The sequence below is a fragment of the Eleutherodactylus coqui genome, chromosome 2 (assembly GCF_035609145.1).
Source record: "Eleutherodactylus coqui strain aEleCoq1 chromosome 2, aEleCoq1.hap1, whole genome shotgun sequence".
NCBI lineage: Eukaryota > Metazoa > Chordata > Amphibia > Anura > Eleutherodactylidae > Eleutherodactylus > Eleutherodactylus coqui.
The window spans coordinates 116,650,251-116,711,198 of record NC_089838.1 but is presented as its reverse complement, the minus strand read 5'-3'; the positions used below and the strand labels follow the sequence as shown (position 1 = coordinate 116,711,198).

The 60,948-nt window shown below is 44.1% G+C and overlaps 1 protein-coding gene across 1 annotated transcript; it reads left to right on the top strand.

Annotated features, from left to right (window-relative positions):
- Positions 1-16,135: 16,135 nt before the first annotated feature.
- LOC136610639 (tyrosine 3-monooxygenase-like) lies at positions 16,136-52,554 on the top strand. The gene is made up of 12 exons (XM_066589853.1): positions 16,136-16,345; positions 22,963-23,131; positions 24,101-24,189; positions 26,453-26,520; positions 30,206-30,256; positions 31,167-31,312; positions 43,667-43,802; positions 45,426-45,495; positions 46,365-46,421; positions 49,702-49,797; positions 50,421-50,554; positions 52,395-52,554. Exons 1-12 carry the CDS (start codon positions 16,136-16,138, stop codon positions 52,552-52,554), a joined length of 1,386 nt encoding a protein of 461 aa, XP_066445950.1.
- Positions 52,555-60,948: the final 8,394 nt, after the last annotated feature.

Sequence of the window (60,948 nt, the reverse complement as noted above, 5' to 3'; positions counted from 1 at the left end):
GAGGGTGTTTAGTGCGGCTGGGGGAATCATCATGGATTAGCATACCCGCCTGTCAACTGACAGTGCCGACAGGCTTACACTCATAAAGATGAACAAAGCCTGGATTTCCCCAGACTTCTCTTCTCCACCAGCGGACAGCAGCGGTACCCAAACAATACGTAGGCTGCACCCGCGGATGGAAGCATCGTTCTCTATCACCATAAAAAACGGGGACCTTTTAGCTTCATCAATCTGTGTATTATATTCATCCCCCTCCTCCTGCTCCTCCTCCTGAAACCTCATGTAATCACGCCGAACTGGCAATTTTTCTTAGGCCCACAAGGCTCAGTCATATTACTTTTGTAAACAATGTTTATACGTTTCAATTCTCATTAAAGCGTTGAAACTTGCACCTGAACCAATTTTTATTTTAACTGGGCTGCCTCCAGGCCTAGTTACAAATTAAGCAACAGTAAGCTAAGCGATTAATTGGTTTCACCTGCCCTCTTGGTTGGGCATGGGCAATTTTTCTGAGGTACATTAGTACTGTTGGTACACCAATTTTTTGGGGCCCTCGCCTACAGTGTAATCCTAGTAATTTTTATGGGCTTCACCTGCACTCATGGTACAGCAAGGTGTGTGGGGTTGGCCTACACTTTTGCTACATAAATGTAACTGGGGCCTTGTCTGTACTGCAACTACTGAAATGTGAAAGAGACTGTCATCTCCCTAAACTGCTGCAACGGGAATGTTACTGTGGCCTGTCTTGACTGCTGCTACTACTGAAATGGAACTAATACTGTGCTCTCCCTATACTGCTGCTTCGGAATTGTTACTGGGGCCTGTCTAGACTGCTACTATTACTGAAATGGAACTAATACTGTGCTCCCCCTATACTGCTGCTTCGGAATTGTTACTGGGGCCTGTCTAGACTGCTACTATTACTGAAATGGAACTAAGACTGTGCTCCCCCTATATTGCTGCTTCGGAATTGTTACTGGGGCCTGTCTAGACTGCTACTATTACTGAAATGGAACTAAGACTGTGCTCCCCCAATACTGCTGCTTCGGAATTGTTACTGGGGCCTGTCTTGAGTGCTACTACTACTGAAATGGAACTAATACTGTGCTCCCCCCTGTACTGCTGCTTCGGAATTGTTACTGGGGCCTGTCTAGACTGCTACTATTACTGAAATGGAACTAAGACTATGCACCCCCTATACTGCTGCTTCGGAATTGTTACTGGGACCTGTCTAGAGTGCTACTATTACTGAAATGGAACTAAGACTGTGCTCCCCCTATACTGCTGCTTCGGAATTGTTACTGGGGCCTGTCTTGAGTGCTACTATTACTGAAATGGAACTAAGACTGTGCTCCCCCTATACTGCTGCTAGTGATATGTTACTGGGGCCTGTCTGGACTGCTACTACTACTGAAATGGAGCTAATACTGTGCTCCCCCTATAATGCTGCTAGTGATATGTTACTGGGGCCTGTCCCTAATGCTACCGCTGAAATGTTACTAATTCTGGGCTCTGCCTATACTGCTGCTAATGCTATGTCACTGGGGTGTGGAAACGGAGGTTTCCCAAAGACATGATGGCGGCGAGGCCATTTCCCACCAACGCGGTTACTGTTAAGGTGCATATAACCACGGACACGTGGAGAGGACACGTAGTGCCTCAAAAACATCCCTCTCCTCCTCCAACAATGAAAACATTCTTGGCAAATACCTTTGCATTGGTCCGTCTGGTGGCAGTCCAAGAATTTTACCTTTACCGACACAACAAGAGAGCCCCCCCACCATCCCCCTGCCACGGCCCACTTAATCCTGGCCACATTCTGAAAACCAACTAAATAAAACCGCGCTACTAGGTCCGCAGTTGCCACCCCATTCCCACCAACGCGGTTACTGTTAAGGTACATATTACCAGTCTGACTGGGGCATGCACTGTGGGCGGAAGCCCACCTGTATTGTATCTGACGTTAGCTCTGCTGAGCAGGGCACTGCAATGGGATTTGGTTATGTACCGCCGGTGGGTTCCAGGGAGCCACCCATGCTTTGGGTCCACACGGACTTCACATTAGGGATTTGTACCTGCCTGTGTCTATGTATTAAAAACCCCGGTCAGACTGGGGCATGCAGTGTAAGCCGAAGACCACTGCATTTAATCTGACTTTACCTCAGCTGTGCTGGGCAATGCAATGGGATTTATTTATGTAACGCCGGTGGCTTCCTGGGACCCACCCATGCTGTCGGTCCACACGGAGTTGTACCTGCCTGTGTCTACTTAAAAAGAACCCCAGTCTGACTGGGGCATGCAGTGTGGGCCGAAGCCCACCTGTATTTAATCTGACGTTAGCTCTGCTGTCCAGGGCACTGCAATGGGATTTATTTATGTAACGCCGGTGGCTTCCTGGGACCCACCCATGCTGTCGGTCCACACGGAGTTGTACCTGCCTGTGTCTATGTATTAAAAACCCCGGTCAGACTGGGGCATGCAGTGTAGGCCGAAGCCCACTGCATTTAATCTGACGTTACCTCAGCTGTGCTGCGCAATGCAATGGGATTTATTTATGTAACGCCGGTGGCTTCCTGGGACCCACCCATGCTGTCGGTCCACACGGAGTTGTACCTGCCTGTGTCTACTTAAAAAGAACCCCAGTCTGACTGGGGCATGCAGTGTGGGCCGAAGCCCACCTGTATTTAATCTGACGTTAGCTCTGCTGTCCAGGGCACTGCAATGGGATTTGTTTATGTACCGCCGGTGGGTTCCAGGGAGCCACCCATGCTTTGGGTCCACACGGACTTCACATTAGGGATTTGTACCTGCCTGTGTCTATGTATTAAAAACCCCGGTCAGACTGGGGCATGCAGTGTGGGCCGAAGCCCACCTGCATTTAATCTGACATTAGCTCTACTATCCGGGGCACTGCATTGGGACAAACTGCAGGAGCAATACAGAGCTAATGAGACGTGCACAGCTACGCTAGCATTGGAGTCCGCTGTAGGCACGCGATTGCTGAGGGTTTGTGCAGAGGCCTATGTCCTGGGCGCAGTGAAAGTCCGCTTCCAGCCTAGGATTGCTGTATCTGTGGGCCGAGGCCTATGCCGTGGGCGCGGTGCAAGTCTGCCATGTTTGGCCGTTCAGATCAATTTTTTGTTCATGTCTTGGGTTTTCTAGGACCCACCTATGCTGTTGGTGCAAACTAAGTTCCCATTGCGGTGTTTGACCTGTCTGGCACAAAGGCACTGACTGACTTGGGTAGGGGGCAGAGCGCTGACGGCTTTCCCCTTGCAGTGTGGATTGAGTTATGCGACACCTTGACAGAATGAATACTGTGTGGCACATGGATTCCCCATTGCTATGCCCACGTTTACAGCTCCTGACGGAGGTGGCACAGGATTGGAGTTCTGATTGCTTCTGTACATTGCTTCTTTTAAAGATGGTCGCTGCCTGGCCCTGCCAACCCTCTGCAGTATGTGCCTCCGGTTCCTCCTCATGGCAGACGCACTTATAAATAGACATGAGGGTGGTGTGGCTATGAGGCCAGCGTGTGGCATGTGGGCAGCTGAAGGCTGCACAGGGACACTTTGGTGTGCGCTGTGGACACTGGGTCGTGCGGGGGGGTTGGGCAGCATGTAACCCAGCGGAGTGTCATGCAGGCAGTGATTGTGCTTTGTTGGAGGTAGTGTGGTGCTTAGCTAAGGTATGCCTTGCTAATGAGGGTTTTTCAGAAGTAAAAATTGTTGGGGGGGGCCCACTCTTGCCACTATTGTGGCTTAATAGTGGGACCTGGGAACTTGAGATGCAGCCCAACATGTAGCCCCTCGCCTGCCCTATCCGTTTCTGTGTCATTCCCATCACTTTCTTGAATTTCCCAGATTTTCACAAATGAAAACCTTAGCGAGCATCGGCGATATACAAAAATGCTCGAGTCGCCCGTTGGCTTCAATGGGGTTCGTTACTCAAAACGAACCCTCGAGCATTGCGGGAAGTTCGACTCGAGTAATGAGCGCCCGAGCATTTTGGTGCTCGCTCATCTCTAGTCACTAGCTTTACAGCTTGTATTTATATGATAGTCAGTGTGATAAACTAGCAAAACCGCTATTTACTTTATTTACGTAAAATGACGTTTTATGCTGAAAATTCATTCTAAAGTGCTGGCCACTAGAGGTTTCCCCTCCTCTTAGGGCCCTTTCACACGACAGTTTTTATGTTCAGTTTTTTGTGAGCCAAAACCAGGAGTTAAGAAAAAGTATAATGGAAAGATTTGCATGTCTCCCGTATTTTGGACCCACTCGTGGTGTGAAAGCGCCCTTAGTGTGCTGTTCACTGTCTGCTCTGAAATAAATGACAGGAGACGTGACCATGTTAGAACAGCAGTGGAGGCGGGCATGCTTGTCAAACTGTGTAGAGGGGAAGAGAGGGAGAAACACACACAGAATGCCCTGCAGAAGCTACTGGTGAGTTGTCTGCTGCTATGTATTCATATATACACTGCTCAGTAATGCTGCACACTACTACATGATTCTATTGTGTATCAATGTGTGATACAGATGGCTAAAGACTGGAATCTGCAGTTCTCTGTGTATAGTCTGTAGAACACAGCCCAGCAGCCAGACTTCTGCCACCAGTATGAAAAAGATTGAGAATCAGATGTACACCCTGCAGAGGAAAAATGGGCAAAAATACAGGATATTTATCATATAATGGACAGAAATAGTGTTATTCCTCATTTACACTGGGCGGCGACTAATATAATAGTATTTAACAAGGAGCAATACAAAGTTCTACATCTGGGCAAGAAAAATGAAAAAAAACACAAACAGGTTGGGAAGAATTAAGCTAAGCAGCAGCACATGTGAAAAGGTTTTGAGTATAGTGATACATTCCAGACTGAACATGAGTCAACAATGTGATGCAGCAGCCAAAAAGGCAAACACAATTCTGGGATGCATTAAGGGAAGCATAGAGTCTAGATCACGTGAGGTTATTATCCCCCTCTACTCTTCCTTAGTCAGACCTCATCTGGAATACTGTGTCCAGTTCTGGGCACCCCACTTTAAAAAAGACATAAACAAACTAGAGCAAGTTCAGAGAAGAGTTACCAAGATGGTGAGCGGTCTGCAAATCATGTCCTATGTGGAACGGTTAAAGCATCTGGGAATGTTTAGTTTGCAAAAAAGAAAGCTGAGAGGAGACTTAAAGGGGTTGTCCCGAGGCAGCAAGTGGGTCTATACACTTCTGCATGGCCATAATAATGCACTTTGTAATGTACATTGTGCATTAATTATGAGCCATACAGAAGTTATAAAAAGTTTTATACTTACCTGCTCCGTTGCTGGCGTCCTCGTCTCCATGGTGCCGACTAATTTTCGCCCTCCGATGGCCAAATTAGCCGCGCTTGCGCAGTCCGGGTCTTCTCCTCTTCTCTATGGGGCTCCGTGTAGCTCCGTGTAGCTCCGCCCCGTCACGTGCCGATTCCAGCCAATCAGGAGGCTGGAATCGGCAATGGACCGCACAGAAGCCCTGCGGTCCATGAAGACAGAGGATCCCGGCGGCCATCTTCAGCAGGTGAGTATGAAGACGCCGGACCGCCGGGATTCAGGTAAGCGCTGTGCGGGTGGGTTTTTTAACCCCTGCATCGGGGTTGTCTCGCGCCGAACGGGGGGGGGGGGGGTTTAAAAAAAAAAAAAACCCGTTTCGGCGCGGGACATCTCCTTTAATAGTGGTCTACAAATATCTGAGGGGCTGTCACACTGCAGAGGGATCAGCCCTATTCTCATTTGTACAAGGAAAGACTAGAAGCAATGGGATGAAACTGAAAGGGAGACACAGATTAGATATTAGAAAAAACTTTCTGACAGTGAGGGTGATCAATGAGTGGAACAGGTTACCACAGGAGGTGGTGAGTTCTCCTTCAATGGAAGTGTTCAATCAGAGGCTGGACAAATATCTGTCTTGGTGTGATTTAGTAAATCCTGCACTGAGCAGGGGATTGGATCAGATGACCCTGGAGATCCCTTCCAACTCTACCATTCTATGATACACACCTGGCTGCTCATTCTTAAAAAGTCATCTGAAACGTTAGGTACGCGTAATGTTTTGCTGCCTAAATTATATTGCATTTGCTGATGTGACCTGTAATCTTTACTGTGGAACAGAGGCAAGCAACAATTCACTGAAGGAAGTGTGTTTGACAGGAAGAAAAAGTCTTCTCTTCTTGAATTTAAGGCCTCATGCACACCGCCTGGTCAGATTTTGACAGCTAAATTCTCGCAGCGGGATGCGACACTGTGCCCCTGCAGTGACCTCTCGCTTACCTGTCTAGCGTCTTCTCTCTCTGCTCTGCAATGTGCCAGCTGGCGCACAGCCGCACATGCACAGAGCAGAGCGTCAGCGGTGACGTTTCTGTGTGAGCTCTTCGAGGCTCGCACAGAAATAGGACGTGCCGTGATTTTGTTACTGCGCGGATTTTCTGTGATCAAAATCGCGGCAGCCTGCATAGCATTGCGTGCGCACATGCAGTCCTATGACAGCGTGCAACATCGGAAAAACTTTGGAATCTCACTGCGGAATTTCCGTCTGTGGGCATTGGGCCTAACTTAAATGCTCCACGTTACTCACAGTGTGCATATATATAGACCAGGAGATGTTCTTATAAGTGTGGCAGAAAGGCGATTCGAACATATACTTTATATAGGGAAGACATCTTTACGATTAGAGTAGCTATATGTCAAATTCAGCAATGTATTATATAAATGTTCATCTGAAAGAAGTTAAACTTGATAGATGTGTCTTTTTTTTCAAGCCAATTAATTATGTAACGATTAGAGATGAGCGAACGTACTCGTCCGAGCTTGATATTCGTGCGAATATTAGGGTGTTCGGGATGCTCGTTACTCGTAACGAGTACCACGCGGTGTTCTGGTTACTTTCAGTTTCCTCTCTGAGACGTTAGCGCGCTTTTCTGGCCAATTGAAAGACAGGGAAGGCATTACAACTTCCCCCTGTGACGTTCCAGCCCTATACCACCCCCCTGCTGTGAGTGGCTGGGGCGATCAGATGTCACCCGAGTATAAAAGTCGGCCCCTCCCGCGGCTCGCCTCAGATGCCGTGTGAGTTAGTGAGGGAAAGTGCTGTTCTATTGGAGTTGCTGTAGGGAGAGTGTTTGTAGTGAGTGTAGGCTTCAAGAACCCCAACGGTCCTTCTTAGGGCCACATCTACGTGTGTGCAGGCTGCTGTTAGCAGTGGAAATTTTTATTTTTTTTTCTCAAAATCGGCAGTGCAGAGCATTGCACCCGGTATTAGGGACAGAAGTGGTGCTTAGGCAGGGAGAGTGTTAGGAGTGAGTGTAGCCTTCAAGAACCTCAACGGTCCTTTCTAGGGCCAAATTTAACCATGTGCAGTACTGTGCTGGCTGCTGTTAGCAGTGTTGCATATTTTTTTTTTTCAAAAAATCGTCTGTGCAGAGCATTGCACCCTCCATTGATACTACAGGGACAGAATTGTGTAGGCAGGGCCACAACACAGTTATTGTTCATTGAATATCCGCAGTGGGGCCCTCCCTTTGCAAAAAAGCGAAAAAATTATATTTGGCCTGCTTGTGTCAGTCCTAAGGTCTCCGTGTACGTGTGTGCTGCGTGGACAACGTACAAAAATCAGACACAACCAGCTACGGTTTACTGCAGGCTTGCGCCATTGTCTTTCCTGACTGGCAAATACCTGCTCTGCCAGAGTTAATAACTCTGCTACACTAAAGTTGTGTGACACTTTTTCAGGGCCACACCACAGTTATAAAAGTTATTGTTCATTGAATATACGCAGTAGGGCCTTCCCTTTGCAAAAAAGCGAAAAAATTATATTTGGCCTGCCTGTGTCAGTCCTAAGGTCTCCGTGTACGTGTGTGCTGCGTGGAGAACGTACAAAAATCAAACGCAACCAGCTACGGTTTACTGCAGGCTTGCGCCATTGTCTTTCCTGACTGGCAAATACCTGCTCTACCAGAGTTAATAACTCTGCTACACTAAAGTTGTGTGACACTTTTTCAGGGCCACACCACAGTTATTAAACGTATTGTTCATTGAATATACGCAGTAGGGCCTTCCCTTTGCAAAAAAGCGAAAAAATTATATTTGGCCTGCAGGCTTGCGCCAATTTATTTCCTGCCTAGGAAATCAAATCACTGGTAATACAGCATGCTGAGGGGTAGGGGTAGGCCTAGAGGACGTGGACGCGGCCGAGGACGCGGAGGGCCAAGTGAGGGTGTGGGCACAGGCCGAGCCAGTGCGGTGGCCAGGGGTAGAGGCAGGGCCAGACCGAATAATCCACCAACTGTTTCCCAAAGCGCCCCCTCGTGCCATGCCACCCTGCACAGGTCAATGTGCTCTACGGTGTGGCAGTTTTTCACAGAGACGCCTGACGACCGACGAACAGTGGTGTGCAACCTTTGTCGCGCCAAGATCAGCTGGGGAGGCACCACCAACAGCATGCGCAGGCATATGATGGCCAAGCACCCCACAAGGTGGGACGATGCCCGTTCACCGCCTCCGGTTTGCACCACTGCCTCTCCCCCTGTGCCCCAACCTGCCACTGAGATCCAACCCCCCTCTGAGGACACAGGCACTACCGTCTCCTGGCCTGCACCCACACCCTCACCTCCGCTGTCCTCGGCCCCATCCAGCAATGTCTCTCAGCGCAGCGTCCAGACGTCGCTAGTGCCACAGTTTGAGCGCAAGCGCAAGTACGACGCCACGCACCCGCACGCTCAAGCGTTAAACGTGCACATTGCAAAATTGATCAGCCTAGAGATGCTGCCGTATAGGCTTGTGGAAACGGAGGCTTTCAAAAGCATGATGGCGGCGGCTGCCCCGCGCTACTCGGTTCCCAGTCGCCACTACTTTTCCCGATGTGCCGTCCCAGCCCTGCACGACCACGTCTCCCGCAACATTGTACGCGCCCTCAACAACGCGGTTACTCCCAAGGTCCACTTAACAACGGACACGTGGACAAGCACAGGCGGGCAGGGCCACTATATCTCCCTGACGGCACATTGGGTGAATTTAGTGGAGGCTGGGACAGAGTCAGAGCCTGGGACCGCTCACGTCCTACCCACCCCCAGAATTGCGGGCCACCGCTCGGTGGTGGTATCTGCGGCGGTGTATGCTTCCTCCACTAAAGCACCTTCCTCCTCCTCCTCCTCCTCCTCCAACGCAACCTCTGTCTCGCAATCAAGATGTGTCAGCAGCACGTCGCCAGTAGTCGGTGTCACGCGGCGTGGCAGCACAGCGGTGGGCAAGCGTCAGCAGGCCGTGCTGAAACTACTCAGCTTAGGAGAGAAGAGGCACACGGCCCACGAACTGCTGCAGGGTCTGACAGAGCAGACCGACCACTGGCTTGCGCCGCTGAGCCTCCAACCAGGCATGGTCGTGTGTGACAACGGCCGTAAGCTGGTGGCGGCTCTGCAGCTCGGCAGCCTCACGCACGTGCCATGCCTGGCCCATGTGTTTAATTTGGTGGTTCAGCGCTTTCTGAAAAGCTACCCCCACTTGTCATACCTGCTCGGAAAGGTGCGCCAGCTCTGCGCACATTTCCGCAAATCCCACACGCACGCTGCCACCCTGCGGACACTGCAACATAGGTTTAATCTGCCAGTGCACCGACTGCTGTGCGACGTGCCCACACAGTGGAACTCTACGCTCCACATGTTGGCCAGACTCTATGAGCAGCGTAGAGCTATAGTGGAATACCAACTCCAACTTGCGCGGCGCAGTGGGAGTCAGCCTCCTCAATTCTTTACAGAAGAGTGGCCCTGGTTGGCAACCATCTGCCAGGTCCTTGGAAAATTTGAGGAGTCTACCCAGGTGGTGAGCGGCGATGCTGCAATCATTAGCGTCACCATTCCTCTGCTATGCATCTTGAGAAGTTCCCTGCAAAGCATAAAGGCAGACGCTTTGCGCTCGGAAACAGAGGCGGGGGAAGACAGTATGTCGCTGGATAGTCAGAGCACCCGCCTGTCTATATCTCAGCGCGTTGAGGAGGAGGAGGAGGAGCATGAGGAGGATGAGGAGGAGGGGGAAGAGACAGCTTGGCCCACTGGTGAGGGTACACATGCTGCTGGGCTGTCATCCTTTCAGCGTGTATGGCCTGAGGAGGAGGAAGAGGAGGAGGAGGAGGATCCTGAAAGTGATCTTCCTAGTGAAGACAGCCATGTGTTGCGTACAGGTACCCTGGCACACATGGCTGACTTCATGTTAGGATGCCTTTCTCGTGACCCTCGCGTTACACGCATTCTGGCCACTACGGATTACTGGGTGTACACACTGCTCGATCCACGGTATAAGGAGAGCCTTTGCACTCTCATTCCCGAAGAGGAAAGGGGTTCGAGAATGATGCTATACCACAGGGCGCTGGTGGACAAACTGATGGTAAACTTCCCATCCAACAGCGCTAGTGGCAGAAGGCGCAGTTCCGAGGGCTAGGTAGCAGGGGAGGCGCAGAGATCAGGCAGCATGTACAGCGCAGGCAGGGGAACATTCTCCAAGGCCTTTGCCAGCTTTATGGCTCCCCAGCAAGACTGTGTCACCGCTCCCCAGTCAAGGCTGAGTCGCCGGGAGCACTGTAAAAGGATGGTGAGGGAGTACGTAGCCGATCGCACGACCGTCCTCCGTGACGCCTCTGCCCCCTACAACTACTGGGTGTCGAAGCTGGACACGTGGCCTGAACTAGCGCTGTATGCCCTGGAGGTGCTTGCTTGTCCTGCGGCTAGCATCTTGTCAGAGAGGGTGTTTAGTGCGGCTGGGGGAATCATCACAGATAAGCGTACCCGCCTGTCAACCGACAGTGCCGACAGGCTTACACTCATCAAGATGAACAAAGCCTGGATTTCCCCAGACTTCTCTTCTCCACCAGCGGACAGCAGCGATACGTAAGCAATACGTAGGCTGCACCCGCGGATGGAAGCTACGTTCTCTCTCACCATCCAAAACGGGGACATTTCTGCTTCATCAATCTGTGTCTAATATTCCTCCTCCTCCTCCTGCTCCTCCTCCTGAAACCTCACGTAATCACGCTGAACGGGCAATTTTTCTTAGGGCCACAAGGCTCACTCATATAATTTTTCTAAACAATTTTTATACGTTTCAATGCTCTTAAAAGCGTTGAAACTTTAACTTGAACCAATTTTTCGTTAAACTGGGCTGCCTCCAGGCCTAGTTACCACTTAAGCCACATTAACCAAAGCGATTAATGGGTTTCACCTGCCCTCTTGGTTGGCCATGGCCAATTTTTTGGATGTACATTAGTACTGTTGATACAGCAATTTTTGTGGGCCCTCGCCTACAGTGTAATCAAATGAATTTTTAGCCCACCTGCATTACAGCTGACGTTACATCCGCTGTGTTGGGCAATGCAATGGGATATTTTTGTGTATCGCCGGTGGGTTCCAGGGAGCCACCCATGCTGTAGGTGCACACGGAGTTTAACCTACATCTGTCCACTTGTAAAGAACCCCAGTCTGACTGGGGCATGCAGTGTGGGCCGAAGCCCACCTGTATTAAGCACAACATTACTACCTCAGCTGTGTTGGGCAATGCAATGGGATATTTCTATGTACCACCGGTGGCTTCCTGGCACCCACCCATGCTGTGGGTCCACAGGGAATTATAAATGCATCTGTTTCCACTTGTAAAGAACCCCAGTCTGACTGGGGCATGCAGTGTGGGCCGAAGCCCACCTGCATTAAACATGACATTACTACCTCAGCTGTGATGGGCAATGCAATGGGATATTTTTATGTAACGCCGGTGGGTTCCAGGGAGCCACCCATGCTGTCGGTCCACAGGGACTTCACAATAGGGAGTTGTACCTGCCTGTGTCTATGAATTAAAAACCGCGGTCTGACTGGGGCATGCAGACACCTTGACAGAATGAATTGTGTGTGGCACATAGGTTCCCCATTGCTATGCCCACGTGTGCAGCTCCTGATGGCGGTGGCACAGGATTCTATTTCTCATTGCTTCTGTACAGCATTGTGGGCTATCACCCCGCCCCTTTTAAAGAGGGTCGCTGCCTAGCCGTGCCAACCCTCTGCAGTGTGTGCCTGCGGTTCCTCCTCATGGCAGACGCACTTCTAAATAGACATGAGTGTGGCGTGGCATGAGGGCAGCTGAAGGCTGCGCAGGGACACTTTGGTGTGCGCTGTGGGGGGAGGGGGGGCGGTTGGGCAGCATGTAAGCCAGGAGAAGTGGCAGTGGAGTGTCATGCAGGCAGTGATTGTGCTTTGTTGGAGGTAGTGTGGTGCTTAGCTAAGGTATGCATTGCTAATGAGGGCTTTTCAGAAGTAAAAGTTTTTGGGAGGGGGGGGGGCCCACTCTTGCCGCTATTGTGGCTTAATAGTGGGACCTGTGAACTTGAGATGCAGCCCAACATGTAGCCCCTCGCCTGCCCTATCCGTTGCTGTGTCGTTCCCATCACTTTCTTGAATTGCCCAGATTTTCACACATGAAAACCTTAGCGAGCATCGGCGAAATACAAAAATGCTCGGGTCGCCCATTGACTTCAATGGGGTTCGTTACTCGAAACGAACCCTCGAGCATCGCGATAATTTCGTCCCGAGTAACGAGCACCCGAGCATTTTGGTGCTTGCTCATCTCTAGTAACGATGAATTTATGGCATTATCTGTCTTTCTTGTGCAGGGCTCAGGGTCCTTGTTAATGATTACATAGCTAAGATCTTACACGTCTTAATGTATTTCTTGCACAGGGGCCCTTTCTGCAGGGAAACATATGCCCTATACATTTACATCAGTTGTCTGCAAAATATTACAATGACCTTATGTCATGAAAGCTACACATTGTCTTGGAGTGTTTGCACTTGTAGATCCACAATAACTAGAGAGCCAGTGTCTCATAAGACTTTTTTTTTTCTAATCCTGGATGTCTCTTTTAACCCCTTAATGATCAAGTGCTGTAAATTTACGGCGCTTGGTCCTGGGCTTTAACCCCGGCCGATAACAAAAATGTGGTGCCGGATAAAACCTCTGGTCCTGCATCCAAACAGGAGCAGGTTGAGTCCTCAGCCGAGGACGAGGAGAAGGTAAAGGTAGAAGCTTTTCTTATCCACTTGTACCTTCTCCTTCCCAGGTTACAAAGTGCTCAATGACGGGACACATGGAGGCATAGATATAAAAAATATAGTTACAAAACTAAGTAAAAAAAAATTACAAAGTAAAATAAAATCATATAAATATACATACATATATATAAAAGACCCATCGCCGATGCCATCTAATACTGTTGTCGTCTGTGCCTTGTAATTCAAGTATACAAATTACATATCAAAATGTCTGAAACAAAATGGAGAACCTATTCCCGTACTCTATTTTAGTGTAAACATACTCATTTTAAAATTAAAGAATTATAAATTTAAAAAAATCATTTTTTTGCTGTTTAGTACAAATAAAAAAAAACTGAAAAAAGCAAGTGATAAAATATATAAAAAAATTGCCCTAGTGCCGTCACAGTGTTCAGTGGTGAGGGGACTCCCTGTAACATCACATGATGTTATGCGCAGCATGGACCTTCCTGGTGCACGCATGTCCTATCTTTTGCAGGTGCAAGTATTTTGCGCCTGTGACAAAACAGACGTGTAAACACATCATAGGAAACCAATGGTTCTAATAGACGTGCTCTTTTTTGCGCACATAGGCGTGAGCAAAAAAATCGCTCGTCTGACTTCGCCCTAAAGCCTCGTTCACACGAGCGTGTTTATGTGCTGCCGATCACAGGCAGCGCTTAGCCATTCATTGAATAACAGCTAAATGCTGCCTGTGATTGGTCACAGCACTCAGCCAATTACAGGCAGTTCACGGCCATTCATTGAATTAATCAATCAGACGCAGCCCTTTCCGCAGGTGGTTATTATAAATGCCCGTCCATTGAAAGAACTTCATTACAGTGCAGGGAGAACAAGCAGCTAGACGCACCTGAGCAGACAGAGTGTATATATATATATATATATATATATATATTTTTTTTTTTTTTTTTTTTTACACATACTAGGGATGATTTTTCAGGGAAGGGCTTATATTTAAAGCCCTTCCCTGAAAATGGCTGTGGGGGTGCCGGCATCCTATTGCTTTCAGTTGGACCGCCGGCAGCGGCAGCCCCATTGAAATCAATGGGAGAGCTTTGTGATCCTCTGCCACAATTGTCACAGATGTGACAGCTGTGGCAGGGGATTCTTTACTCCCAGCGGGGAGTCTTCTTGTCACTGAACACTGTGACAGTGCTGTCACAGTGTTCAGTGACCAAGGGGCTCCCCACGGGGAATATTGATGCACAGCCCAGACCTATGGTGCACGCATGTCCTATGTTTTGCAGGTGTGCACATTTGCACGCCTGTTAAACACAGACATGTGAACACATCATAGGGAACCAATGATTCTAATAGATGCGCAGTTTTGTGCAGACACATGTGCGCACATAAACAGGCTCATCTGAATGAGCCCTAATAGTGCTAAAACCCAAGGGTATTTAGTTGTTTGCACGAACACAGGAAAGGCACCAATCCTAATGATTCTTATATCCCTCTACATGGATCAGGAGGCCCCTACAAACTGTGGGTTAAATTTATTAACCCTGGTGTTCCAGATGCTAGTCTTACTATAATTCCTGCTGGTGCATCTCGGTCTGTTTGTGTGCCTAAGAAGAATTCTATGAGCTGGAGTAGATTTCTGGTAAACTCATTATTGACAGTTTCTAGCATAAATTTTTCAGAAATCTGTCAGGCAGGGTTGGTCATTTCCTTCTATGACAAATTTAAAAAGTTGCAAAAGTTGCAATTTTTTTTGCAAAAGGTAAGCTTGCATCAAGATGTGCACTAATTTTCCCTTGAAGCATTCCCTACTTGGTGATTGAATTTTGGCAGAGATTGCTTTATCAGTCTTCACTACCTAAAATTCACTTGTATAGCTGTAGCGAGATTGTTAACATTACAGCCATCACGATTTTAACATTTGGTATTCATCTTTGAAAAAAAAGTATTGCGTTAGATTTTAATAAGGTTGACTGATGTAGTACCATGCTTGTCCAAGAGCTTGCATTACCTCCAAGTCCCATTTATAAGACCACTATAATTTTACTGTGTGTGCATAAACATAGTATATCATCTATGGAAAGACAAATGCGTGATTTTGTGCCATGGGCTCTGTACTTTGCACCAGCAATGTGTATAGGGCTCAGAGTGTAGACAGTAGCATTTCTTTATAGTTATATAGGTTAATGTGATCTTAAAGGGGTATTCCCATGCCGGCTTTCCATAGTCAAGATGGGAAATTACGGCTATAGCTACTGGTCACCCAGACGGTAACTATGAAAACAGCTGAACGCTTCAGGTCAGCGCTGTTTATCCAGCTCTTACTCAAGTAAATGGGAGCTGCATTGGAAACAGTGTAGCACAGCGCAACTCGGGGAATCCTGGAAACAGTGTTGCACGCTGTGCCACTTTATTTCCGTAGCTCTCCGGCTGTGGTATTTGGAAACGGGGCTGTGCCATGAAAAGCCGACATGGGAATACCCCTACTGCATAAGCATTGTAAGTCAGGCATAATGTATGGATCAGCACCATGGAGAGCTCTGTAATTTACTGTCGCTCTTATACCTTAATATGAAATACAATACACTTGATAGTTGCAGTCATCTCTATAATAAGATCAATTACACATCTTGGGATATACCCAACCAGACACATATTATCACTTTCTTGTGGATGAAAAGAAGTGCACCGGGTTCATTATTCCTATTATTTTCGACACATACAATGCTTCAGAGCATCTGATGACAATGAGACTATACAGAGGATGCAGGATGAATATGAAATAAGTGAAGGTATATTCATGAATATTCCTAAAGGCTCTAGAGAAGCTATATAAGTCAGTAGAGCTTGCTGGGATCCGCAGCAGAAGAGTTTGTGTGCTGAACAATTCAAAATTCAGGTATGTTTAAATAGACTTACAACATTCTGTGTCATTAATGAAGCTGATACAGTTGATTCACCTGCATACCTGTGTAAACATGACTTATAGAACATCCTATAGATGTGCAATATGACAAACTCCATTTGTATTTTGCATCATATAGTTTAGTTGTGACTATGAAGTCTGAAGTGGGCACCGCACTTTGCAGAAAGCAGAGTTTTATAGAAGATGCTCGCAAGGAGAATGAAGTAACAGATTTACCTGCATCTGATCCTATGGCTGTAGCGTGTGATAATCCTGACGAAGGCAGCAGCACCTTGAATTTAATCTTTACCATCAGGAACAGCAGCGCATCTCCTATTTCTAGCAGCCTCAAGATTTTAGAGGTAAATTTCACTCTCCCCAGCATTCCCACTTAGTTTGACCTGTGATGTACTACAACAATGGGATATTTAGAAGCGCACATGCTAAGATAGCAAATGGTATATTTCATTAGGTGTACAGGTTCATACTTAAATAGTCTTTATGCTGCCCATTACAGAAATCAGTGATGACTTTCATTAGTAAATTAGCAGCATTGAAGGTACATATATCTGTTTTGGTAGTTATACAAGCTGCTGATATTAGATACAAGGTGGTGGGGATATTTATATATTTTTCTTTATATGTTTGTTTGTTTGCCGAAGTTTTAGATAATCAAATAAAGGTTATATTTTATGGATCATCCCAGTGAGAGATTTAAGAATATACTTGATTCCTCTGCCCCTGTGATTTTGCAATGAGACTTAAATGTTCCCCTTTCACAGTTTAGACAAATCTAAAATGATAATTCTTTATTAATTATATTTAAAAATTACTTGAACGAACACGGGGCACAACACAGAAGCCACTGGGTTGATGGAGATATGAGAGTCTATTCAAGGACCTAGGTGCCACATCCTAATACTGCTTCCCTCTGTATACAATCATAGCAGAGAGGAAGAGCATGTTATAGGAAGTTGGCAATGTACAGTGGCTTTAATCAACGAACAATTAAAAAGAACTCGGACCAAATTCTATACTAGTGTCCCTCTCTTGTGCTCTTAGTTCACTATCAAAGTAACAAACAACTCAGCTACCATCACTAGATAGACTCAGCAATGAAGCTTAAAGGGGTTGTCCCGAGGCAGCAAGTGGGTCTATACACTTCTGTATGGCCATAATAATGCACTTTGTAATATACATTGTGCATTAATTATGAGCCATACAGAAGTTATAAAAAGTTTTTTACTTACCTGCTCCGTTGCTGGCGTCCTTGTCTCCATGGTGCCGACTAATTTTTGGCCTCCGATGGCCAAATTAGCCGCGCTTGCGCAGTCCGGGTCTTCAGCAGTCTTCTATGGAGCCGCTCGTGCCAGAGAGCGGCTCCGTGTAGCTCCGCCCCGTCACGTGCCGATTCCAGCCAATCAGGAGGCTGGAATCGGCAGTGGACCGCACAGAAGAGCTGCGGTCCACGAAGACAGAGGATCCCGGCGGCCATCTTCAGCGGTAAGTATTGAAGTCACCGGAGCGCGGGGATTAAGGTAAGCGCTCCGGTAAACTTTCTTTACTTCCCTGCATCGGGGTTGTCTCGCGCCGAACGGGGGGGGGGGGTTGAAAAAAAAAAAACCCGTTTCGGCGCGGGACAACCCCTTTAAATAGATGAGCATAGTATAGTTTTAAACAGAGGGAAAATAAGTTTCTAGAGAGCTGTGTTGTAATAAAGGTTGATTGAAATGTATCATGCAGTAGTGCGGATCTTCATATCATTATTCAGAAACCTATATGCCTCTCTAGAAACCCTCTTATGCTTGAATTCATGCGAGCAAAAGAGAAAGGATATAAGGACAAGTTGTGGGCCCAGTATAAATGTCAGTGAGCACACTTCTTCTCCTTCCAGGGCCTGTTTAGTAGTCCTGGATTCTTAATTCATTCAGATTACTAATATCGGCATTGATGCACTCATAGTTAGCTCTCTCAGTACTGTATAATCTCTTTCCATTTATTCTCAACGCGTTTCTCCGCTAATAATGGCGGGTCATCAGGAGATCAATGAGTTTAGTACTAAAGGATCAATTTTATATGTTTATTAGTACACAAAGCACGAATCATTGGTGCTTGTTCATAATGTATTTCCGAGTTTACTCCGAACCAATATCAAGCATATACTGCCAAGTAACGGTAATATCTCGTGTTTATATAGAGGGAGACTCTTTGAGGTATTAGAATAAAAGTGGCATTAGAGATGTGGGCTAATAGTGGGTCTTGAAGGACCTTTTTGCCAAAGGATGCCCCCTGACCAGACCGAGACTGTTATCCAAGAAAGTCTATATAGCAGCTAGGTCTGATTCAGTATCTCAGCATGCACAGTAACAACTCTTTGACTGTGCCTGAGAACGGGCAATATGAAGCAGATAATGTCTGTAGCGGCAGTTGTATTAGAGGAGACCTCTTTAGAGAATAAGCCCTCTTTAGAGAATAAGCCCTCTTATGCCAACATGGATAAAGCGTGCACAATAGCAATTCTTTAGCTGTGCCTGTGAACGGGCAAAATAGAGCAAGTACTGCCTATAGCGGCAGTTATATTAGAGGAAGCCTCTTTTTTAAAATTAGAGAATAAGCCCTCTTATGCCAACAAATAAATAAAAGTGACCCCTGTCAAGTAGTGCAAGGCTCAGGTTTTCCAATAAAGATGGTATAGGCAAAACCTGAGTCTGATCTAGTAGCTAGATATATGCACAGTGGGGTCACTGTAGCAGAGTCTCCATGTCCCTAAATAGGTCTCTATCTGAGATATAGTGGTATAGAGTATAGCATGAATAGAGCAGCGCCTCTGGCCTTGGTGGTAGGTCAGGGCTATCTGAGCTATAGAGAAGTGTCTGCCCTTATAAAGCACACTTAGCTCCTCCCAGGGTGTGTGTGTCTGTTTCAATCCACCAATCAGCTGGTCTCAGGGTGGGTGGAGATCATCTTGACTTTGTTGTCTGTCTTGTTATAGTGATTTAGTAGCTTTGGGGGAGTGACTGTCAATATCTGAAATCATAAGCGCCTGTATGTTTTATCAGAGTTGTTTACTCTGATTGCCGATTACCCGTATAGTTAGCCGATCACTCCAGGTTGTTATAAAGGAGAGAGACCGGACTGTACACTGCAGAGCCTCCCCCTCTAGATTTAAGAATATACTTGATTTCTCTGCCCCTGTGATTTTGCAATGAGACTTAAATGTTCAGTCTTGAAGTAGGAATAATGCAAAATCTGTATTTTCTTCATTTGATATCCTGTTCACAATTTATTTTCAGCTTCTGCAAGCACTGTCATACAGCAGTTCATGGGGTATATGTGTGTTCATGGTAGGGGGAGAGGGGCAGCTCCAATATATATATATATATATATATATATATATATATATATATATATATATATATATATATATATATATATATATATATATATATATATATATATATATATATATATATCATCAGTTTGCATATCTGTACATAGTATGCATATGTTTTCCATATTATTGGTATGTTTTTTATGCATTCAGTATGTTACAGGGAATGTGTGAAAAGCAGGCATTGTAGAGAATGCCTAGACAATCTATCGAATGTGTGAGGTTTTTAAGCTAAGTACGAAATGTGTGTTTTAGTTACAGATGTTACATACATTCCCTGGGCATTGTATCGAATACCTAGGCATTATATAGAAGGACAAGTACTGTTTTAGGCAAAGTAGGAAAATGGAGTCATGATAAGACCTTCATGGGAAAAAAGACATGCATGAAAATGTAGCAAGAAATACAAAACTAAAGTGCAGGATTTTCTTACTAAAAAAACAAGAGAAGTAAAACAGTATTGACATACCGGAGCGCAGTGTCTGCATCTCCGAGTCCTCCAGGGGCTCCGTGGCAGCAGGAGGCGAGCCCTTCTTTGTCTCTCCCTTTCTCTTTTTTTAACTAAGTCAGATTTTCAGTGATAGCCAGGGAAGGTGAGGAGCTGGATAGCTCGTGACTCCTGTCCTTACCAACCCTGGCAGTAGACATGGCACCACAGGAGACACAGGTTCCTATGTTGGTAGAACAGACAGCAACACATAGGGCACTGGGTGAGGGGAGACAAAGAGGACCCACGTCCTGACACCATATAGTGGCAGTGTCACTGTGGCACTGGCTTGGGGGACATTGGAAGAAGATGATGGGGTTGATGAGGTGAAGGGTGAAATCATATCTTTTGGTGTAGGGAAAAAAGAGGTGTCCCTTCGCAGTTCGCTGCTAGTGGGATTATTTTATACAGCCTTTAAAAAAAAAAAAAAATCAAGCACAGTCTAACCACCTGAGGTCCTAAAAGTGGTTACACCCTTGACCTATTAAAAGGCTCTCAGAGGCACCTTGTGTGTAATGGACCAATCTTTCCACTTTTGTAGACTTTGTTGACCCCTAGATGCCTCTATGTAGCAATCAAAGAGATTTTGCCCAATTCACAGAGTCAGAGGGAAGGGTGCATTATTGAAATGCAAGAAGCTGGGTGGTTGTAACAGCAAACTGCCTGCCACCTGGGCCATTCTTACAAGCATGAGCAGCTCCAACTGTTTCATTGTCCGCCATCCAGAGATTTGTGACACCATTGTTTCAGGCCTCTGTGTCTGTCGGAACCATTTCCAGGTATAGTAGTGTCATGAACGACTAAACTGGACTGCTAAAAAGTGGAACCGGTTTGTCTTCAGCAACAAATTCAGGTTTAGTTTGGACATTGATGATGGCCGTGTTCATGTCAGCAGACGTAGGGCTGAGGACCTCAATGCTGCCTTTGCTGTTGAGTGGCACACTGCCCCCATTGCTAATGTGATAGTCTTGGGGAGGTCATCGAATATGTTAGTCGGTTATACCTAGTAGCTTAGCGATATGTTCAGGACATCCTGCAGCCACATGTGTTCCTCTCATGACAACTTCCAAAAGGCATTTTTCAGCAGGATAATCCTTGGCCGCACACACAAGGATATCACAGGAATGTCTCCACAACATTGTCATACTTCCTTGGCCTGCCCGTCGCCAGATTTATCACCAATAGAACATATGGGACCATCTGGGACGCCAACTTCAACAGCCTATGAGTTTCCACGATCAAAAGGTTCAGTTACAGCAAATGTGGGCAGATACGCTGCAGGATACCATATGAAACCTGTATGCCTCCTTGCCTGTCCCTATCACATCTTGCATCCAAGTTAGAGATGGCCGAATGGGGTGCAAGAGCCTCTCTTCAGTTTCCCCAATAAATTATTCTCACTTACTTATACCAACATTACAATCAAACATATGAAATACACTCAATTTTTCTTACAATGAGTGTACTTTGCTGCTTCACCTTTTAGCATTGTATAGAATGCCTAGGAAATGTGTGAAATATTCATCATTTTATACTTTAACGTCCCATTTTTATCATTCTATAGATTGCTCAGGCATTTTATACAATGACTCATTTCACACATTGCTTGAAACTTACTAGCTCAGCTCATTCAGATGTTAAAAGTAATAAGGAAGGAAGTAATAAAAAAGACTTCTAGAATGCAGCTGGATATGACTATGGCTGGCTCCAAATGACTGGATTTGCATTGCGGAATCCGTAGCGGGCTTCCGCAGCAAATACCTTCCATAGCATGCTATGGAAAAGCGCTTTTTCCTGCACATGAATTTCAAGCTATGTACACCTCTGGGGAGATTTCTTCACATAAATGCATGTATTTTGCCTGACAGTCATTTTTGCAATAGGATGTAATTGCACCATTTGCCTTCTGCAAGTTTTACATATCACTGTATATAGACCCTGCAGTCTAAAGCCCCATTAACACAGGATGACTGTCAGGCAAACGATGCCCGACACTTATCCTCACACGTACTTGCTCTTGTGCTGTTGCACATTAGCGGTATCACTTGGGCTCGCAGCGGGGCGGCTGGTGGAGATTTCTCGCCTTGCTCTCCCCTGCCCCTCTCCATTCACCTAGCATAGCAGCCGTTCAGTACTGAACGGCTGCTTTTTACACTAAACTATCATCGTTCAGGATTTTATGCAGCTTAAAATCCTGAACGATGATCATTCAGTGCAAACAGCAGCCGTTCAGTACTGAGCGGCCGTTGTGTTAAAGTGAATGGAGAGGGGCGGGGGAGAGCGAGGAGTGAAATCTCCTCCAGCCGCCCTGCTGCGAGCCCAAGTTATACTCGCTCATGTGCAACAGCACAGGAGCGAGTACATGCGGGGAAAAGTGTAGGGCAACGTTTGCCCGACAATCGTCCTGTGTAAATAGAACTTTAGAGACCAAGTCTTAATAGGAGATCCGTCAGTGTGCTTTACTGACGCTGGATTGTCAGCAGTTATCATTTCCCTCCTGTACATTCTTATCAGCTAATTTATGACTTGAAAATGCAATAAATTTACCTTTGTTGTGGTCATAAATTAGCAATTAAAAAGTGCAGGAGAGGAGTGATAAGGGCTGAAAACAAATCCATCAGTCCAGCCTCACTGACGGATCTCCTATTGAGACTAAAGACTGCAGAGTCTATATACAGTGACTTGCAGAAGCTGCAGAAAAGCTGCTGAAACATTTTTAATCAAACACTATTGCAATTATGATTATCAACCCAAAATATATGCATTAATGTGAAAAGAGTTGCCCTCCAAAGGTGTTCTTAGCTTTTAATTTTATGATTTACTGTGTAGACAAGTTTCTCAACACAGAAGAGACTACACATATATTTACATCAGAGAAACTTATTCTCTAGCTTCCCTTTGTAGGGTCAGTAACAGTATATATTATGTTGGTAATGTAAATGAACATTAGCAGTCTTAAAGGGAACTTTGAAGTTAAATTTGACTTTTTCACACAAGGCTAGATTGCAGTGACATTTCATGTGGTTATTTTGGTACGATTTTTCAGAAATAATGAATCATTTTAATTCATTTAATGTGAATATACTGTACTTATTCTACAGAAACATGGGACTATAATTTATCATATAGAAACCAGGCCCACTGGGCGGGGCAAGAAAAAAGAACTGGAGTGCTTTGTGAAATGCTTCATTCATAACTCTTCCATCTGTTCTTTACTATCCTCATTGAAGAAAATAGCAGGTGATGTGAAAGTAGCCAAGGAGCTAACATGTGAGTAATGTCGTGACTCTCTTTGTTTCTATGTAGAGCAGTAAAGTAACAAAAAGGTAGCAATACTGCAGTTTCACACTATTCAGTCAGTATCCAATATTGAAGATGTTATAGATGTCTTATAACCATCCAAACTAGTAACTGCAAATACTTTATTGATCAAGCTGATTAGATCAAGGGATAAAGTGATGAATGTCAACCAGTCTATTTACAACTACATCTGGTCAGATCTGATATTTATTCATTTTGCATGTATAACTACATCATGTATCAGTAGCTAAAAAGTTTGTGGATGACCCAAAATATGTCTCGATATACAGTATCTGTTGCTTAAATTTAAATTGTAAAAATCAAGTTAGTACCAGGAATTGTTACTATAGTGAGTATTGGATGAAATTTACTCCACTTCATGAGCCCGTCCACCTTTTAGTGCTTTCAGCACTTTGTTCACTACACTTAAGGCCTCGTTCACACGAGCGTTGTTTACATGCTACTGCAGCAGCGTGTAATCCATGCTGCTGACATGCAGCAATTCTGTGATGTACAAGCTGCTCCGTACTCTGTGGAGCAGCCCATTCACATGTCCGTGCTGCGGGCAGAGTGCTGCCGTGGCTCTCATAGTAGCCTGTGGTCAGCACCATGGACAGTGCTGCAGCACAGAGCTGACAGGCGAGTCGGCACTCGCTGTCCTATTTTTTTCACCAGCGCAGTTCTGCGCTGGTAAAAAGCTCTGTGTGAGCGCTTCCATAGCAACCGATTGGATATTGGACATGTAAACGGGCTGCTCCACAGAGCACAGAGCAGCTTGTTCATCACAGAATTCCTGCATGTCAGCAGCATGGATTACACGCTGATGCAGTAGCAGTGTGTAAACCACGCTCTTGTGAACAAGGCCTAAATGAAAATAACATGCATATTTTGGTTTTTCGGCATGTCTCACATGTATTGTTTATTATCCAATTCAAACAGTACCTTCTTTTCCAAGAAAAGTCCAAGACCTTGACAAGTGCCAGCACCTAACTATGAAATTTGAACCAAATTTTGACAAAGATCACCCAGTAAGTATTAAGAAATGAAAATATAATTCAAAATGCCTAGTGATTTGTATGCAATCATATATACGTATATACCAGTATATTTTCACTATAGCCTATATAGTGGTATACCAGGCATTTATTATTTGTGACCTATCCTCAGGAGATCTGCCACTTGGATTCTCTCTTGATCAACTGATCCGCCAGTCCGCTGTCAGCACAGCAGGGCCCGACATTTGCATTGGTGGTCAGGGCTGTCTTCTATTAATTTTTGCCCCAAAAGAAATACAGGGTCTTATTTTCGGGGGGTGTCCTATATTCACCTAGCATGCGCTGTCCACGTCCCTTCTGCTGGTCTGAGGCACTCTGGCAGGCTTCTGTGCAGTCCTCTATGGCAATGGAGCATCTTTTGCTGGTGATGGGGCTTGAATACCCCACCTCCAGCAAGCGATTGCTCTAATTGGTTCAGGAGTGCCGCCTCAGCCAATCAAAGCTGGTGCTCGATGAACCAATCACAGCCATTCAATTATGTCATTCAATGAATGGCTGTGATTGGCTCATTGAGCGCCAGCTCTGATTGGCTGAGATAGTACTCCTGAACCAATCAGAGCAATCGCTTGCCAGAGGTGGGGTATTCACCAGCAAGAGATGCTCCATCGGCATTGAGGACTACACAGAAGCCTGTAGAAGCACCGCAGCCCAGCGGGAGGGACTCAGACAGCATCTGCAAGGCGAGAATTGCTTTTTTTTGTCACGTAGTGTAGCTAAAGCTTATTTTTGGGATAGGGCTTATATTTCAGGCTCACCACCAAAAATCAGGTAGGGCTTATTTTCAGGAAAACAGAAGGCATTGCTCCATTGATTTGAATGCGAGTGAAGCCATCAATTGCACATCTGCCCCTGCTGCACTCACAGCAGGCGGGAGGATCAGCTGTTTGGCAGGGATTATAGCCGATCAACTATTGACGATCTAGCCTGAGGATAGGTCATTAATAGTAAATGCTCAGAATTTCCTTTTAACAGTTACAGTGCTTAAATTAGCATTATTTTTGCTGTCCACTCCGGTTGTTTTCATTATCATTGCCTTCAGTATCATACCTCCCATTATTTATGCATATACTTTTAGGAAAGATTTGCCTCAATATACCCAGTCTATGCGTCAGTCCATTATAGACTATGCCCAAAAAGAAGGAAAGAACCAGCCTGCCTTCTCTCCAATCCAATGTCTACATCAAGATATGCAGTAGAGAATAAACATACACAATAAGGGGTGGGAGGACGAGAGTGAGGGGGGAGAGAGACGATAGTGAGTGGGGGGAGGGGAACAATAGTGAGTGTTGTCATGGGGTCTTTTATTTCTATGTATGTCCTTTGTAATATATCAAAAACACTAAAACTGGCTTTACATAGGAGATAAACATTGGCCAAGTTTGCTCTAATGCATGGAGGCCTCCTGACTATTACCAAATGGCTGACATTGCGGGTATGAAGGCTCGGACATGTTAGGTTGAGCCTTTCATTTATAAACACAATACGTTCACTATCCAGTGTTTATGCAAACAAAGGGTTTGAGTTCTGTTTGGAAATCATCACTTGCCAAAATGATTTTCAGCTCAGCCACAGAACATTTGACAATTGTAGTTTTATATACACTAATAGTAAAACCAATAAAACATTTCATTCATCATTACCAGATTTGTAGGGGAGCCACAATGCTAAGACCCTTGGCTCACATATAATTACTCTGTGAATCAAGTATTATATAATTTTCCCAGACAGATCATTTACATAGAAATTAGGATGTTTTACATCCAATGCTGTCAGATCTAAAACCAAGAAAATGTCATCTAGTGAAGTTTTGAGAGGCTATTTCCCTGGTTGGGTATGTGCTAAGTAACTTATACCATATGGTTGGAAACACAGCCCATTCCCATATATGTATGTACAGCTCTCTAAAGCGGGCAGCTGAGAGGTTTCTTTTTTGTAGCAAAGGTTGAGCATTCATTACCATAATCTCAACACTGACGATGTTTAATGTCTTAAATACTTCATAACTTAAATAGTATGATTATGGTTCATATTTCACTATTATTGCCCTCTTCGTTGATTCAGCTCAGCCAAACCCAGAAAATTCTTCTTTTTCCTCCTACTTCTTATTTTTCCATCTTATCACACTCATGTTAAACTTTGCTACGTCTTTAGCACTATGCAGTGATACCACGGTCCTGAAGATGATTTAGTGCTGCACTTGTGAATATGTCTTACCTCTGATCGCTTCTGTTAATAGGGATTTGGTGACCAAGAATACAAGAAAAGAAGAGCATATTTTGCAGAACTGACTTTCAAGTATAAAGAGTACGTCATCTTAAAAAAAAACACACAGAATTTGCAATATTCATAGACTTCCATACTTTTTGACAGCGTGGCGGATCATATCAGGAATTACATAGCACTATGCATAGTAAATAACAATGCATATCCTAAAGTCCGTAACACATGTGATGCAGGATATAGTTCAGGTTCAATATAGATGATAAAAAATGAATTAAAATCACTGTTCAATAGGTTCATTAGTAAAAATACAAGAAAATCAAATTCAAATAAACACAAAGGTCAAAAGGTGCATAAGATTTCCTTTTTTCTTTTATGTGTGCTGATTAGAGATTATCGAGCGTGCTCGGTAAGGACAGATACTCGAGCGAGTATCGTCCTTACCGAGTACCTGCCTGCTCGCCTGCAAAGATTCGGGTGCTGGCGGGGGGGGGGGCGGGGAGCGAGATCTCTCTCCCCCCGCTCCCTCCTGCTCACTCCCGCAACACAGCGCTCACCCTCGCCGGCAGCCGAATCTTTGCGGGCGAGCAGGCAGGTACTCGGTAAGGACGATACTCGCTCGAGTATGTGTCCTTACCGAGTACGCTTGCTCATCTCTAGTGCTGATATTGACAAATATGTTAAGAAGCTTCACAGTGCGAAATCACTCATCATAATGGATCTCATAAAAGTTAATATAAATAAAAACAAAACTGAATGAATAAATAAATAAGTATAAGTATATAAATATAACTAAAATTGCCCACTAGATGTTAGATGTAGCCATATACATAACATAAAGTAGTAGGGTTTAGCAGTGCTACCCCACAGGTCTCAAAATGCTCTATAGTTCATTCTTGCAGCATATAGGAGCAGGATGCCTTTAAGGAGGTGAAGAGTTAACCAGGCAATTTTATATGTCCGTGGGAATAGCACATTACCGTACATGTACCGCTATGTACAGGGTGGCCCAAAAAATGCATGCACACTTCAACTTGAAAAATATCTGCATAATATTATGCCCATTGCCCATGGATGGATTATCGCTGCAGAATTTGCGATCAGACACCCGCCATGAATTCCACAGCAATGTCCATCCATAGACATGCCATGTTAAACGATTCTCCCCTGCCCAAATCAACTGCGATTTTCCGCTCATAGGGAAGAATTGCAACATGTTCTATTCTGTGCAGAAAATCGCACGGTCAGCTTATATTGCAGTCAATGGAAGCCGTCTATCCGGCAGCAAGTCATCGCGGATGTGCGCCACCGCTAGAGCAATAGCAGCGCCATGCCCTGCACTGCGCATGTGCACCGACGCGCCGTCTGAGACACTCGCTGTGGATCCAGATAGATAAGTATAGGGTCTCTGGCCGGCACTAGGTCTGATTCCGCTGCAAGATTTCGCAGTCGGAATCCGAACCGCCGTGGGAATGAGGCCTCAAAGCTTTATTACTAGATGTATATAGACATCACAGGATAGCTGTAAGCCATGTTTGATCTATGCAATCATATTAGGTGCTCAAAGTGGTCACCTTTAACGTCAAGACACTTCTAATTTCAGCAAACTACTGTGTCTACATTGCTTGTGCACATCCCATAAGGTCCCATTGGTTTCAAACTCATCACAAATCTTTGTGATTGTCAGGCATGTTAGTGGTTCTGTTCCAAACTCACTTCACTATTGTGGTTGTACTTCACACACATTCTCAAATTTCTAGCCCCACTTCAAAATGGTCTTGCATTTCTTGAAAGCCAAGTGTGCCTCCACCATTATGTTTGACTCTCCTGACAGCCAATCGTGCAACCATTGGCATCTCTGGAGACAACATAATGCTACATATTGACACCATAATTCAATTCAGATTTTTTTTTTTTTTTTAAAGGCCAGAAATAACCACCATTGAGGTGTGTACAGATGTTTTTGGCCACTCTGGATATATATATAATGTAGATAACTTCCATCATGAGTTTTTTACACTGAACTTATTATAATACTCAAAAAATGGATATTTTTTGCACCTTCTGGCCTTTGTGTTTACTTGAATTTATTTTTATTGTGTTTGTACTTCTAAAACTCTAAACTAAGCTTGGACTATAACCTGCTCTATTAGTATGCTGTGTATTACCGTAGTGTTGGACTTTTAGACATACATTGTTTTTATTATATAATTCCTGATAAAATCTGCCACTTCCTGTGTTAATCTGGCAACTAACATTGTTTTCATATATTTTGCTTTTATCTTTTTGCTCCCTTCTGCATCTATCCTTAGGCCTCATGCACACAAAGCAAATTGAGCAGCGGATTCCACGCTTGTCAGCAGGCACGGGCGGTCCGCTGTTTTAAGTGCCCATTGATGTGTGTGGAGATACCTCTCTCCACGCACACCGGTGGATTTTATTTGCTACCGCTCCGTGCTGAAATAAAATCGCAGTATGCTCTATTTTCAGAGCGGATACGCAGGGTCGGCTTCCATTGAAGTCAATGGAAGCTGTCCCTCCCGCGGCACTTCTACAATGAGCATTGCAGAAGTGTTACAGATCCCCGTCATTGCCTAGGCGACAGCGCAGCGTCCTCTGTACTGCGTATGTGTGCCGGAGCGCCGACTGCACATTCGCATACATAAAGAAGATTCTTCTGACAGATGCGCAGGGTCGCAGGCAGCGGGCACGGGAGGATTCCGTGTGGGATTTCCTATACGGAATCTGTGCGTGCCCGTGTGCATGAGGCCTTATTCTAATATCTGTCCACCATCTCCTCTACCTCCTTTTTATGTTTCATTTTACATCCCATTTATATTATATGAACTATCTGCACTTTCAATCATAGTTGGCCTGAAGCACATCTGTTCTTGCTGTTACTACTAATAGATGGAGAAGTCAGATTAATAATCCTTTGGATCTCTGCCTCTTTCATTATTCCATAAGGTTGCACCATGCTCCCAGTATTTTAGCTTTGACTATTCTCACCACTAGGGAAAGTTCACTGCAAACTGATTTATACATCCAGAAGTGTATTAAATGAGAACGGTATAAGTCTGGATGCAGTGAGCACTCAGGTAGCCATCATGACAGCCAAGCAAGAGGTATGGCTCATTGCCAGCTATCTTCTCACCGCGAGCCCCATACAAGTCACTTGCTCTGCCATTACGGTTTCTTTCCATAAGTGAAATCTGCGGTTCTGGTACAATGCAATAACAAAGCATTTTTTCGTTCTCTTACATTGTAATTAGAAAGTTATTTTTGGTTAATTTCCCTCGAAACCAACTTCAAACATTTCTTTTTATTGAATATTGTGTTACCAATCCTACAAAGATAGAAACCACTATCAGAAGAATCTAATGGAACTATCCTGGGGGTGCTTCATGCTACAGCAAGAGGAGGGTCAGCTTCTTGTTTCACCCGACATGCTTTCAGTGGGCCTCTTCTTTAAAGCCATGTGTGCCTCTGTGGTAGAGCCACTGCATTGGGAGTCCAGGCTGTTCTCAACATGCATTGGAAATTGAGGCCCCATAGCAGCTGACTATGTGTTATATAAGATCTGGCATACCATTATACATCCAGAGCAGATTTTGAGTATCCTTTGGCTGAAGCTAATTTCAGATTTCCCGTATGTCCTTCATATGTCATCCTAATTATCCATAATCACGGCCCAGTCAGGTTCATATCATGGGACAGCGTGGATGTGTGGTGAGTATAAAAAATCTGAATGTGATTTGCTTTATTGCAGTGGGAATGTTATCCCAAGAGTTGAATACACTGCTGAAGAAATTGCTACATGGTAAGTAACTGCACAATTGTTTAACAAAGCATATATTAGAGTCTGCCATGCATGGAGAGCAGGGCTTAATACGCAACAGTAAAATGTACTATGTATTGCAAGTGATCGCAAGCTGAAGTCCCCTATGGGGACTAAAAAATGTATGAAAAGGTTTTCAAAAATCCTAAAAAAAATATTAAGTAGAAGCAGAAACCAAAAATGGCAACAGCACACAAAATAAATTTACTACCAGAGGTGTACATACCTATAATCAATACTCTAACCACATTAAATAATGCAAGGTTCTTGGTATATAATTCGATCAAATTACATTGGCCCATCTACCAACGTTCAGGTGACCAAGCTGGGAAAGGTGGGTTCCTACCTCTCAGGGTAGGTCTAATTTTTGAGGAAATAGGGTAAATACAAGCTGTACTAGTATATTATACTGTATATCATGCATGATTCACTGTACAGAGCATCAGAGTCCAGTTTATCTATAAAACTGACTGTGTGTGCACTTTATAAAGGATGTAGTCAAAAAGACTGATCCAGTGCTATATCACAATATTTCTATAGGGAAAGAACAATAGTGCATGGATGCCTGGGGGCCCCAGGACATGGATTTCAATTTAGTGCTATGGCCCTCAGAGAGAAAAACCCAACTGCAAAGTTGAAGAGTAATATGTAAGAAGAAGTCTGGTTTCCTCGTCTCTCTAACTCATACCAGTTTGAAATCCATGTTCCAGGGCCTGCAGGGACCCGTGTGCAATACCATCCTGTAGCACATGTCTTCCTATTCAAGTACTCTACTGTTATTTCAATGTAGAGTACCAGTATTGAGATATAGTGCTGGATCCGTCTTTTTGACTTCACCCTGTATAGTATTCCAGTTCTTACATGTTATGTATTACTATTGTTATCATTTTAGGAGACAAGTATACAAATCCCTCAGCGGTCTCTACCCAAACTATGCCTGCCAACAATACTTGGATACATTTTACCACTTGGAAAAATATTGCGGCTATACAGAAAATTCCATACCTCAACTGCAGGATGTATCCAATTTCCTAAAAGGTAAAGGTTCTATAAATTAAACTTAAAGAGCACAGATTGAATTAAGTTTTTAAATACACTGGTCATAAAAATATCCTACAAGGTGTTATTATAGAGGTCCAAAATACTTCTTATCCAGGGCTCTGGATAGGGTGTATAGCCCTTCACAATAGTAGTGTTGCTGCATACAAGATAGTAAATGGAATAGACTACAATTAAAATATATCAAGAATAATAATAATCTGTATCTAGCACCCAACATATTTTACAGCACTTTACAAATCAGAGGGTACAGGAACAGACAAATTCAGACATTACATACAATATTAAATTACAAGAACAATTGGAGGACTCGCAAGAGCTTGCAATCTATGAGGAAATAGAGGTGACACAACAGGTAAAAAGTACTTGTTCTGTACAATGGTTCAGCTATTTTTTGAATAATTAGGGTAATATACATAAGGCTGTATGAGCCGGGCACCAGCCGGTATCTTTGTATGTACAAATAAGAAGTGCTTCAGGGTGTATGGGTGTGGGGGGCACTGGGATCAGGTTAGGATGGAGTTTGTAGAAACAGGATAAATGTGGAACAGTCAGATTAGGTAATGTAACAGGCCTCCTTAAAGAGATGTGTTTTTAAGGCACACTTTAAATTTTTAAGTGTTGGGGAAGAATCTGATTGTCCAGGGTAGTGCATTCCAAAAATCTACAATGTCTCAGGAAGAGTCTTGGAGATGGGATTGGGAGGTTTGGAACGTAGTCTAAGATCTTTAGCAGAATGGAGAGCACAGATAAGATGGTAGACAGAGTCGAGAGAGGAGATATAAGACGGAGCAGAACAGTGGAGAGCTTTATGGATAAGTGATGAGTATTGAACTCTACATTCAGCGGGCAACCAGTGTAGTGACTGGTGCAGAGTGGAGGCATTAGTGTAGCAGTTGGACAGAAAAATAAGTCTGGCTGATGTATTCAGTATGGTCGGAGAGGAGAGAGTTTAGTGAGGGGAAGACCGATGAGCAATGACTTACACTACTCAAGAGGAGAATGAATCAGGGCAAGAATCATAGTTTTTGCTGTTTCCATAGTAAGAAAAGAATGGCTTCTGAAGACGTATTTGAGGTCAGATGACATGAGTGTGCAAGTGATTGAATATGGAGAGTGAATGAAAAGATTGGAGTCATTATGACCCCAAAGAGACGGCGTGCTACCTAGGAGTTATGATTGTACTGCATACTGAAATGGAAATATCAGGTTTAGGTTGGTTAGTAGATGGCAGAAACACAAAAAGTTCTGTTTTTGAAAGATTTAGTTTCTGAGACAGGACATGGTGTTAGAGACAGGACAGACAATCACTGGTGTTTTGCAGTAGTGTAGTGGTGATGCCTTAGGAAGCAGTGTATAATTGGGTCTCGTCAGTGTAGAGCCGATACTGAAAGCCAAATGTGCTGTATGGCCAATAGGGACTGTGTAGATAGGAAAGAGGAGAGGACCTATGACCAAACCCTGAGAAACCCCAGCAACCAGAGGAAGAGGAGAAAAAGTAGAGCCAGCTAATGATACATTGAACGAGTGGTCAGAGAGGTAGGAGGAAACTGAGAGAGTTCAGTATCCTGAAGGCCAAGGAGTATGGAAAACAGATTGTTAGGGATCAGAAAGAGAGTTATCAGAGGGGTAGCGGGTTAGACAAGAGTACACCAGATGCTCTAGGACTTTGGAGATGAACGGGTGATTAGAGACGGGTCGCTAGTTGGCAGCACAGAGCGGGTAAAGAGGTGGGGTTTTTATTAGTAATGGGAATATGACGGCATTTTAATGGAAAAAAGAAAGATACTAGAAGAAACAGAGAATATAGTAGTGAGGTGATTGATGACAACTGGGGAGAGAGAACAGACAAGTTGTGATGGAATAGGGTCGCTAATTCAGGTAGTAGGGTGAGAGGAGCTTGGAGACTGCTGTTATTGAGTCAGATGTGGAGAATGAACTAGAGAAGGTGCAGGAGAGAAGGCAGTCAAGCCTTCAAAGGGATTTCTTGCTGGATGCCTTAGTTTTCTCTTTGGGATAAGCGGCCAGGTCTTCAGCGCTAAGATCTGTCATAACCGGCTGCACTTTAGGGAGGAGGAGGAAGTGAAAAGAAAAAATATTTTTAAAATAGATCTATCATGACTCCTTTGTGAGGGCTCATTCACATCTGCAATAGGGCATTCCATTTCTCTTGTTTTTGGCGCAGAAAAATGCAATGAAATGTTTTCCTTTTTCTCTGATTGAATTCTGTTTTAATTCAGTTTATCTGCTCCAAAAATAAAACAGTTTGATGGAAAGCCCTAATGCAGATGTGGGGACTCTATTTGAGGTCAGCATAAGAAAGAAGAAGAGATGATGAAGTTACAGATACACCGTTTATGATATTTGATCCAGTGCTTTCATGTAAATATCTGTTCAAATGCTTTCAGAACTCATAGAGGAAGTCTGCTTTCCCCTCCACATTGATTGCCCACCTTTCATGCATAAGGGCTTCCACAGGCGAATGTATGTGTAAATACGCTCGCCACAATGGAGCGTATTTGTGTATGATCAAGGTTTGGAGATGGCCCTGAACAGGCTGATACGCACGTGGGTCAAAATGCCAGTTCACACGTGCATGTTACTCCCTTCCCCTGGAATAGAATGGCAATTTAGTGCCAAATTTGAGCCAACTGTCCTTTTTTCCCTGTGTTTCACGCAGGGTAACTCCCTTGCCCTCCCTTTTTTTAAGCTGCCATAGACTTTGATGGCAGCTTTCTGCATAACATGCAAAAAGTTAGTTTAAGGCCTATTTTTTCTCGCACACAGAATTTGCACGCGAAAAAAAACACGCTCATGAGTAGGGATCCATTGAAATCAATGGCGTTGCTTTGCCATGGTTTACGGGCGTGAATTTCACACGCACAGAAATCTCTGCAAACACGCTCATCTGTTTAAGCCCTATGTTTTGTACATTGGGAGAGCTGAATCAAATAGCAAATTGTATATCCCATAATGCGACATCTCCCCCTCCGTCCTATGCTGCTCAGATAGGGTAGAGTAAGGTGACTGACTGATACACTTCAAATTCTCATCGAAGCTACTGACAGCATGCTGCACTAATTGATCAAGAATTGGTTAAACGGCTATTTGCTCATATAAACGTATCATTCAGTTGCTCCATTTATATTATGTTAATATTAAAAAATACTAAATTATGTTTAACTCAAAAATGTGATTTATATAAAAGGTCATTTTTTGATTACACATTCCCTTTAAGCAGGGATGCCATATTGACACAAACTTTGGTTAGGAGATTAGGATGCATCCATATGTTGTGCTCAAATCACGTTTTTTTTCGTAGTGATTACTGTCAAAATGCCACACTTTTTGGGACACCATAACTTTTTCACATGTTTTTGCGGCAAAAGAAATACGATTTGACTGCAACATTTAAATACACTCTAAGGACAAAAAATGGCGCTGTTCCAGTATGGAGTTGTGTGGAGTTGAGGGGATGTAACTGTCATGTGGTGGCGCAGTGGGTAGTATCAATGGGTGCAGTAAAGTTTAGACCAAATCACAGGCAAAAGCCGCTCATGATTCAGCGGTCGCTCTGGTAGGTGATGATTGTTACCAGCTGCTGTGCAGGGCTCACGGTGGAATGCCTTTTTTGCCAGTACCAATTTTAATTGGGCTCTTATTGCCTGGTTCATATGGCACTGGAGAGATGTCATTCATCGCTGAGCTGTGTCCAAAACGTCAGAGGGGCCTGTCAGTACTATCCGCGAGTCTCCGCCATCCTCATTGTGCCATTTCTCAACTAGCCTACCAATATTTCTATCCTTAAGGCCTCCTTCACACGGGCGACACCACATCGCTGCGAGAAAATTGCAGCGATATCGCATCGCTGCACCGTGCGATATCGCTGCGATTTTCTTGCAGCAATAACGTGATTTTTAAAGCGCTACAAAGTCACATGTGATGCTACAAAATAGCTCGACTTTGTAGCATCACGTGCGAGGATTTTCGGGGGGGCTTGAAATATTAGCCCTACCCCGAAAATAAGCTGTAACTAAAGGAGAGAAAAAAATATATACATCACCTATTCCGCGCTGTCCGGGGCGCCGCCGCAGCTTCTCCCCAGGTCCCGGCACTGATCTTCATCTTCTGTCCGGAAGCGCTGGCTGTGATTGGCTAACACTTAGCCAATCACAGCCAGTGCTCGAAGAATGGCTGTGATTGGTTCAATCACTGCCATTCATCGAGCACTTGCTGTGATTGGCTAAGTGTCAGCCAATCACAGCCAGCGCTTCCAGGAGGCAGGGATTTTTGAATTCCCGGCCAAAAAATAAGAAGAAGATCGGGACCTGGGGAGAAGCTGCTGCCGGGCTGACAGCTCAGCTAAGGTGATGTATGTGTGTTTTTTTTCCCCTTGCAGTTAGGGCTTAGATTATAGCTTTGACAGTGGCATCTGCTACTGTCAAAGTTGCATCGCATCGCATGCAAACCGCGTTTTCGTGCGATGCGATGCAACAGAGAGGAAGGCTTCATAGGGAAACATGGGCTACAAAACCTCCTGTGTCGCGGGCATATCGCCGGACCTCCGAGGTTTGTGTGTCATTTTGTATCATGCTACAAAACATCTCATGTGTGAAGGAACCCATAGGAAACCATGGGCTTCACATACATGCGATTTGTAGCATTGTAGCAATGCTACAAAATCGCGCGACCTTGTGGCCCGTGTGAAGGAGGCCTAAAGCCAATGGCGAGTCTACTTCTGCCTGTCACATTGTGGCATCACAAGTAATGATTGTGGATGTGAGAGACACAACATAATATGTCTGCAAGGAGGCTAACAAAAAATCCAAAACTGCTGGATTTTTGGCCGCACATCGCAAGTTGCATGAGCACATGGCATTGCCAACTTAGATTTCGGCTTAGGTCACGGGCGACTCTCAAGTAACATCTCTACAAGTTTTTATAAAGGGTGTAATGGGTGTTGCTAATTTTAAATTGCACGCACCTCACAGTGAAAACTGTCTGTTGACTCCAATGTAACAGTGAAACGCAGGCAAGCTGCACACATTTTTTGGTGAAGCAGCCATAGTCTATGCGTAGATGTGGCAGTAACCAAAAACAATCGGAGAGATTTGTTCAATGGCGTATGTCCCATTAAAGGTAATGGCAATGGCTACGTAATGGTGCAGGCCAAATGTACTATTGTTTTTCTTCACATTTGTAGCCAAAAAAGTGTCAGAAAAAAAGAATAGATGTGTTGTTTGAAGTGCAATACTTAGGCCCTATCCACTTTTTCAATGCACTTGAATGTAGAAGCTTCATGAAAAGTATATTCAGCTTGAATATTGTGTATTCAGAATACTGGTAGAAATACACTCAAGAGATTTACCATTTGAAAAACATTGTTTTTACTTCAGCCAGCAGATGGCGCTGTGTCACAATGTAACCCAACGTCTTGGTAATAGAAAAATGTTGCCAGTTGATACTATCTGAAGATGTGGAGTTCTGTTAGCTGCAACAAACTCTTTTTTTTTAAATATACTTTTTATATATTCATTTAGGTAGAGAGGGGAGGGGGATACAAAAATAAAATGGGGACGTGGTAGCGAGGTAAACACGGAGTATAACCGTCAATCAGCAATCGTAAAACAGTGACAGTTCCATTGAAGTATGCAAAATGATCAAAAAATAAGGAAAGAAAAGAAAAACATATATTAATAAATTGACAGGATCATATAAAGTGGTGGGGTGAAATAATCCAATGGCTAGGGGGTATTGCTAATTCCTGCTGATGAATCTCGGTTTCCATGGAACAAAGTAAACCAAACACTCCAAAGTTTCTGGAATTTCCCAATGTCCCCTTCTGGCCAACTTCTGATTTTTTCAAAGCAGAAGATAGTATTTAGCTCATTATACCTACACCCAGGGGATTGTACTATCTTTCCAATCTCTGGAGATCAAGATTTTAGCTGCATTTATGAGGGATGGAAATATTGTATCTTTCTTAATTAAGGAGCCCGATGCATGTAGGTTTAGGGCTTAGTCACATGGGCGCATCGGCACCCGTACACCAGCGCCGATGCACCCGTGTGACTGAGCCCTTCCTGGAGGAAAAAGACCGCCGTACTTCAAGACCGCCGACTCCCCGCAGCGCTGAAGAAAGAACACATGACCGGCAATGAAGCCAGTCACATGTTCTTTCTCCCGACACTGCAGAGAGACGTCCGTCTTGAGGTACTGCCGCCTTCCTCCTGCAGTAACACGGGCGCCGATGCGCTCATGTGACTGAGCCCTAAGGAGGATAATCTCTGGGTACAGAGTAATGTTAGTTTTAAAAGCTGCAACAAATTCTAGTGCAGACTCTAAGGGCTAATTCCCACGGGCGGATTTCCGCTGCGTTGTCCCACAGCTATTGAACCTAATAGAGCAATGCTCACGGTGCAGAATTCCACCGTGGAATTCCACACCGTGAAATCACACAATGTTCACCCGCGGCATGTTCTATTTTGCCGTCAATGGAAGCCGTCCGTCATGCTATCTTCCGTTGTAGCACAGCGGAAAATAGCGTGAAAATGCTTCCCCGCCCACCGCCAGCCATGTCATATGATGCAGCCGGCGCGTCATGTGACGCTGTAGGCATGTTACATGACACTGCCGGCGCGTCATGCGCTTTACTGCACATGTGCTCCGGAGCGTCATGCGGGACGTCGGGCGGCAGATCCGGAGGTAAGTATAGGGTCTCTGACTGGGTCGCCGTGATGGACTCTTCTGCGGAATTCCGCTTGCGGAGCCCGTCATGGCCGTGTGCACTAGGCCTAATGGTCAGTGAGACACCTGCTTCTCCTGACAGCTTCTGATATCAGAAGGTGAGAGAAACCAATACGACTGAATGCAGATAGCTAGACCAAAGCCACCCGCTATGACTGTTGGCCACATGATTTTGTCGATGAATGGGCAATTTTTTGATGCGCAGAAGACCTGAGCTTCATGCGCATGAAATTCACCCATTTACTGGAGCAACTGCTCCAGGAGGAGAGAGTGAAGAAGCCATGCAGGCCTTTGAGATTTCCTCATAGCATGGAGAGAGCGGAGCTATGGGGGATACCCCATAGCAGGGAGAGACGGAGCGGGGCTATGAGTTAATCGCCCATTGCTCCGCTCAAAGATCTGCTCTCTCTTCCTGCTATGGGAAAAACCATAGTCCTGTTCTCTCTCTCCCTGCTATGGGGACCCCGAGGTCAAAGCAAAGAGAAAGTGGGTGTGGCTAGAGAGAGGGGGTGGGGCTATAGCAATTCTTACAGATATTTCCCATAGCAAAACCATACAGGGGCGGGGCTAGGGCAGATCTCTCTGGCCCTGCCCCTCCTCCCACACTCTCGGAGAAGCCCTCGGGGAAAGCCCTATAACCCCGCCCCCCTGTCTCCCCGCTATAGGGAAATTGCTTTAGCAGAGGGGTGGAGGGAGTCCCCTACTGCCCCCCGCTGCTGGGGAATTGCCCAGCAGGGGAGCAGGAGAAATACCCTGCAGCTTACAGCAGGGCATTTAAAAGGTGCTGCTCTGAAGCACCCATTGTAATTTCCTGTTAGTCCCCACAGGGATTAACAGAACCCTCGTGGAGTCCCCTCATCCCCAGCGGGACGTTTAAAATGTGCTTCTGGGCAGCATAAAAGCTATTCCCTGCGCAGCAGTTTCCATTAACTTCTGCTCCCATAGGAGTCAATGGAAACTCCTGCATGGCGCGCACCAAAGATAGGCAATGTTCTATCTTTGTTAGGTGTGCGCTGTTTTGCAGTATGTCATTCTCTCATGTGAGCACTTCTATAGGAACTAGAGATGAGTGAACGTGCTCGGCCACGCGCCTTTTTCGCCCGAATACCGCGATTTTCGAGTACTTCCGTACTCGGGCGAAAAAATTCGGGGGTCGCCGTGGCGGCGCGGGGGGTTGCAGCGGGGAGTGGGGGGGGAGAGGGAGAGAGAGAGGGCTCCCCCCTGTTCCCCGCTGCTACCCCCCCACGCCGCCACGCCTCTCCCCGCCCCCCGGCGCACCCGAGTACTTTTCACCCGAGTAGTGAAGTACTCGAAAATCGCGGTATTCGGGCGAAAAAGGGGCGGGGCCGAGCACGTTCGCTCATCTCTAATAGGAACCCATTGGTTCTTTTAGAAGAGCTCTTTTTCTGCACCCAAAAACAACGCTCATCTGTCTGAGACCTAACTGATTGGCAGTATAATAAGAAACCAGCAAAATTCTTAATATACCTTTTTGTGAATAAAAAAATCTATAAAACATCAAATGTCTACAGGATAAGGTAAACAAAATATTTACAAAGCATTATAACTTTTTATGAACATTAAATCTGCAAAATATTATTAACTATAATTCAAAAGTTGCACTTTTTGCAGTTAACACATAGAATTAATTAATGTTAAAAGATAGTAACTCTGTAACTATGTGGATTGCAGTACTGATCCTGAATTACACCATGTGTTATAACTCTGCATTCACAATTCTCCAAGCTTTAGAACTGAAATTTTACACTATTTTTTGTTTGCCCAATAACTCCATATAGCTAGCTTTGCTGATTTGCTTTCTGGTAGGTATAATCTGACATAGGGACAAATTTCTCTGAGCCTGGCAAATGAAGATATATTTTAGGATGTTAGAAAACCCATTGCATAATGCGCTGACTATTAATAAATCCCTAATTAGTGCCATCTTTTCCTAATTCGAATGTCTTAAAGGGGTTGTTCAGTTGTAAATTATTGATGCTCTATCATCAGAATTGGTGATCAATATTAGATTAGCAGGGGTCCATTGCCCAGTATCCCCGCCAATCAGCTGTTCTCTGGGTCAGTGCTCTTGTGCACTGATTTCTGCAGTGGCCAGGCTTGGTATTACAGGCAAAGTTCTCATTTACATCACTTTAATGAGAACTTGTAATACTAAACGTGGCCACTAAAGAGAGAACAGAGCTGTCTGCTTCCTGCAGAAATCAGCTCAGTGACAAATGCACGGGCCTGTAAACCGTTGATCAACAGGAATCCTCAGCAACAGACCCCACTGATCCAATATTGATGGCTTATCCTGAGAATAGGCCATTATTAATTTACAAATGGACACTTACTTTAATTTACATATAGTTAGAAACTGCAGGATATTGCTAGCCTTTGGAAAAAGGACAACTGTTGTGAACTTGTCATTTTGCTAGTAACAGGCACTTTCAAAAAAAGTCAGAAAGTGGCGACCTGAAGAAATCACTGCCACACAGAATACAGAGATTTATCCTATGTGGTGGAAAATAATCCTTTTTCCTTTTGGCAGGAATTCAGGAACTAATACGCACAATACAATATTTACTTCACATGCACATTTTCTGAATGCTTGAGGTTTATATTACCTAAGAAGCTTCTGCGTCATTGGACATATTTACATTCTATCAACCTGTTCCGATGACATTGGCAGCAATACTCTAAATACAAGATATATATTCATTCCTCCTTATTTTTCTAACAAAAAACTAAGAAAAGGTAATAGCAGCTGCTTGGTCCGAATGTCTTTCACAAAACCTGACCTTAGAGACTTATTGCAGCTAGTATTAAAGAGTACCTATACATTTTTTTCTTTTGGCGGGGGGGGGGGGGGGGTGTTGAGTGTGTTATTTGAAACTTTCCAATGTATTTTATTTATTTTGAAATAAATTAGTTTTTATTTTGGAATTTCATTACTTTTCTTAACTTTATCTCTTTAACTTCATTTGTAATTAGAGATGAGCGAGTATACTCGCTAAGGCACATTACTCGAGCAAGCATTGCCTTTAGTGAGTATCTCCCCCACTCGAGACAAAAGGTTCGGGTGCCGGCGGCGGGCAGGGAGCTGCGGGGGAGAGCGGGGAGGAACGGAGGGGAGATCTCTCTCTCCCTCCCCCCCCCCCCCCCCCCCCCCCGCTCCCTCCTGCTGACTGCCGCTACTCAACGCTCCCCCGCGCCGGCACCCAAACCTTTCGTCTCGACCGGGCAGGTACTCGCTAAAGGCAATGCTCGCTCGAGCAATTGCCTTTAGCGAGTATACTCGCTCATCTCTGTAATGTATTTAATGTCAGGAATTTGCTTCCTTGTTTAAAATCTCTGATGACCGCTCCTGCAAACAGCTTCTACAGACTATGATACAGAATGTTTGCATCTATATGAAATTTGTACACCACTTCTAAGCTAGAAGTATAGAGACAACAGAGTCTCTGATGGGGAATCTGGTTCATTAGCTGCTCCTCACTCCTGAGACAAAGGCTCACCTCAGTAAAGCCTGTTTCTAGATGGTGGGACAACTGATGAGCCATCTCCCCCATAAATGGTGCTTTTACAAGGGACAGAATATTCTGCAACAACATTGCAGAATATGCCCTCTTGCGGAATATTCAGCACCAAAATATGCACTACAAAAGTGTGGATTTGGATGTACAATTGAAAATGGCAAAATTCTGCTGGTAATTCCATATGAAAATCCACATTTAAGGGCGCATTCAGACGACCGTATATCGGCCGAGTATTCACGCTGGCCGATATACGGCGCCCCTCTCTACAGGGGGAGGAGGCTGGAAGAGCCGGGAGCAGTGCTCTGAGCTCCCACCTCCTCTCTGCCAACTCTCCACCCCCTCTCCGCCTCTCTGCACGATTTGCAATCAGGATAGGTGGGACCGGGGTGGAGCTAATTCCCGGGACTTGACCCCGCCCCACCCCCACCCATTGCAAATAGTGCTGAGGGGCGGAGAGGGGGTGGAGAGGAGGCAGAGAGGGGGCGGGAGCTCAGAGCATTGCTCTCGGCTCTTCCTGCCTCCTCCCCCTGCAGAGAGAGAGGCCGTATATTGGCCGGCGTGAATACCTGGCCGATATACAGTTATCTGAATAAGCCCTAACAATGTGGATTCTTGTGTGGAATTCCGAGATGGAATATCTCACAACATTCTGTCCCATGCGGAAACTCTGCAGCTCCCCCATACACCACTTGCTAAGAAATGGTGTATTGATTTAATATGGAAACACTAATGTAGCAGCTGGTAGAATCTGTTGGTAAGGGAGTTCATCCAATATTTTTTAAGCGGTAAGGACAGATTCACACGGGTGTATTTGCGCACGCAATATGCAGTGAATAAAACCCATTGATTTAAATGGGTTTGTTCACATGTACATTTCTGCACATATAGCATTTTGGTTTGTGGCATTTTTAATACAGTTTCAGGGCCTAAATAGATGAGCGTGATACACACGCGGGAAATTCCAATGATTTCAATTGATTCATTCTAACATCTTTTTTTGTGATCGTTGTTTTTGCGGGCACAAAAATATAGTACCTGTCTTATTTTGTGCGTATTTGCAAACCAAAGAGCCCCTATACAGGTCTATCGGATGTGTGCAAAATCCGCCCGTGCGTTTAAATCAGGGCAGGGTGATTTCCCCCACCCGTGTGATTGAGCGGGGCCTGGGTAAAAACGCTCCGTATTCACGCAGGCACGAGCGCTAAATGCACTTGTGCAAAAAAATTGCGAAGGAGGCAGCGTATTACTTTACACACTCGTCTATTCAAGCTCTTAAACCCACAATATGAGGGCTTATTCACACGAGCGTATATCAGCTGGCGTTTTCACACCTGGCTGATATACGTTACCATCTGATGCATTGTATTCCAATTCATCAAATCACACAGGCGTATTCCCATGGTGTAAAAGTACCCGACAGGGATAGTCCCGAAACTATCTTCCTGGCCGGACTACAGCTGCTTCCATAGACTCCTATGGGAGCCAATGACAGTGGCCGGAGAAGGGGGGTGGGAGGGAGTTTAGCCCACTCCCTTTGCTGGCTGTGGACAAGGGGCAGGGAGGGGGCGGGAGCTTAGCACTGACCCTGTCCTGCCCCCTCCCATTGCAAACAGCCGGAAGGGAGGAGAGAGGAGGTGAGCGGCAGGGGTGGGGGTTGAAGGCATATACGCTGATAGCATATGCACTGAGCTCGTGCATCACATGGTAGCGTATATCGGCCAGCTGTGATATACGCTTGTGTGAATAAGCCCTAAACCTGTGTGAGCCCGGACATTCAGACACGAGTTCTCAGTCACATGTACTTTTTACTACATTTTAAAATGTATAATAAAATGCCTTTTTCTTTGAGCATTTTTATAAGGCCGGCTTCACACAGGCGGGTCGGATTCCGCATAAAAAAAACACAATACCCAGAATGTACTGCGTTTTGATAAAAATGGCATTGGCCCCAAAAGTACTACAAAAATGTCGAAGACCAAAATGCTGTGTGCGGTTCCAGCCTTATTCCTACTCATTCTCTCATTTGTGAATCACTTCTTCTGTGTAGAAAGAACAGGGTTCAAACTGAGACCAGCTGCTGGATTACTTTCTGCACGGGATTTCCTGGCGTGTCTAGCTTACCGTGTGTTTCCAAGTACCCAGTACCTGAGACACCCTTCAGCTGTGATGCATTCACCAGAACCGTAAGTAACATTTCTTAAATGAATGCATTCCATACCTAAATTGGCATGGGGCATGATTAGGCTAATGAACCAAACTGAATTTACAGATTCAGGTCTCTTTTATGTTGCTCATGACTATCCAGACCTAATCAATTGTGATGTTATCTGTCTGGATTGTCTTCCCCATTGCTCACCTTTGACTAAGAAATAACTTACATTTAAAGCCCCATTTACACGCAAAGACAATCAATCAAAATTCATTCAAACTATAGCTTGATTGATAGTTTCAGCGATCATTTTGCATAAGCTGCTAATAGGCAATAATACCCATTAGTAGCTTATTAGCTTTATTAGCATGTAAATGAGCCTCCCTTCACTCTATGCAGAAAAGAGCAGGTAGTATGTTATCTCCATACAGCTCCTTTGTTCGCCCACTAGACTGCAGCTGAATACAATGTTATCAGCGCTCCTGTGGAGAATCACAGCTTGCTGTCCTTGCTGTTAGCTCTCTGGCAAATAATGTTTTTTTTAAACTCAACTAAATGTCATCCTTCGGCCAAGAAGACAACGATGGTAGCATTTACACGCAACGAGTATCGCTCAAAAGACATGGTTTGAGTGAATTTTGAGCGATAAATGTGACTCAGTAGCTAGCACTGTTGCCTTGCAACAGCCTAGGTTTAAATCCCACCAAGGACAACATCTGCATGGAGTGTGTGTGTGTTCTCCCTGTGTTTGTGTGGGTTTCTTCATAATAATAATCACCTTATATAACACATACATTTAATAAGAAGAAACAGAGGGTGGACATACACACTCTATGCAGATGTTGTCCTTGGTCAGATTTAAACCAAGGATCCCAGCACTGCACAGCAACAGCATTAACCACTGAGCCACCATACTTCTTCCTTCAGAGGAGCTCTTCTCCTGAAGAAGCATGGTGAAATGTGACTAAGACACCATCTACATGGAGTTTGCAGAACCCCCCACAAACACAGGAAGAACATATAAACCCCATGGAGATGTTGTCCTTGGTTGGATTTGAATCTAGGACCCCAGTGCTGCAAGGCAACAGTGTTAACCACTGAGCAAAAGGAAGAGCTGTTTAGGCATGGCTCTTAAAAACAATTTTATACACCAGTTTCAAGAGTATTGGTGAAGTTCCAGTTCAATCCGAATGAATTCAGACCGAACCAAACTTTTTGCCAAAATACGGTGAACTGACAGAACCGAACTTTTCAAAAGTTTGCTTAACACTAGTTGTCATAATTATTTGGGCTCGGCAGTGGCTGGCAGGTTTGTCTTCGTAGTTCTCTGCCTGACATATTTGTAGTGGGACTGTATTGTGGAGCTTAATTTTCAATTTTTTTTATGGCACACACTTCTATATGTATCTCAAATTATCCCTACTGCATCTGTAATTAAGGGGAACTCCTGGGAAAACTGGAACCTTCCATAGGAAATATCCTTGGAAAATTGTTTAAACTGTCAAATCAATCTGCCATGTGACAACAGAACTTGTTGAACTTACTCCATTGCTGCCTAGAAATGTGTGTAGGTAACCTTGCTAAACATACTGTATATCAGTTTGTGTATATAATACAAACCATTTCCACACAATTTCTACACATTTTATTTATTAAGTGACTGCTGCCATGAACTTCTGGGCCACATCCCTATGCTTGCTGATAAGGAGTTTGCACAGTTTTCACAGGTAAGATGTATGAAATGCCATCAATGTATCAGTTTTTAGTAACTTTCTTATGTAAACAAAAGCATTGCAAATATTAATAAAAATGACATTGAATGGCCATCTTATTGGAAATAACCATCAAGTAGCGCATTGGACCTCTTTTGGCCTTCAGACCCACAGTAATTTGTCATGGCATAGATTCCACTCGGAGTTGAATCGTTCTGCAGGAATATTGGCCCATGTGGACAGGAAGCTTCATGCAGTTGGTGGAAATTAGATGGCGGTATTGACCTTCTCTAATGGAAAGGGTTCATCCATTCATGCTGATTGTATCAAATTCTAACTCTGCCATCAGCACGGTGCAACACAAATCTGGATTCATCTGACCAAGCAAAGATTTTCCACTGCTCAGTGATCCAATTTTTGTTCTCTTTTGCCCACTGGAGATTTATCTTTCTGTTTCTCTTAATGGCGCTCAAACTGGTCATCTGCTGTTATAGCCCGTGCTAAGGAATAATTGTGCACATTCATTGGAGCACCAGCATTGCATTCAGCTACACTTTCTTCACTGTGCACTGCCTGTTCATCAGAGCTATTCTTGACATCCTTCTCTGACGACTTTCATTGACAAGTTGTTTACGTGGATCTCTGTTTGCTGGATCCTTTCCCTTGATTACACTGCTCTCAGTATACTCTTACACACTAATATCCTGCCCTGGCTAGCCTAGCACCAATGCCAACGCCTCATTCAAAGTGACTTGGATCGCTCAATTCCGAATGCTGCATCCTGGGGTTACGCATCTAATTTCCATACAGGGAAATTTCCAATTGTGAAAGGTCAGATGTCTCTAATAAAGTCTGTGTGTATTATGTATGGTTTTTTTCTGCAGGATATTGGCTTGGCATCACTAGGAGCATCTGATGAAGATATTGAAAAACTGTCAACTGTAAGTCTCAAGTGGTAGATATACTGTATATGGAACATCCACTTATATATATATGGGAATTGCAAATATAACAATGAATGCAATGTTTTAACCAAATGCTTAACATGTTTGAATCATTTAAATCAGTGTTTCCCAACTCCAGTCCACAAGACACCCCAACAGGTCATGTTTTCAGGATTGCACAGGTGATGTAATTATTGTTGGTGCCTCAGACATTGCCACAGATGTTCTTACTATAGGATATCCTGAAAACATGACCTGTTGGGGGTCCCTGAGGACTGGAGTTGAGAAATTCTGATTAAGGACTCCTTCACATGGGCGATTTTGCAAGCGGTTGTGCATGCAGAAATTCGGCTGCGGGAACCACAACCATTAAAACCCATGGGTTCAATGGATTCACTCACATTGGTCGGTTTTATGCATGCATTTTCGTCGCCAGTGAAAATACATGGCATGGTCTATTTTTTTGCCCACCTGAGGCTCAATAGGAGTTTATGGGGGGTGCGCAAATGTATGCCCATGTGCACGAAATCAAGCTCACAATTGCGCAATTTTACGGTGTTACTAACATGAAAAACTGCTATCACCTTAGGCTAACTTCACATGGGCAAGCTCGTTATCGGGCTGTGAATCACGGCCCGATTTCGCACTCGTCAACATGCATTTTCCCTGTGGATGCAAGGCAGTTTAGTTTGAAAACCGCCTCGCATCACTTTAGGAAAGAAGCGATTTTCCGTCGCGGCTGTCGGCTGGCCCCATTGTAAACAATGGGTCCAGCGATGCAGGAGCATGCAGAAAGATAGGGAAAAAAATTACTCATGTGTATGACCCCATTTATATTCGTGCAAGATTTGTGCATTTTGCAATGCACAAATCCCGCGCAATTTTCTCGCCCATGTGAAGCTGGCATTAAAGTGTCCTGTTGTGTAAGTTAGAATAAAACAATGCACAAAAGAACGCTGGTAACATCCATGGAAAATCATCAGATTCAGCTATAGTGCTTAATAAAGAATGTCTCTGTTATGCTAGCCATATACTTAAGATCAGTCAACAGCTATCTCCCTGCATGCTATGGTTATCGGAGCATGCATGCTAGTGAGAGGAGAAGGCGGTTGTCCAATATCTGTGGAGTTGCTTATCTACCAGGGATAACAAAAGATTGGACATATTACCATTAAAGTAAAGGTACCTTTACATGGGCCGACAGTCACCTGACTAATTGCTCAGATGAATGATTTCGGGCAACTGTCGGCCTATGTACACATGGTGGTAGATAGGGCACTGAGTGAGAAGTCACTCAGTTGTCGCTAATTGTTCCTTTTTAGCTCACTGAAAAGGAACAACTCCTGATTGGCTTCTCACTCAGTATAAACAGGAGTCACTCAGTGTTTAAGCGACTGCCTGTTTACAGTAAATGGAGGCAGGTGGGCCGAAACGACCTCTGACCTGCTCCACGCTCATCCACTTGAATGACTATTGCACCTGTATTAAGCACAGAAGCAATATTGGATAGGTTACCTGGCACTTATGTAAGGTGACCAGATTTTCCCAGGGTCAAAGTGAGACAGAGAGGTGTGGTCAAGGGCGGGGCTTATCACAAAGTATGATTTTTACCTCCATCATTATAAAAAGGACAGGGCTGTTTCAAAAAAGAAAGTAGTAATAGTGACCCCCACAGTGGCCTCAGTAGTAATAGTGTCCCCTATATCAGCTTCAGTAGTAATAATGAGCCCCCAAGGTAGCCCCAGTAGTAATAGCGCCCCCCCAGAGACCAATATACTTACCTCCTCCTTGTCTTCAAAGTGCCACTGCTCCTCTGCTCAGTGCTGCTGTGGGAGAAGTCTGAACCCCCGGACTCCTCCTCCCTTCTCCTCTCCTCCTGCAGAACCAAGGAGAGGTCAGGGAAGGAGGAACCCAGGTGCATACACTGCCGTCAGTTTTTGTACCCATAGCAATGCCACTGAGTGATTACCTCACTTTCATGGTGATCAGACATCCTGAAAGGGGGAAAGACATTCCGAAAGAGGGATTAAAGTCTCCACCGCTTAGGGACCCGGGGGACACAGGGTCCCAGAGTGGGAATGTCTGGTCACCTTAGCTTGTGCGTTTATGTGCCCGACAATCATCCAGTGTAATAAGGCCTTAAGGCTCTGTGCAGACCTTGTTATTGGCTTCACTCAGGGGTCCTGTCAAGGTTTCAGTTTAAAATCCCGAAAATGGCACAGCTGTGTTTATCTGTGATTGTGGCTTAGATAGCAATCAGACCACATTTTGTTAGTAATCAATAGAGAAATCCAGGTAGTTCCAAAGACTATTTTTCTTGCAACTGTACGCTATTTCTACACACACTACACAAACAATTATCTTTGCTGCAGCTGTAGCTATAACTGCTGCTTGAACCTCTAGTATGCGGTAAGCCTGAAGAAGTTCTCTCCCAGGACACCAGCGAACGGAGCCATAGTAAATCAGCAATTGGGGTGGGAGCAGAGGACTAGAAATAGCAGCTAGAAGGGAGTAGAAGTCTGGGGAGGGCAGCTGGGGGTTGGGGGCGAGGACACAAGACTTTTGCACATTTTTCCTGTACTCCCTACTGTGTCACTCTGGAGAGTTCCCTCCCTTTCCTATCAGTGCTGACTACATAGCAGTCTCTGCATCATGCTATGGCTGCTGTAATAGTGCAAGAGAGGGAGGGTACTGGTGATTTCTATTCAGTCCTGCCAGCACTACAGCACACATATAGAGCCCTGGCTGTATCCAGAATAGAGATGGATAGGCTTGGAAAAATAACTTTTTTTCATTTTTTTCCAGAGACATTTTCTATGTTATATAGTTTGAATACCATATCATAGATACATTATTTATCATTGGAAAACTTACTCTACACACTTTTTTTCAATTTTTCTGGAAAAAAACTGATTTTTTTCTCTCCAATTTTTCCGTTTTTTTTCCAAGGCCTTCCCATCTCTAATTCAGAAGCAGCCAGCCAGCTGTATAGAAAGTGCATAGGTGTGGTTAGTGCTTGGTGCTCTGAGACTATGGAGCCTTGTAGTGATTACAAATGGGGGTGTACCCTCCAGGCGCCTGTCCGACACTGGCTGCACCTCTTGTCTATTTTCTATGAATTATGAAAACATTACTTAAGCAAGAACACCATTAATTTAACACAAAAGTGAAAGGTCCTCTTTAAGAGTGAGTCATAGGCAATGATACAATGTGTCAGGTGAGAAAATGAATTAGCATGAAGAACTATATTTTGTTAAATGGTTGATAATTATTCCAGCTCTACTGGTTCACCGTTGAGTTTGGACTGTGCAAGCAGAATGGATCCATTAAGGCTTACGGAGCTGGCCTGCTCTCGTCTTATGGGGAACTCCTGGTAAGAATGTATATTTTCTAGTTGTATATACGGCCCCTTTTCTCTTTACAAGTCCTTTATGGATTGGGCTGAACTGTCGTTATGTACCACATATCTCCCATTCATCTCTACGAGAGGTGTGCGCATAGAAAGAGTTAACTTGCTCGTATGCACTGACTTTGCAGGGACACACTGCAGGAACAGGCAGTTTGGTGAGTATGAAAGATACCTCCCTAGACTCATCGTTCTATCACCTTTGAGCCCCATAACTTGCTCTTTGTAGCTAATTGTCACCCAGGCTAATAGATGAGGGTCTTGAACAGCAACCATCCAATTTGTATGTCAAGCACTTGTCAATAGAAATTTTCATAGAACAAAAAAGAGAAAATTATTTTCACTAGTCCATATATGCATTTAAAAACTTGCCCAGGTAGTTCTAGAGCACAGAGATACAGATGTAAAGAAACACACAAAACGTATTATTAAATATAAGGACAGCCTTGGTTGGACCATTGCACGCCAGACCAGTTTTAGGCTACTGTTGACAACTCCAAGCAGCGAATGACTAGTCTGCTATTTTATTTTCATATTTTTGTGTTAAAATGTAATAATCTGACAAAAGACCGATGGCTGTGTATTTTCAGTATGCTTTATCAAACAAGCCTGAAATTAAGCCATTTGATCCAGAAGTCACTGCAATCCAGCCCTATCAGGATAATTCCTTTCAGTCTGTATACTTTGTATCAGAGAGTTTTGAAGATTCCAAAGTCAAACTCAGGTAAGAATGATGCTACAACTGTGTGAATGAAGACACCAAGCATACAATCATGTTCATTAGTGTCCTTAGCAACATGTGATGCTCAGGCCTCTTCCATTTGGCTTCCAGTTTCTTGGCAATTGTAGTAACTATTGTAAACCAATGACATGTAATGGCTTCAGAGACTCAGATCTACACCGTCTTATATAGACCTATACAGTCCTATACAGTCAAACACATAAAAGTTTACAAGTTGGCCAAACCTGATGATTTTTGACAGAATCTACCAATAGTCGTACATGCTTTAGAGCCTTCCAACTATTCCTGATATATATGAGGAAGAAATGTATTGAGCATGAGTGGTAACAGCTTACTCCATTAAAATATGCCTGCATTCTCACCCTAGCCCATCCTGTATGTTAATGGAGTCAGGAAAAATAGTTGTTACCCAACACTTTTTGATGTGTATGACCAACTTCATTGCCATACTGCATAAACAGTATCATTATAGGATAAGCCAGCTGCACTTCAGTGAAGTATTTTAAGGATTATCCAGGAACACACTTTTCTTTTCCGAATCTCACTCAGCTTGCACTAATGCCATAACAGAAGACATACTCATCTCCCCAGCTCTCCCACAGCTGCTATCTTGCCAGCATCTTGTCCCCACTGTTTTTCACTTCTGGTTGCAGGAAATCGGCGATGACATCACTGACAGCAGGGCCATGTGACCGCTGCAGCCAATCACCACCTTCCTTCAGCCGGTGAATATCTGCAGCTGTCATATGAGCTGGGGTTGCTTCATCATCACTCTCCTCCAAGAAGTGCTGGTCAATGGGAACTGAGCAGTGGCAGAAAGAAAGCTGTGGACGAGCAGGGAAAGTGAGTATTATAGAATCGTAGAGTTGGAAGGGACCTCCAGGGTCATCGGGTCCAACCCCCTGCTCAGTGCAGGATCACTAAATCATCCCAGACAGATATTTGTCCAGCTTTTGTTTGAAGACTTCCACTGAAGAAGAACTCACTACCTCCCATGGCAACCTGTTTCACTCATTGATCACCCTCACTGTCAGGAAGTATTTTGTAATATCTAATCTGTGTCTCCTCCCTTTCAGTTTCATCCCATTGCTTCTAGTCTTTCCTTGTACAAATGAGAATAGGGCTGATCCCTCTGCGCTGTGACAGCCCTTCAGATATTTGTAGACAAGCTTTTGCAAGCTAAACATTCCCAGATCCTTTAACCGTTCCTCATAGGACATGATTTGCAGACCGCTCACCATCTTGGTAACTCTTCTCTGAATTTGCTCCAGTTTGTCAATGCCTTTTATAAATTGTGGTGCCCAGAACTGGACACAGTATTCCAGATGAGGTCTGACTAAGCAAGATTAGAGGGGGATAATTACCTCACATGATCTAGACTTTATGCTTCTCTTAAGACATCCCAGTATATTTTCTGTTTTGTTACTAGAGCGGGCAGAGTGAGTTTTGGGGGAAAAAAGTGTGTCCCCGGATAACACTTTTACCCTGTTAATGACCATATAAACCATAAATGTACGATTCATGGTTCTTGGCTTTAAACCCACACTATGGAAAAAGTATAGCACAGGTTTAAAGCTTCTATTCCTGCAATCTAGACTTTGAGAGAATATAGAAGCAGTTCATAGTACCACTCCTCTCTTATATGTTCCTGCATAAATAACACCCATTAAAAATTGTGTACTGAATAGAGGCAGCTCTGAAGGGGCTTATATATGTCCTATCTTTGAATATTTAAATATTTTTTGGTTGCGTTTCTGCCATATTGATTATACTTTAAATATACGTTTTCAGTGCTGACGAATATTCTTGACTTATTTCCCAGACAATATGCTATGAAGATAAAGAAGCCGTTCTATCTGCGATACGACCCCTTTACTTGCAGTGTTGAAATCTTGGATTCTTTTCAAAAGGTCAGGACTGCCCTCTGCCAAATAAAAGATGAACTTATGAGTTTATGTTCTGCTCTTGACACAATAAGCTAGAATCAAATGAGAAAAATATATATCTATAGAGCTTTAAAGATAAGATAAACAAATGTAACTGAAGTTGCAGTTCACTTGTAACTCTTTACATTTCTGATGATCTGAGACCACTACTCCCAGTATGCGCTAAGTAATAAACACAATTTTAGGTCAATAATCTATTGTACAAGTCTTATGCTATATATATAAAATCATTGAAAATAAAACAGTTGTATCAAACTCACTATTTCTTGTCTATTTTTGTTATAAAGTTATGTCCAATCTACCAACATCATGTTATAGAGCAAGAGATACTGAGCAGATTGCTACAGATCCGTGTTCCTCATACTCCAGACTTTATGACCCACCATCAGGTCATGTTTTCAGGATTTCCTCAGTATTGTACAGATGGAGTAATTATCGTCGGTGCCTCAGACATTGCCATAGGTGTTTTCTATAGGATATCCTCCAAACATGGCCTGTAGGATGGTCATGAGGACTGGAGTTTTGGAAACACTGACACAGGTTCTGGTGGGAAATGATTAATACTGATCTAAATCTCTGCTCGTTCTGGACTTAGGAGTCCAGTGATTGACAATTACGGTACCTCTGTATGACTATGTATTGGTCTCAGATCTTTCAATGGGGGGCCTGCAGGGTCCTGGGGACTGGTGTGTCGGGTAATGGTCCAACCACACGGTTGGCTGATTGTGGAGAGAGGCCTTCGGCAGGTCAGGTGCTGATGAAGGGCCCACATGTCCTATGTTTCAACCAATTTATTTTAACAAGAAATGCAGCAACTCACAGCTATGAGACAAAGAGGGAATCCTCAGGTTTCAAAGGCATTCTAAGTCATTGCAATGACAACTCCTGGCCAGTATTTACTGCGCTTGGTCCTGGGCTTTAATCACAGCCAATAACAAAAATACAGAGCAGAATTAAAGCTCCTACTCTTGCAATCAAAACAGCCTGGTCCTTAAGGAGTTAACATTAGAGATGAGCGAGCACCAAAATGCTCGGGTGCTCGTTACTCGAGTCGAACTTTCAGTGATGCTCGAGAGTTCGTTTCGAGTAGCGAACCCGATTGAAGTCAATGGGCGACTCGAGCATTTTTGTATATTGCCGATGCTCGCTAAGGTTTTCATTTGTGAAAACCTGGGAAATTCAAGAAAGTGATGGGAACGACACAGAAACGGATAGGGCAGGTGAGGGGCTACATGTTGGGCTGCATCTCAAGTTCCCAGGTCCCACTATTAAGCCACAATAGTGGCAAGAGTGAGACCCCCCCACACACACATACTGTCAGCATAAAGATCGTTCTCCTCTGCCACAGCTGTAACAGCAATGTGATCATCCTCTCATTTGATTGGTCCCGCTGAGCCAATCAGAGGCAGCAGTCACACACCCATTCATAAATTCATGAATGGGTGTGTGAGTGGAATCTGCCTCTGATTGGTCAGGCTGTGACCAATTAGAGGTAGCTCATTCAGCAGGCGGGGATTTTAAATCCCCAGCTGCTGAATACTACTCACAGTTGTTCAGAGCAGTTCAGGAGGACTGCCGCTGGCCGCGCTGAACTCCGTCTGTCGGGACCAGGTGAGTATGTATATATTTTTTATTTTTACACATTTCTGGATGAATTGCAGGGAAGGGCTTATATATTTAACCCCTTCCCGACAATTCATCCCGCGATCGCCGGCAGCCCATTGCTTTTAATGGAGCCGGCTGTATTGCCGGCTCCATTGAATTCAATGGGCTAACATCGTTCTGCCGGAACAAGGTGAGTATATATATAATTTTTTTTACACATTTCTGGATGAATTGCAGGGAAGGGCTTATATATTTAAGCCCTTCCCGACAATTCATCCCGCGCTCGCCGGCAGGCCATTGCTTTCAATGGAGCCGGCTGTATTGCCGGCTCCATTGAATTCAATGGTCAGTGCTCGTTTAATCGAGACGAGCATCACGAGCACCCTAATACTCGAACGAGCATCAAGCTCGGACGAGTATGCTCGCTCATCTCTAGTTAACATACTTCTTTGTTTCCGAGGAGAGGTCCCGGGAGTCTGTAGAAAGAGTCAGTGCCCCAGCTCTTCTACTGTCTGGACCGAATAAGAGGAGTGAGTTACAGTCATGATTCGGGCCCATCAACTCCTTTTACCTACTCCCTCCAGTGTCTGTGGGTGCAATCCCTCTTCCCCTGTCATTTGCAGCCAATGCCACATCCTAGAGCTGTTGTCATTGACACTCGAGGGCGCGGGCACAGGCTAGACCCACATCTTAAAGGGCCAGCGCACACATCCAGCTTTTTTAGTCCCCAGCCAATGATTACAGGCTTTGGTCTATTTAGGGCCACTAGAGGGTGCCAAGCAATTAGTGTCTCTAGTGTGCAAAGGTGCTTTGTGTTCTGACAGTTCTCCTGGTTTTGATTCCTGCTTGTACAATTCAGCTTTTCCATCTTCTCTATTCCTAACCTTGGCTTGTTATTTGTCCATGATTACTCTATCTGCTGCCTGCCATGATCTTTTGGCCCACTTCACGCATAAGAAAGTACTAGTTATTATTAGGAAATTATAGTACCAGTGCTTCTGGTGGCGCAATGTGACACACAGCTCTACTACATCCATCCTGACCCCACACACAGCTGTACTACATCCATTATGATGGCCAGGCATCATACACACAGCTTAACTACATCCATGCTGACTCCCACACATTACACACACAGCTGAACTACATCCATCCTGATTCACACACATGAAACAAATAGCTCTGCTACATCCATAGTGATTCCCACACATCACACACAGCTTTACTACATCCATCCTGATTCACACCCATGACACAAACAGCTGTGGTATATCCATCCTGATTTTCAGACATCACCAACAAAGCAGACTCTTAAATACAGTGATCAGCCCCTGGTCATGTGATCCCTGACTCCACCTACACAGATGATCACATGACCGCTACGTCATAACAGGTCCTGATAGCTGCTGTCTGGTTCTGTAGGGGGCTCTTTGGGTTGGTGTTTATCCAGTATACAGTACTTTCTACCAAACTGCAGAATGGCTTCTCCCACAACAGGGCTGGTCACGTGGAAGTGACGTCACCACAGGTCTTTCAACCCGCCGGATCTCTGTGGTGGCGGTAGGTTGGTGTCTCCTGTCAGGACCGCTGAGTTGTGTCTGAGATAATAACGCCTTAGTTGTATTTTCATTTTGTTATTTTTGTCCTCCTCTTCCAAGAGCCCTTACTTTGTTCTTCTTCTGTCAGTTAGGCTCTGTATTTTATATATGCTGTAGGACCTGCAATGACATCACCAGGGGCCGAGCATGGGAAGCACTCACACACATACAAACTAACGGACAAATGGTCATTAGTAGTTTGATTTCACTTGTTTGACCTCCACTCTATTCTACGACCACGTTTCTGTCTACACCTTGCAGTACCACATTATGGAAGCTTTTACCATTTTAGGTCTGCTGCCTCATAATCAAGATTATTTCTGGGATACCCAGCAGTGAAGACCAGATTCCAAATGGTGCAATAAAAGGGTGAAAACTGGGAAAATTGGTTTGCGGCATAGTGGTTCCACTCCAAGCAAGTTTTAGATGCTAGAAATTCTTTAGCAGCCATTCAGTTACATCTGGAGAATCTGGCCAACATTGAATACCAACTTGTCTAGAAAATGAGTTGTCTTATATTATACGAAAGTTATAGACAGACCCTATTGATGCTGACTGCTGAGCATTATGGGAGATGTAGTTTAGAAACAGCTGCAATGTAGACCACTGCCCTTTCATGTTATCATGTTGGACCTTCACAGTGATTTGTATACACTACAGTGTACATGTTTGCACACTTAGTAATCTTTATATGTGCAGTGTTATAAATTTATCACTCATTTCTTACACGAGTATGATGGCTTATTTTATATATTTACTGAAGTAGGGAGGGTGGATGTGATTATACAATCTTGGCTCTAGAACTTGGCAATCAAGCATTTCAGTGACTTTATCCCACAGCCAGATGTTCGTGTTGTTAATATTTCATGTTTACTTTACAGAATAAAATGAGAATTATTATGACTTTAAGAAAATAAAGCACTCATGTCTGAAAAGTCTAAGCATACTGATTGAAGTATGTTAGGGAAACAATGCCTGATTTTTCCACATGGTGGGGCTGAAAATACAAGATTGGCATCAAGATTGCTAATGAGACTGCTTATATACAATCACACTAAAAGTAGTTGCTTCAGATGTCTAGATAACAAGTCAGATTTCTTAGTGATTGGGGACTAGACCAGATTATAGAGGGAGTAAAAAATTGGATTCGGCGCGGAGTGGGTGCTGTAAAAGGGAGAAGCCATCTACAACATTGAACGGCTTCTCTTTTACAATTGCTGGGGGCAGTGGCATATGAGCAGGATGGGAGAAGAATAAGACACAGAGGGTGGTGGGACAGATTGGGGGCACATGACTATTTAAAATTAATTATATCTAATAGAGACACTACTTAATAAACTAATATATGAGAACAGAACAGCTGTGTCTGCAGCTGTTTTATAAAGAATAGTGCAGACACAGTTGGAGTGCCCTCTTCTGCTATGCAGTGAGGTGAAGACAGATTTCTTAGCCCTCTCTTCAACTAGCTGCATAGCAGCAGATGGGTTTTGTATGAAAAACAGAAAAGGCTAATAAAACGTATTACAAAAGTCCTTAGAATCGCCTATTCTGTACATTTAAAAAAAAGTGCAGCTACTCTTTAAAGTGGACATATCAGGTGCCCTGCTGTCTCAATGACTCCCATTACTGTTGTTATTTTTCTTGTAAGTCCTCTTTTCCACAATGGCAGCTATTTTATATGGAGCCCAACAATAGTCTACTGTCTATTGGCTGGTTTCCATTGCCCAGTGTCAATCAAAGGTGATATGAGCCATTGATGCTGTACAGTGGACACCATCTACTTGAATAAAAGACTACTGTTGGGCTCTTTTTAGATTGGGAGCCAATAGGGGGGCCTACAAGAAAAATAATGGTGATGAAGTCAGTGGGACTACAGCTGTAAAGATATGCAACCCATTCCACTTGTTGGAGGATCGGAAAGTTACTCTATAATCAGCTATATTGCCATATTGCATACGTACACTACATAGATTGAAGGCACCTACTAATTGTTGGCCTTCTGGACACTTTTTAGCAAAGATAGCTTAGGTGCTTTCCTTGGCATGACAACCACAGAAACATGCTTCGGGAGTCTACAGAATATCCTAACAGCGTAAGACAGTAAAAGAAGCTATAATTCTTAAAGGGTAGACTTGAAAGAATGGTGATGAAAGACTGAGGATTTATGAAACTTGTGTTACTTGATGACGGCTAATATTCTAAGAATTGATTGCACACACTCCCAAATTAAATACAAATTAGTCAAGTCAATATTAGCAATTGCCAAGCATTACAGCATCACAGCCTGCCAATGCCAAATAATGATCAATTGATCATTATCATAGCCAAACTTGTGGGATGTTTGAAAATGTGGACTTTTCCTGGAAATTGTCAGATTTTATGTAGCAATCCATATTCTGTTTATTAATACTTAAATGAATTACAATGTAATGGTCAGTAAACCGGTTATCTGTTTTGGACAAGTGCTTTTTATTAGAAGGAATACCGTGAAAGTAATCTGTATGTAATAAAATGTTATTTTATTGTACTTTACTATAGTGGCCAGGTTGTGCCTTTCAGTTAGAAATAGGTATTGGATGCCGCAACATGGCAGCAGGGAAATGTGGCCTTGGGTACCATGTACTTGATGTAGGTCATGAATGGTAGATGTGCCAAGATGTTTGGGGTGTAACCTGGTGGATATATAAGGGGATATATAAGGGGATCTTTTTGGTGTCCTTGGGGTTGGACATATGCCTTTGACAAGAGTGTCATCCTAACTAGTACATCTACTCAGAGTGAGAGAAACTGGAAAGCAGTGGAGCAGTAGTTGCGGCGTATCACTGTGAGCCAGAAGGGTAGAGAGTCTGTAGTGTCCCAGAGGGTCCTACAGGGCAGTCTTGAGGTTAATAGGTCCCAGGGACCTCTCTATTAGCCCTTCAGGGGACAAAGGAGGCACCCTTCAGGAGAAAACACATTTGTTTCCTGATTATTGTGTTAAATGATATCTGCCTAGCAACAGTGCCCTTTGTGATTGGCTTACTGTGGCTAAATTGCTGCTTGGTCAGCCTCCTCTCTTGATAGGAATTAGGTTACTGGGTGAGACTAGCCATGTGACCTGGTAAAGCAGAGATTGTGATAGCACTGGTGATTGGAGTGGGAGGAGTCAAGAAAGCCCAGGAGTTGAAGTTGGTGGGGGAAGGGCACTGAGTCAGCAGAGAGACCAGAGAAGAGAGGACAGAAAGAAGCATGTGTAGAGGAATGCAGGAGCCCAGAGCCTGAAGAGAACAGTGTCCGGAGTGGGAGAAGGATCTATTTCACCCCTGCCAGGAGGCACGTGCGCCAGGGAAGATCCTCATTTCAGACAAACTACATTGGACACCGCAACAGTGAGTTTGACTTGGCCCCACTTAGTTAGGAGTCAGGGTACACATGGACAGCCTGCACTGTTACCCCCATGGCTCCAAAAATAACCTTGGAGTCCAGTAACTGCTTTACTATGCCTGGCAACCCCAAACCATTCTAAAGGGCATTGTGCAGGAACCAATTTTTGTCATTCAACATGCTTAAGAATTTGTTGATGACTTTACTGTTTGCTATAAGAGAAGTATGTGCATTGTACTCAGTCCTTAAGTCTAAGTAAACTGTGTGCCTTCAGTTTTACTGTTACGTCAATGGACTTGTCTCTTTCTTTCACCAAAGAACTCATTTACACTAAGACACTGGCGTCACGAAAAACCAGTAATTTCTTTAGGCAAAAACCCTTTTGCAATCCCGTCTGCAGCTCGAGCTATCCACTAGGGCAGAGTAGCCACCACCGTGACAAGGCCAGAGGTGCCGCACCCACTCGAGCTACTTTCACCAACTCCTGCTCACTGCAAATCTAGAGACTGTGGCAAGGAAAAGCCACTTAAATTGGAACATACAAGGTCTGTTACAAAGACTGAGATATAAGATTGCTTCGAGTGACTATTAGAGACATAGTGTAGATGAATAAAGGGGTCTCCCCATAGGAAGAATTGTGTGAGAAAAAACATCTGCAAATTGGCATCACATATTGTGGCTAGACAGAAGTTGCCAGAATTCTACCCAGGTCAAAGTTGTGTTATTTTTTAAGGGAATGTGTCATCGGAAAATGACCTACTGAACAAATCAAGTTTCTATATTACACTTAATTTATAATAATTTTTCTGTAGATTTATTTTAAATTTCAATGTCTTGCAGTTATCACACTGGTTACTAAGCTTAATAATAGTCTGCAATAGTGATTAGTGGACTAAAACAGTTGAGCTCTGTTTCGGGTTGAACTGTGCTAAAAGTTTAGTTCAACGTAAACCTGCTAAAATTCTTCTTCCTTTTCCTCCTTCAAAAGAAGAAAAAAGGGGAAAAAAATCTTTCTTTTTCTTCCTGTTTTTTCTTCTTTTTACTTTTTTTTCTTCTCTTTCATTCTTTTAAAATGAAGGAAAAAGAGAAGAAAAAGATGGTAAAAAAGGAAAAAAACGAAAAATAATCCTTTTGCTTCTTATTAGTTTTTTCTTTCTTTCCTTTTTAAAAGAGAGAAAAAGAAGAAGGCAAAAGAAGAACAAGAATTTTAGCAGGTTCACTCCTGTTCAGCAGAAAAAAACTTTTCAGCAGTCATCTCATTATCATCACAGGCAGGATTACAATGAGAGGTAACACCTACATATAGATAACACAGGATCTACCATTTATGATAGGTGGTGATCACAGCTTATCTACTCCACCTCCCTGCATAACAACCTCTGCACAAGTCACAGATCATGCCTAGAGCACTCTTCTGTAGAGATGAATGGGTCAGCTTTTGTCCATGGTGTGAATGGCCCATGTAGCTGCTGTAAAGCATCTCTCTAAAAGCTGTTAAATCTACAGCTCAGGCCAGATTCCACCCCCATAGTTATGTACAGACAATGGAATAAAAAAAATCTACAATCAGAAAGCAGAAACAGTTTTAAAAAACCAAATACATTTCACTATCTAGTTTTAATTAACAATAAAAAAATATATAGGCAATACTTGCCCTTCAAGTGACTCTTCCTTAAAGACTTGTCCCTCTTCAGAGAACCGCTTTTGGCTCCTGAGTAGGTAAAAAAATTGTTCTTAAACTGAATTGCATTAAGCAAATCCTTCCTGTAGCTTTCCCTCTTGGAACGGTTACAGTTTCATCTATTTTGATTTTAATAAATCTAAGGATTTACTTCAAGGAGTTGTATCGAATTAGAAAGACTTG

Excerpts from the sequence above, each read along its gene's own strand:
- LOC136610639 (XM_066589853.1), top strand. The coding sequence starts at position 16,136 with ATGAAGTCTGAAGTGGGCACCGCACTTTGCAGAAAGCAGAGTTTTATA. Across the intron at positions 24,190-26,452 it reads ATTTTGACAAAGATCACCCA|GGATTTGGTGACCAAGAATA; the intron begins GTAAGTATTAAG and ends TTCTGTTAATAG. Across the intron at positions 50,555-52,394 it reads GATTCCAAAGTCAAACTCAG|ACAATATGCTATGAAGATAA; the intron begins GTAAGAATGATG and ends CTTATTTCCCAG.